A 72089-nucleotide genomic window follows, 5' to 3' on the forward strand; every position below is an offset into this window, starting at 1 on the left:
AGACTTGAGGACTGGGGAGATGCACGGAGGCTATCAATTGTCAATGTTTGTGTTCTGAGAAATGCAATGAACTTAGTATTTATCACTAAAGAAGAAAACACATTTTTCTTACAGTGGAGAGATTACTGAGGGAAGTACAACGTAGTAGCTACAACACTATTTAAACTGGGAAATAAGATTTTGAGTAGATGATCTACATAGGTAGAAAATGAAAACTCTTTGAAAACAATTTGCTTAATTCTTAGAACCTTCCAAGCAACCAAATCAACAAAGGAATCACTACAATCACTTTGGTACTGATATTGGGGAAAGAATCTGCTCAGTTAAATCATAAATCCACCCAGTATTTACCACTCGACCACACATATCCTATTTAGAAAGGCATTCTGGGATTCTAACAGATGGCACAGAGCAGCTCAGAGAGTCCCAGGATCCAGGACAGAAGAGGCTGGAAGACGTAGGGAGGCAGGAGCTAGCCTGAGCAGCAAACTGCTTCCAATCAGCTCTTCTGTTACAAAGAAAATACAGCAATGTGTCAGTTTGCAAAGAAATAAAATGAAAAATTGCCTTCAAAGGCCTCAGAATGGTCCCTGCTTTAAGGCATTGGAAAAAATTGATTTCAGTAATTGAAAGAGAGTTTTGCCATGCATGAACAATCAGCTCCACAGAAGATTCTGCCTGCATGGCCCGCTGACTTCCGCGATATCTGAATTAAGGTTGTTCTGTGCCCACAAACAAGCCAGGTGGGCTAAAATCTGCATCTCTTTTTCCAGATGCCTTTAAACATGTTAAGTCAGAAAGTTAGTCATCACAAATGCCAATTAAGATCCTCTGGAAATGTCAGCACATTGCTTCCCAGATATGGCCATGTTGCCAAATCTCAGCCAAATGAAAGATTAGCCCAGTCTGGATTGAATTTTTTTTTTTTCACTTGATGAAGGAAACACTGTCACAGACATCTGTAATTCTTAACCACAGCACAGATAGACAAATTATTTTGTTTGAAAATGGGTCTTTTCAATTCTAAATAATGAGGGATTAAGACCTTTTTTTTCTATCAATGGGAACCTAACTCAAAACAAAATGAAAAAAATACTAAGCTTGATTTCACATATCTAAAGATAAGGGATTCGGGGTGAACGTCTTGTTTATAACCCTGTTTCCAAACAAGGTCACACCAAAAATATTCCAAAATAGCCAAAATAATCTAAACCATTTTTTAAATGACCTTCAGAGAAGATCACCATAGCTTATCTCAGTTGTTCATTCTGGAGTTGTGTCATCTTTTTGTTTCATTTTTAAATTAAAAAAAAAATTGTTTGAGGAGCAGCCGTTTTGGTGGGTGTTGAGTGTCCAGTGAGAGGCCCTGGAGCATTGGGTAGGGACAGAGATGATTGAACCATAAGGTGGATAGTTGTCCCCACTGCACGGAGGTGGCTCTGAAGCTCGGCAAAGGCGCCCAGCGTGACCAGCACCAGGGCCAGGAGAGCGACAGCTGTGCCCGGTCCCCGCCCAGTCGCCCAAGCTGAGGGATCCAGCTCATGTCGCTGGTGTGGAGCAGAAGATGAAGCACATTCTCAGCAGAGCGTTTCTAGTCAAAGAGAATCTCATGTCAGGAGACCTAGGGCAGATGTGAGTCCCCAAAAGGCCCACTCCTATGAAATGCGTGACCCAATCTCAGGAGACGTTTTGCACTTGGCTCAGCACCAGAGAACACACCACAAGCAGAAACTGAATAAGGTGGGGAGAAATTGTGTGAAGGTGCAAACTTATCAGCACCAGAAGCCGCACACTGGAGAGAAACCCTACAGAGGCAGTGTCTGGAGAACATCGTTTGTAAAGAGATGTGAGTCCCGTGTGTCAGGGGAGCCACTTGTCTTCTGTGAGGTTGGGAAGGACTTTTTGCCCGGCTCAGGATTATGCCAGCAAGAGGCCACGCACACTGGGGAGAAGACAAACAGTGAAACCAAGCAGAGACCACCCTTTCAGAGGAAAAAACTGACTAGAGCCCTGGAGAATGCACGAAAGCCTTCAGCACCAAACAGTTGTTCAGCACCAGAAGCCTCTCCCTAGAGAAGGATGGTATGTGTGCAATGATTGTGGGAAATCCTATAGCAAAAGGAGTAGCTTCAATAATCATCAGAGAGTTCACCCTGGAGAAAGACTTTATGAATGTGCAGAATGTGGGAAATCATTTAGATGCAAGTCCTACCATTTTGAACACCAAAGAGTTCACACTAGAGAGAGACTTTACAATTGCGGTGAATGTGGGAAATTATTTTACAAGAAGACTCACCTCCTTGTACACCAGAGCATTCTCACTGGAGAAAGACCATATGTGGAGTGTGAGTCTTGTGGAAAATTTTTTAGGCTCAAGAACCACTTCATTCAACACCAGAGAGTTCACACTGGAGAAAGGCCATTCAAATGCAATGAATGTGGGAAAGCATTTACCCACAGCTCTGAGCTCCGTGTTTGTCAGAGAGTTCACACCGGACGAAAGCCTTGTGAGTGTAGTGAAGGTAGGAACTCCTTTGCTGAAAACTCCACACTCACTAAACACAGGAGAGTTCACACTGGAGAAAGGCCTTACAAGTGCAGTGAATGTAGGAAATCCTTCGCTGAAACCTCCAGTTTCATTAATCAAGACTTCCCAAGACCTCCAAAGAAAGACTTCAAACTCTGTGGTTTTTATTTACAAACTAGGTACTACAATAATTTGTGAGTTTATAGGTCAACCTGAGTAGGGGGCAGTTTTTGTAACAACGTCTGGTCCTTTTGAGAGCCACAGGAAGTTCTTGTCTTGTTTACAAGGGATATTGCACTGTGATCAGCACTGGTGTGGAAAATCTGTTCCCCAGGTCCTACAATGCAGCCCTGTGCCCCAATGTCCAGCATTGTGCAGGGCAGTGTCACAGGTTATAAGGCCATTGGGGAAAATCATAACTTTTATAGAACGGCTGCATTGATAGGCAATGGGAGAGACTGCAGCAATGTAGTTGGAATTTGCGTCTAAAAGAAGGGCATCCGTGATGATCCAGTCACTATGTCTGTGACAGATAAGCCGGTCTACAAATTCTCGGGACTTCCTTATTATGAATTTTGTATAAGAGATGTCATTGTCAGAGGAAATAATATGAAGGTTTTATGGATCCCTGTATCTTTTCTGGTCTGTTCACCTCGAGGCCATTCCTGCATTGGCAGGAGGAAGAGGATGGGGACAAGGGAGATCTCTTAGCTTAGTGATGTGGCCCATGTGACCAGCAAGGATTTCAATTTTATCAGGTGGAAATGGCCTTCCTGACTTATTAATATTTGCTACCTCAGAGGCAGTTGCCCCACTTAGGGCATGGAGAGAGTTGGCAGAGTCAATATAGAATTGCCACACTTATTTATCTTGATATTCATCAGTGATGATAAATGAGTAGTTCATCCTTTTTATATTGCTGAGAAGTATGACATGTTATAAAATACCACTGTTTGTATATTCATTCATCTGTTATGAATATTTCAGTTGCTTCCTGTTTTCATCTGTTGTAAATAAAAGTGCTACATTTGAATACAATTCTTCATATAGAAAAAAATGTATTTGTTTCTTTTAATCGACAAGTAAAAATTATATATATACATGTGTACAACATGACATTTTGATATATGTATACAACATGGAATGGCTAAATCAAGCTATTTAACATACACATTACTTCACATACTTATCATTTTGTGTGATGAGAATACTTAAAATCTACTTTTTAAGCAATTTTTAAATGTGCAATGTATTATCATTAACTGTAGTCACCATGATGTACACAAATGTCTTGAACTTATTCCACTCATCTAACTGGAATTTTGTGTCCTTTGATCTCCCTAATCCCCTACCGCTAGCCTCTGGTAACCACCATTTTACTCTCTACTTCTAGGAGTTCAGCTTTTTTAGATTCCACATATAAGTGAGATCATGCAGTCTTTGTCTTTCTGTGGCTGGGTTATTTTACTTAACATAATGTCCTCCTGGTTCATCCATGTTATTGCACAGGACAGGATTTTATTTCTTTTTTAAGGCTGAATAGTATTCCACTGTACATAGATTCCATGTTTTCTTTATCCATTTAACCACTGATGGGCCCTTAGGTTGATTCCATATTTTGGCTCTAGTGAATAATGCTGCAATAACCATGAGAGTGCAGATATCTCTTCGACATACTGAATCCATTTCCTTTGGACATATACCCAGTAATGGGATTGCTAGATCATATGGTAGCTCTATTTTTAATTTTTTGAGGAATCTTCATACTGTTTTCATAATGGCTGTACTAATTTACATTCCCACCAACAGTGTAAGAGTTCCCTTTTCCCCACATTCTTGCCAACACTTATCTTTCATCTTTTGATAATAGCCACTGTAAAAGGTATGAAGTGATATCTTATTGTGATTTTAATTTTCATTTCTCTTTTGATTACAGCAATGGAGAGCATTTTTTCATATACTGTTAGTCATTTGTATCTCTTCTTATGAAAAACATCTATTCAGATCCTTTGTCCTTTCTTTAATCAGGTTATTTGTTTCCTTGCTATTGAGTCATTTGAGCTCCTCATATGTTTTGGATATTAACTACCTATCAGGTGTATGTTTTGCTAATATTTTTTTTCCCATTCTTTAGGTTGTCTTTTCACTCTGTTGACTGTTTCCTTGGTTGTGCAGAAACTTTTTAGTCTAATGTAATCCTGTTTGTTTATTTTCACTTTTTTATCCTGTGCTTTTGGAGTCATATCCAAAACAATCATTGCCCAGACCAATGTCATAGAATTTTCCTCTGTGTTTTCTTCTAGTGGTTTTATACTTTCAGGTCTTATATTTAAGTTTTTATTCCATTTTGAGTTGATTTTCATATATGGTATAAGGGTCCAATTTCATTCTTCTGCATGGAGATATTCAGTTTTCTCAACACTGTTTATTGCAGAAATTGTCCTTTCCCCATTTTGTGTTCTTGACATCTTTGTCAAAATCAGTTCACTGTAATATGTGGATTTACTTTTGGGCTCTCTATTCCATTGGTCTATACATCTATTTTTATACCAGTGCTATGCTGTTTTGATTACTATAGCTTTTTAATATATTTTGAAGTCAGATAATGTGATACCTCCAGCTTTGTTCTTTTTGCTGAAGATTTCTTTGGTTATTCAGGATCTTTTGTGGTTCCATGCAAATTTTAGGATTTTTTTTTTTCTATTTCTGTAAAAAAGGTCATTGGAATTTTGATAGAGACTGCATTAAATCTGTATGGACATTTTAGCAATATTAATTCTGGAATTGTCAAATCTCTAGAGCTAAATTTCTCATACTGAAATTCCATTCATCTCCAGTATAAGTTGAGGCAACTGAACACAAATTTCTGAAACTTTCTCCAAGTCCTGGAATCACTCTGCCCCTCCTTCTTATCCAGTCTGCTAACTCTCTTGTGGTCACATGACTCCAGCCCAGCCCAGAGATGATCCACTTAAACACTTAAGAACTGAAACTGGCATATTAATAAGAGCTCAAACACAATCATTAGTGATTATGCTGACGATGATTAGCCCAGGCAGCATGATCAGCCAGATCAATGCTGCTCTCACCAGGCACTGGATTTTTTTAGGTGGGCACTGTGCCAAGCTTGATCCAGGTGCCTCCACCCATTTTTCTTATTCCTCCACTCAACTTCAGAGCGTCACTAAAGAAAACTATAGAATCTTGATGATCTCCCTACAAACTCATGCTAGCTTCAAATGTGCTCCTAGCTGACCAAAAGCTTATTATTTATGTAGTATTATGTACCTTCCTTAGCTATTCTCCAAACACATTACCCCAAATCTCTATGTTACATCTTTTCCACCAGAAGTCCCATCTCCCACTCTGTCCCCTCAGGAATTGATTTTCACACTATTTTATGTATGCCTGTGTCTTCCGTAATATCTGAGAGGTAGAGTTTGTTTAAAACATATGCATCTGATTGAAACCCAAACCCGCAATACTTAGTGTCCTTTCTACAGTGACTTCTATTTTTTTTCCCCCCAAAGAATTGGAGAAAAATCTTAGCCAAATGCAATCAAGGGAACATTTTCTGTGCTCATCCCATTCAGGCCCTTTTTGTTGTTTTGTGCCCACTAATTTTACTACTCTTCCTCTGTGTCCTACCTTACCCTATTCCAATTGGGTCTGTGTCAAAATGGTCACAGTGGTGACTGCTGTGAATCTGGCCATGGTTACTAATTGCACACAGTGCTCCATCTCTCAGTCTGCAGTTGTTCAAGGTTCCCACTTTACGTGGAGTCTTCATCACAATATTTGCATAGCTCCAGATAATTCTATTCCTACCAGGAAGTGATAAATAGGTAGAGATGATAGAACTTGCAGTGCATGTTCTCTTTGAACTCCTGCTCTCTGGGCATTGCTTCTCTTTCTTCTGTTTAGTTCTCTGAGCCTTGGGTAATAAAGTCCATTCCTACTATTTGCATGACTGGGTCCCTCCCTTCTGTCTCCTCTCCTGGTTCCACTGTGCACCACGAGGAGCCTCACATGCATGTGTGTGAACACCTCAGTCCAAGGTCCATACACATACACCTGCCAACAGCTGTCCATTGGTCATAACTGGGCTCTAAGGTTGTAGACATCAGCAGTGTAGTTCAGGTGGAGAGAGAAATGCAAAAGAAAAGGCCCAGGCCCTGAGAGCAGAGAATTCCAGAGAGCTCAGCGTTTGGTGAATGTGGTCTAAAGGATATACCTAAGGAAGATGATGGTGCACCCAGAGGAGGACAGAGCATTCTTAAACAGGAGCCCAGAGCATGGGCCCCCATTGCCTGAGTCTAAGGGGGGCACTGCTACCTTCATCCTTTGCTGATCTGCATGATAGGTACCCATAGACAGCAGGGCCCAAACCTTCACTTGAAAAATGCAAAACCTACATTCTGAAGTAATGAATTCTGTAGTGATTCCTGTGATGCCTTATCAAACATTCCTTGATCTGTACAGCCTGAGGGGCTAACCATTTTTTACCACCTTCAAATGAGATACACAGAAACCTTCATCTCCATCTTAATATAAGGCATTTCCTTCTGAATCCCCTCTTCCTTTCCACTTTTCTCAAAAACAGTGTCATTCCTCATCATGGAGGCAGCATATAGGCCACTGATGGTGTGCACAATGGCTTTACGTGGTCCATGCAATGGACTTTTCTGAAGGCTATGGACTGAATTTAATATGCATTATAAAAATATAACCAGCATGCCAAACCTCGTTGTTGTTGTTGCATATATTGATGCTAAGTAAAAATCTGAGTTGAATATATGTATGTGCATATATATATAATTTTAGTAAGGAGTTGTCTTAGACATGGCAAAAATGGTGAAAGTGGCACTGAAATGGTAGCAGTTTGTGAAATGCTGCACAGAAGAGAGCTCATTAGGAAATACTAATTAGGACACGCTCCTTGTCCTAGGTCTTCCACTTCACGGCCGTACAAATCGAGCCCTGATGAAATCACTTTTCCTCATCTGCCTATCACACAGAGGCTTTAGGAAGGTAAAATGAAGAAATATGTAGAAAAGCTATAATGTGGTTCTCTCCAAGGCTGACCACCTTTCTGTAGTCCCAGTTCTCACGTTTTCCAGATTCTGGCTTTCTTAACTGTACCTTCCTCTTTAATAATTTTCATTTTTTCCTATTCACTGCTATTGATTCATTCTCTCCTTACTTGGTTAGATTCCAGTACCCTAGAAATAGATTCCAGTACCCTAGAAATAAAGTCCTCTGCTTTGTTTTTAGTCAGCTTGACCTGACAAGATACCGCAGACTGGGTGGCTTAAACAACAGACATTTATTTCTCACAGCCCTGGAGGCTGAAGTTCAAGATCAAGATGCCTGCAGGACTGGTTTCAGGTGAGGCCTCTCTCCCTGGCTTGTAGACAGCCACCTTCTCACTGTGTCCTCACATAGCCTTTCCTCTGTGCAAGTCCAGGGGGAGAGACTCCAGTGTCTCTTTCTCTTCTTATAAGGACGCCAGCCCTTTGGGATTAGGGCCCCATCCTTATGACGTCATTTAACCTTAATTATTTACTTAAAGACCCTAGTTCCAAATATAGTTACATTGGGGGTTAGGGTTCAACATAAAAATTTGGGGGGAATGCAATTCAGTCCATAACACTTACCCTAATGTTATTTACTTCATTACTGCACCAATCAAACTAATAAAGTGATAGATATACATTAATGATTTTTAATCAGAGGTTTAATCACTCATAATGCTTTTTAAAAGTATAGAAGCTGAGGTCCCACTTGGGATCTATTGAACCAGAAACCTTTGCGAATGGTGCACAGGGATCTGTAATTTTTACATCTGTGCAGGTGAATATGATGTGCATCCTTAGCTGAGAACCACCAGTCCGCTGATATGCACATCCTGCCTTCACTCTCGACTTCCGATTCTTTGCTGTCTACTTTCTCCTCACTCTCTAATTTTTGTCCTCATTATTTAGCTGCGACAGCTCTTCCGAAAACTACCAAATAACTGTGAAATTGCATGGCTTTTTTTTTCACTCTTATACTCAAAAAATTATTACAACAAAAATATAAAGTACATACTGAGTACATCTATGAAGTTATTTAGACCTTGTTACAGTGTTCTATTGTACCAACTGCTCTTAGTATTAATGCAAATCATAGGTCATTATGTCAGTACATCACTGGTTTATTAAATTGTTCTTAGAGAAGTCTTTCCCATTTGAAATGAGAATTATTTTTTTTTAAAAAAAGGTAATCTAACCAGTTAACCAGCATAAGACTCTGTGTTTGACTTTAACAAATCATTCTGAAATTAACCAATTTCTCTATAAATTATCATTTTACTTTCAAGAGAAGATCAAAGCACACACTTTTTTATGTGTCTCTTAGATAAATGGGATAATATATGAAAAGCTACACTTGTACTCTGAAGGAATTAATGTGCTTTAAAAGCAGCAACAGCTGCATAGTAGACAGGGAATGTTCTAGTGTAATAGTATGAAGGACCCAGTTCAATTAACCTCTGACCTTCCAAGTCACTTAAACTCCCCATTAACTCAGATCTAAACCAGGGAAGTGAAACTCTGCTTATCTTGTAAACATATTGAAAAATATGTGAAACCACTTTTGTAAACTATTCATTCATTCCTTTATTCATTCAACCAACCAAAATGTATTGACCACTTTTTATTTTCTAGGTTCACGTAAACAACTAACACACAATCTCTGCCCTCAATAACATATTTCTTGAATTAAGGATAGAGAAGTAAACCATTAATTATAGGGCAGTGTAATTAACACTAACACAACCTTATTTATAATAAGTAATGCAACCCCATGCACCATTCCTAGTGTGTTGTTAATTACTGGTGATAAAGGCCTTTGATTCTTGTACCTCATTACTGGGGCAACCCATGTCTTTGGGGGAAGAATATGCAGGGAGTTTAATAATTACATGCTTGGAAATTGGGGAGGTATGAAGCTATTTTAGAAGGGTGCTGTGGAAAAAAGAGAAATGGCATCTAAATAAAATCAGAGGAATAGGGAAGGTTTTACAGAGAAAGTGAAACTTAAATTGAATCTTAAAGGACAAGGTATAAGTTATCTAGGCAGAGAAGGGAAGAAAGAGTATCCCAGGAGCCCCAGGACTTCTGTTGGAAAGGTCCCTGTTATGCACTGAATTATGTCCCCGCCCCAGACTCAAATGTCAAGAGGAGGACGTTAGGACATAGAGAGACACCAGAGAAGTGCACACTCAGAGAAAACGCCATATGGGAAAGGCCTCAGGAAAAACCAAACTCTCCAAATTACCTTGATCTTGGACTTCTAGCTTCCAGAATTGTGAGAAAATGAATGAATGTTGTTTAAGCCACCCAGTCTGTGGTGATTTGTTATGCAGCCCTCGCAGACTAATACAGTCCCATGTAAGTAGAGAGAAAAGTGGGTATCAGGGATGGTGAGAGGTGAGCCTGGAGAGAGACCTGCAGTCAATCCTAGGGGATCTGTGAAAGTCAGCAGTCTGAGCTCCACCTGAGAAACAAGGAGAGCCTTTGAAGGGTTTTAAGAGATAGAGTCACAAGGTCAGTTTCAGGTTCATGTGTTGGAAAGCTTAACCCTGCAGTGATGATGGGCTGGAGGGGTATAGGGCTGTGGAAGGGAGGCCCTCTGGCAGGCTAATAATCCAAGTGTAAATCATTGAGATTCTGAACTAAGAAGGTGGCAATGGGGTGCAAAAGAGGAAATAGATGCAAGAGATAATTACAAGGGGAGAGTGAGAGAATCCAGTGACTGATTGGGACTGTGGAGTTCTAAGGAGTCAGGATGACTCCGTTTTCTGGCTCAGGTAGATGGGTGAATGGAAATGCCATTTGACACAGAGGGAAAAATACAAAAATTTCATTTTGGATATATAAATGTTAGAAATTGTGCTTGTAGGTGAAAGAGAAAGGAGCAGACAGAGTGCTTGAGGGATGGCCTCTACTTTCACAAGGAAGAAAGAAGCATGTGTCATATGTGAAACTGGGGTAAGGGGAGACAGGTGGAAGAATGGTAGGTCCGAAAGTGCAAAGGGACATCTGCTATTTTTCAGCTGCCCACATCAAGCCTCCCACTGAGTTGCATCTCAAAGTCCTTTTGGAGAGGAGGCATGCTAAACCAATTGACAGCAAGAACTCTGGAGTCTGACTGCCATGGTCTGAATCCAGCTTTACCATACACTAGCAATGTGACCTCAAACAGAGAGCGTCATCTCTTTCTGCCAAAGTATCTTTATCCATAAACAGGGATAGTAATGGTGTCTCCGTTAAAGGGTTGTGGTAAGTGTTAAATGAGTTCATGCAAATGATTTAGCTCCATCATTACTACCTCTCACCCACTGGGCATGGCCTTGGGAGGAGGATAATTCCCGGTGATTCTCTCCCTCAATGGAAGCTGTCTCTCCCTGACCTGGTATCGAATCTCCCTCCTGGGCTTTTACATCTTGAGGCAGTGATGGCAGAAGAGGCAGAAGGCTGCAATGCCATTCTTTATACCAGGTCGTACCTCCAGCTTCTGCAGTTGCCTAGGGTGATGACACTTGCAAGCTGGTTCTCCATCTTCCCCTCAATTCTTTAAGCCTCAATAGACTTTCAATAGAGTCTCCTTTGGTTGGGGAAGCAAGAGTCATTTTCTGTTCCAGCAAGGGTCCTGACTGGAGAATGAGGGAGACAGAAGACTCTGAACCTGTAGACGACTGCTGAGTGACACCAAGGAGCAAGTTTACTTTAGAAATGATAAATTCCTAGAGTTCTCAATCCTCCATGGTGTTATTCCCAGAAGTATTCAGTTGCCTGGGTGGAAATGCAAGGGCAATACAAATGTCATTTGTCATCATCCCCAAAGAGATACTGAGCCAATGAGGAGATGACATACTACTAATTAGTTTCTTATTTTTTAATAAAGTTGAAAGATATTTTTTATTAATCCATAAAGCAAAGTTTTAAAACATATTGTTTCCGCCTTAAACTCTAAAATGTTACCTTAAAATTATCCATAATAATTCTGTTTGAAGTTTATAAAATGTTATCATTAATGTTGATACTGTACACTTACTCAACTTCTTATTTTAAAGCACTATACATACATTAAAAACTTATTGTTTCTAAGTCCTTACCTGAGCTAGGAAAAATTTATCATTTTATTCTGCAAATGGGATAATGAGATTAAGAATACATGATTTTTTCAAGGTTTGGCGTGAATAAGTTTCTTAACTTATAAATGCCCTTTTTATGGTAGAAAGTAAACATTACTTATATTTATTAATTCTGTTTGCAAAACACTCCTGCTAACCCTACTTTATTTGAACCACATTAGCTTGTTTACCTCACAGTGCTTTTTAGTATTTACAATGAGTCTTGCTAGGATCTATGCTAGGTGCCAGGGATACAGTAATTAACTACTAAGACTCATTAATTACTAAGATGACTAAGAGAATTTTCCCTGCTTTCATTGCCATTACGTGCTAGATGGAGCTAGATAAGTACACGAGTGATTCCAGCATGCTGGGAACACTTCTAGGATGGGATTTGGGAAAACAAAATATTATGGAAGCATATAAGAAATGGTTCAAACAACAATGGGATAAGAAGGGCATCATAGATTTCTCATAAATTTGCAAAAACATAGGACAGAGATAATTATCTGCTCCATTTCACAGATGAAAAAAAACAGGGCTCAAAGAGGTTAAGTGGTCTACAGCCAATAATAAATGATGGAGTCAAGATGGCCAACTCTTAGCCTTCTTCTTCCACTACATAATGGTGTCATCACCAAAATCATTACCATCACTTTATCATCATCTTCATTATCATCAGTGTCAGAAATGTAATAGGCCATATATAACCCACGACTTTAGTTTATATTTAGATATGAACTTTTTAGAAGGATTAAACTAGCATCAAAACACCAGTGATTGACACAAATATAACGTATTACCTAATTATAACTATAGAGTATCACATAGGCTTGCAGGTTGTTATGGGTTTTTAATTGACTAGAGCCAAGCAGGTTTGCAATGGGCAAGTTTCATGGTGCAGATAAATACTGAGGGGTGTTTAAAGAACAATCATAGACTCATGAGGCAGAGAGAGAAGGGAACCTTAGCTGGCTCCAAGGTGGGAACTGACAAGGTGTGGCCACAGCATGGTCCCTACAGCAGGAACACAGGCCAAGTGTAGCAAAGGGAAGAACATTCAGGTAAGATGAAACCAGCAATGATGAGACCTGACACCTGTAAGGCCCTGTGAATTTCAGACGTGCCTTTCTGATTGTATGAATGTGGAAAAAGGGTGGACAGAGGTTAAAGAGGACATACAATCATTTAGGAAAGAAGCAAGAGAAAATTTTGCCTGAATTATTAGAAGGATCATCTAACAGCATTTCTAAAAACTTGATTGTTGAGGATCGTCATTTGTCTAGCACTATCCTAAAAACATTTTTTTTAACCATCTAGCTTTTTGGCGTGGTCTTCCTGCCATACCCCCTTGTGCACAGGATTTTAAACACCTTGTTCTGACCTTAAAGCTGGGAATATCTTTGTTAGTCTGCTAAAACCATGACTATTCTGAGCTGTTTTGTAATGATCCCTGTAGGTGATAGTGATCATCAAAATGTTGGCTTAGCTCTTAATATGTTCACATTTCATTTAAATTTTGGACCAGTTACTACTACAGACTACACTTAGGTTAGTGACCATTTCAAACATTGTGGTCCAACCCACTAGATCTCAAAGTTCTTTGCTTCCCCCCAAAAACTGATTTTCCACTGTGGATGTCTAAGCTGCCTTTAAAACACCCAACCAAACTCTGAGCTGTCATATTAGCTGGGTAAGAGATAAGGGGTTAGAAAAGTATCCAGTCATCCAACCACATTTCTGGGTTTTTGTACAAGCTTCAGATGAAATACAGTCACTCAATAAAGTCCTTCTGTTTTCTCTTTCCCTCCCTCCCTTCCTCTCTCTCTATTTGCCTAGAGAGGGGAATCCTAAACCCTTTGGAGCCCCGCCAGCCGCACCAAAAGAATCTCTTGACTATTTTCCCAGGGAATTCCTGCCTTAAATGTCAGCGGAGTACAACTGCCCAGCCAAAGCAGAGTCTGCCTGGATTTAAATCAAGAAAAATGCTCCTGCTATACCAAACGTGAAAACTTGTGCTGAACCAAACGTGAAAATCCGCAGGGTCTGGGGGCACAGACACAGATTTCAGTACTTGTGAAAGATTCGACAGCCATCAAAAAAAGTACAGGTTTTCTCGAATTTACCTCAATAAGGAACAGGAGGCTAACAGGAATCAAACCTTTTGGTTCCTTGCTGTTGTTTGATCACTATTTTTCACTCATTTCATGGTGAACTGTATTTCTGGAAACCACCCTGAATGACAACTGTAAGGAAAAGTCACTTGGAAAAGGGAACGAAGCTCCCTTAAGCCCTTTGTTGTGATGGTTCCTCTGCTGCTGCTGCTGCTGTTGCTCAGTTTGTTTGTTTGTTTTTAATGAACATACTGATATATAAGTGCTCTGGGGGGAAATCACGAGGCTGAGATTCATGAAAAGCAAAGTAAGATTTATGAGTTGCGATTGAATCTGCCCCTACCAGCCTGGAGACACTTCCCGTCTGGTACTGAGGCATCGCTGGCATTTTTACTGCTTTTGTTTTAGTTTCCAATCTCTGAACACACGAGGAAATATTAAAAGTTCCGAGGGCAAGGGTGGGAGAAGGAGGCCACAAATCCCAAAGATAGACGTCAGCACCAAGGGAAAGCAATATGGCGAAGTAGATTAAAAATTCAGAAGCAAAGTGTGTCAATTAGCTGGTTTTTGCTAAGTACTCGTAATTGTCACTTACCCTTCTCTCAGTTTCCTCGTGTGTTATTGACCTGCGACTTCACAATGCTATTCAAGTACAAATTCACAACGTTGTCTGGCATAGAAGACCAATTTTAAATCACTGTGCCATGTAACTATCCGCTCCCCAAAGATCATAAGGCTACACAGTAAGAAAGTCAAAAAGATTTAATTCATAAATTGTTATTTCATTTTTAAATGAATTAGGCCCTTTTAAAGATACCAGTGGGGGAAAAAATAGATTCCAGCTCTAATTTGGATCTAGGACCAGGTCAAAACAGTTCATCTTAGAAGCTTTTACAGCCCCGAAGGCTTCTCACCCCCTACCACAAGCATATTATAATAGTTTTCCTCCTTCATTGTGTTCTGCGTACATGGCCACAGACAAACCTATTGGAAATGTCGGTCCCTAGTCCAGAGAAAAGCCTGACAAGTAGCTGGGTATTACACAGGGCTGAGAGTACTGCAGGAAGATCAGTAATACTATCTCAAGTACAAAAAAGATAATTAGAAATACTTAATAAGAAAAACTACCTCTGGTAGATAAAGAGTTAATCCCCGGTCAATTTTAAGCCATTCTGCTGACAGTACTAATAAGTATAAGAGTTGGTGCCAATTAGGGTGGCCATTGCCTTGATGGGAACAGTCACCCCTTAGGAACTGGACTGCCAACACATCGGCCAGCCAGAAACAAGGGAAAGAGTCTGAGAAACCGTGGTAACCAAATTTTGCTGGCACTTTGTAAAATGGTGACTGGAAACTGCCAAGGCCATGCAGAGACTGCTAATGAGCCTTCGTGCCACCTGCAAAGAGTGGGCCTGACAAATGTCCCCCCACCCACCAGTACCCCTAAGGAGCACCAGTCTTTGTGAGTTCCTGTGGATCTGACACCGGAGGCCTCGCAAACACTCTGACTCAATTCTCTTAGAGTCAGAGTCATTACATGTGGCACATCTGTGTACAAAGTCTAAGTTTGCAAATTTGTAGCAAGGATTTTACACTTTTTTTAATCTCCCTCTAAAATCTAAACGATAAACAGTTTTAAGAATCAATATGAAATGTTTTAAGTATTCTTTGAGGATTCATATAAATTCCCCCTGCCCCTCTTATCAGAATTTATTCTGACTTTCAGGGGGCATATTTTTTAAAGGCTGAAACCACGGATGTATAATAATCAGTGTGCAACCATATTTTTAATAATGTCAATTCCATCTTTGTTATCTGAGAATGCTTGAAATAATAATAAAGTGCTCCTCTGGAGTCACACTCAAAATTTTAATTTCTCTTTCTAGGGAGAGCTTTTCACCCACCTCCATGTCTCAAGTACCTGAACGAGACAACAAAACAAAAAATTGTGACTGTAATTTAAAAGTATAAATGTCTTTCTTCTCTCTTCTGTATTTCTTTCTTGCCTATTTTGTTCTAGAAAAGAGAAAATGTGAAATGAGGTGGTAAGGGAAGAGAGGGAGGAGCCCACAGGTAGGTGTGAGCTATTACCATGGTTCTAGTTGTTGGGTTGAGGGGTGGATTCACAGATGTTCATTATACTATTAAAAAGTCATTAACTATTATAAAGTAACAGGACTATATTTGCACCAGTGATGACAGAGTGTCATAAACCAGAGATTATAATGATTCCAATTCTACGTACCTGAGGTCTATTTAAAGACAAAAAAAATTAATGAGATGGTGATGCAGGCAGATAATTGTTAGACCTTTTGGTGGAGTTCACCGAACTCCTTAGGCAGAGATGTCTTCACGACCATACAGCCTGTGCAGCTGCACAGGGTCCTGCGCTGGGAAGCCCCACGCTTTGTTTAATGCCCTGCTGTCACAATCTCGAAATTTCTAATAATTTTTGAGCAAGCAGTCCTGCATTCATTTTGCACTGGGACCAGCAAATTATGTAGTCAATCCTGTCCCTAGGTTTCCAGATATTAAATTTACCTACAGTTCCCAATAATTTTGTCCCCATCCAACCACTGTCTCTTTAAAATTTGCTACTTCTTGCCCCCAAATTATTATTAATGTAACAGTCAGAAGAGTACCCTAGAGCAGTCTTATTTCCTATTTTTCCTTATTTTTTATTGTCCAAATCAGTGCTGCCTGTGTTATAAATAGAGCTGCATTTATACATTGCGCTTAGAATGCTTCTTCTCAGATCAAAAACTGCAAATAGACCTCACTGGCTAAAAATCAAATGTACCGGAGCCTAGATTTCAGTTCATCTCGACTGCCGGATAACACAAATCCATTTTCTGATAGTTACCCAATTCCAACTACAACATACAAGCAAACAAGACAAAATACTCAACAATTCTTTGTGGTAGGAATAATTCAAATAAAGATGTGGGGAAATTCTCATTCTTAAAGATGACCAGCTTAAAAAAACATAATGTAAGTAGGTGTTTTGTGTTCCTGAAATGCCCTGTGTCTATGGTGATCAGGTACAGAAAAGTTATTTCAAGTTCAAATATAACTTAGCGATTGCCACATGGTGCAGGATATTTCCACCCCTACACTCCAAAAACCCAATCAGACAAGTGGCCGTAATCTGACTCCCACTGCACTGGGAGCTGTGGGCCAGGCAATGAGAGCTGCACTCTGGCTGGGGAAGGCATGAGTGATAGACCCGCAGCAAGGCGGTGGGGGTAAGTCCTTGTTTGCCTTAAGGGAACAATGCCCAGGGCCAAAAGATGAAACTGTCTCTTTTACTACAGATATTCCTGCTTTCTCAGGCAGAATCTAGAAGGCAGCTATAGGGTCGTTCTTTTAGATCTGTATACTGGGCATATTCAGAAGAGAGGCAGAGAGAAGGCAGAAGAAAAGGGATGCTTTTTAACAAAATCTTCCACATACTTGAGACCTGCAAAAGCACAGGAAGATTACCCTAGGGAGGTAAATCCAGTTAGTTTTCATCAGGAAAATTACTCACCCAGGGGCTCGGTTGTCCAGGAGTAGATGAGGCTGGGTGTTCAGCTAGAAATTAATGTGTGCGATCCGGTACAACCCGGTCACATCAACAAACCCCCTTTGTTCTGGGGCAAAAGAAGCAAACCAAATTGTGTTGATCCATTTCTAGTGAGTGTGAAAATGCAAGGGAACATTGACCATAGAAACAGGGGGGCTATGAGCGATGCAAGGGTGAGCTCTCGTAGGGCCACAAGTACATATATGCTCCAGCAGAATTTGGGGTTCACAGACAACTGAGGTTGGTCACTCTGCCCTGGAAGGAGATCAGATTATTTGGATTTTAAAAAAAAAAAAAAAAAAGCTAAAACCATTCTTAAGGAGTGTGTTTATGATGTGTTGTTGTTTTGTTGTTTTGTTTGTGTTTTAAATTTCTCTGGTTGATAAAAATTGGAAGCTGAAAGAGCCGTTGAGTTTCTTAAATTGGGTCTCTGGAGAGGTAGATAGGTGCATGAGAGAATGAGCAGGGAGAGAACTCCGGGAATGGCAGGAGTGAGGGGCGAAGCGGGGGTGGCCTTTCCTGGGACCCACCTCTCCTGGTTTCTCCTGCCCTGCTCAAAAGGGACATCTCCTGCCCGCCCAGCCTCTATAGCCTCCTCTTCCTATTCCCCACCATATCTGGCAACAGACGACAGCAACTGTAATAGCACTTTGCCCCTTTGCCATCCCGGCTACAGCCCTGGGCTGCCGGTGAGTTCAGAAGTGACTCTCCTAACTTGTTTTTCAATTTGTGAGTTCCAGGAATTTCCTCCCCTCCTTGGGGATATTTTTAACGTCTCCTCCAGGGTGCCCTCCCTGCCACATTTCAAGTGGTGTTTTTGTCTCTATCTTCTCTTCCTCTCCGGAGAATGATGTCGTTGTCCCAGCTGGGGTTTTTTTCATAATTACATGATTCACTTAGAGGAGTTCAGTTGGGCAGGGGACACTTGCGATATGGCTGGCAGGTCCCCTTGTGAAGCCAGCCTTTATCCTGCCACTGGGGCTTGGGCAGAAACTGGGTTTCTCTTTCCAACTCTGAAGCAAAGCCCCGCCTCAAACCAAAGGCTCGCTGAGAGCTAAAGGTCAAAGGTGAGCTCCCCAAGCCCTTTTTGGCACAGCTTTGCCTCACTGCCCCTGCAGTAAGCCATGTGGGGTAAACAAGGGCCACACCACGTGTCAAGGGGAAAGCTGCTATAATGCTAATCGCTTAAAGTACTTGGCTTTCTCGCCTAACCCTTTACGTTAGTCTTCTGTGATTAGAGTCTCTGCTAAATGTTCTCCATACTTCTTGGCTCTCATGACTATCACAGGCAAAGGACAAGGGCAAAAGTCTTAGATAAAGGGGTAACTGGGAGAATTGCCCCCCAAGGGGAAGCCAGAATGAGCAGCTGGCATTTATATCCTCAAACCACCCCTTCCTAGCCCCAAAGATCCAAAGACTAAGAGGAATACAGATGGGAGATGGGAGGAAGAAAGTGTCTTCCCTCCCAGTGGCTGCCTTGCTGTCCCCTCCCCGCTACAACTGTCCCACACCCCCCAGCAGCTCCCCAAGAGGAGGCAGGCTGTCCCTAGGGCCAAGCAGAAATGAGAGAGGCCATCGAGAAGACCCTGGAGAAAAATTGCATAGAGCCTTCTGCTTTGAGGACCTCAGTGTCGCTCGCCACACCCCCTCTTCCTGACCAGTGTTCTCGAGCTCTGTCCCAGGCGGGCGGGGAGGGTGCCCGGGCGTTTGCCCACCCCAGCCTCTGGGATCGCTCTGGGAGGTTTCTCTGCGCGGTACCGACTAGGGTTGAGAGAAGGGCGGGCACGAGGAGGGGCTGACCTTCCTCCCCTAAGAGCATCTCCCACCCTCCTGCCTCCCCCTACCCACCGGCGCCAGAGATGCGCCCTGGCCACCTGCCTGCGGGCCGCTCGTCTGTTCACCTGGCCGCTGCCGGGAACCTGGCAGGGACCGGGAACGGCCGCTGCTCCGTCCTCCTCCCCTGGGGCCTGAGGTTGACACGTCCCCGCGCTGCGCACCCAGGTCTGGGCGGCGCCGCGCAGTGTCCCTCGGGCGGGCACACCTCCCGGGCCCCTCCCGCTGACAGCCGCTCCCTCCTGGCGCACAGGCGAGGAAAGGAGTGTCGCTGTCCCAGCTCAGGCCCTGTCTGTCCCCACCGCCGATGCTAGTCAGCCGGAGCTCCCCTGTCCTCAATGAATCTACCTTCTCCAATGACAGTCTTCAGCATCCCTGGGCTCCTAGCAGGCTTCCCCTTAATCCAGAGCTGGCGGGGTGGAGGGGAGTTGCTTTACTAATCCATTCGCAGAATGCCATTTCGAAGCAATAAAATACAAAACTGAAAAAGACTCCCCCCATTTTTATTGCTTTGTGTTCAAAATAAAAATGGCATGTGAAATGTACACTGAAACTTAGAAACTTTCTCTAAGGGAATTAACTACAAGGTAACTATATTTTATTAATCTTTTAAGGAACTTGATTTAGACATTTGCCTTTCTAGGAACACTTGGGATCATTTTCCAGTGAAACTGGATGATCTTTGAATATTAAATCAAGGGAGACTAGAATACCAATCTCTTGGCTATTAAGGAAGGAATTTCCAGAGGCATTCTTTCTCAGTATGCAAATAACGTTGGGCACCCCCTGCCCATGGTACCCAAGACAGCCTGGCCTCCTGCGCCTAAATTCATAAACCCTTCCCACTGAAAGGCTGGTGAACTGGCTTCTGAAGCTGATTCGTTTTTCTTTTCAGTAAGTGTGGACCTTTGTGTAGAAGAGAGAACATCATGGTGGCTTTCAAAGGGGTCTGGACTCAAGCTTTCTGGAAGGCAGTCACCGCCGAATTTCTGGCCATGCTTATTTTTGTCCTCCTCAGCCTGGGATCCACCATCAACTGGGGTGGGACGGAAAAGCCCTTGCCTGTCGACATGGTTCTCATCTCCCTTTGCTTTGGACTCAGCATCGCAACCATGGTGCAGTGCTTCGGCCACATCAGCGGCGGCCACATCAACCCTGCCGTGACCGTGGCCATGGTGTGCACCAGGAAGATCAGCATCGCCAAGTCTGTCTTCTACATCGCAGCCCAGTGCCTGGGGGCCATCATTGGAGCAGGAATTCTCTACCTGGTCACACCTCCCAGTGTGGTGGGAGGCTTGGGAGTCACCACGGTAGCCTCTTTAGCTCTTTATTTTTCCCAACTAGGACTCCAGGCTTCTTGCAGACTCTTTGCTAAATGACACCTTGGTAGCATAAGAGACATCCCTAAAATTGCTGATTTATCCCCAGGGAATTGTTTTTTTTTTTTTTTTTTTTTTTTTTTGAGACAGAGTCTCACTCTGTTGCCTGGGCTAGAGTGAGTGCCGTGGCGTCAGCCTAGCTCACAGCAACCTCAAACTCCTGAGCTCAAGGGATCCTCCTGTCTCAGCCTCCCAAGTAGCTGGGACTACAGGCATGCACCACCATGCCCGGCTAATTTTTCCTATATATATTTTTAGCTGTCCATATAATTTCTTTCTATTTTTAGTAGAGATGGGGTCTCGCTCTTGCTCAGGCTGGTCTCGAACTCCTGAGCTCAAAGGATCCGCCCACCTCGGCCTCCCAGAGTGCTAGGATTACAGGCGTGAGCCACCGCGCCCGGCCTATCCCCAGGGAATTGTTGATCATTTCTGGTAGGGTGAAAACTGATTTTGGCAACCTTAAATGTATCAATGGGAAATCACTGTTTGCTCTTGAATGACTGGAAAATAACCAAGTTTAGATGGCACAGACATTGTATTGGTTTTTTCCTCTCCCTCTCCTCTCCCAGTTATTATATTGACTATATATTTAGCTTAAGGCATTTTTATTACAATTGTTTGTTTGTTCTCTAGCAAAAGAAACAGTGTCATTTCTTGTCACGTTCATGAGATTTAAAATGATCTACATAAAGGATCATGCTTAAAAAAAAAATTGACGTTTGATCTTAGTTTTATTCTTAGCTGATTAGGAGTATCATTTGTTAACTCAGCACCAGGGTCTATTAAAAAAATTTAAAAACCACACATGGTTTAAATTTTAATTGAAATATATATTAATTAATTTAAACCTAATTAATGGATTTAATCATTGCCTTATAAAATTACAAGGCTCTTAAGAAATTCTTTTATAAGTGAAGTGCTGCAGTGGCACATTTTACTTCCTTTGTAGAAAAGGACATTCAGCACAAACTCCTGCTTGGTCATTGTAAGAGTAATTATCTGTGATGACCCAAAATGAGTGTAATTTATTCCTTCTTTTTTTTTTTTTTTTTTTTTGTGGGGGAGAAGAGGGAGGTCTCATTTGGAGGTGGGGTAGAAGACTCAAATTAACCATTACTTTTTTACAGAGATAAAATATGCCTTTCACAATGATATGTTATCATAGAAAATACTCTTACTTCAATTCTGATGGAATATTTTTCTCTTTCTAGGTTCACGGAAATCTTACCGCTGGTCACGGTCTCCTGGTGGAGTTGATAATCACATTTCAGCTAGTGTTTACTATTTTTGCCAGCTGTGATTCCAAACGGACTGATGTCACTGGTTCAATAGCTTTAGCGATTGGATTTTCTGTTGCAATTGGACATTTATTTGCAGTAAGTTTCCAAGTCCATTTAAATAATTGATCTGTCTCATTTATCCTCACCCTGGCTGGCCTGAAGATGTTATGTTTTACAGCCTTAGTATCCAGCCATGTCTGTCCATTTGAGGTGATCATATTGCCAACTACATGAAGGGAATGTTGATAGAGTTGCTAACTAACATCCTGAGGTTCCTCTAAGTGACCTGATGAATGATGGCAAATTGCAATGAATGACACCTGGTAGTAGCCCTGTTTCAGCAATGTCTGAAGTTGTTTTCTTTTTTTCTTATAGATCAATTATACTGGTGCCAGCATGAATCCCGCCCGATCCTTTGGACCTGCAGTTATCATGGGAAATTGGGAAAACCACTGGGTAACACTCATGTTGATAGTTTCTATCTTCTTGCAGTTGAGGACAATTACCTATGGGGCTCTTTTTTTCATTATTTTGCCTACTAGTTTCTCTTACATTCCTCCAACCTCGACCCTCACTTTAGTATGTCTTTCATAAAGACTAGAGAAAGACTAGCACAGATCTGCTATAAAACATCTCATCTTATATCTGTTCTGGGCCTTTAGTAACCGTCTTGTTTTTTTCCTAAGTGTTGTTCTGAGTGCTGTATCTGACAGACTGCAGCAGAATACATCATACATGGAGGTTGCCTATGTGGAACAAATTAAAATCAGGATAGTGTAGTGAATATGTTGTTTAAATAATTGAAAGTAAAGCCTTCCCAGCAATAACAGAAAATAAACTTGCAAAAAAAAAAAAAAAAAGAAGAAGAAGAAGAAGAAAGAAAGAAATACTTAAAAGCACTGCCCACAGCAAAAATATTTACCTTTCTTGTTTACAAAAGCATAAACTCAATTAATAGTATGTGAATTGGAAGCATTTGAACTGCAGATGGTGGAGAATAAATAGTGCAAGTGTTTATGCTAGTATCATCATGACTGTAGCTGGAAGAATAAATGACTCTCAGAAAAGGCACACTTTTCAGTCCCAAGCCTAATCTACTTATTAATGTGGTGGCAGTGCTTCCAGAGAATAGTGCTATCCATTTTTAAATATTACAATTATTTTTGTTTCCATTGTTTCTTACAGCAAAGGAATTTAAATCCTTTAAATAAGTAATGCAGCAGTTGTGAAGGCCATTAACAGGCTAAGTTACAATAACCAATAAAAATATGAGACACATATAAGCCATCTTCAAATGAGGCTAATTTTATTGTTATTTATACGTTGTGAATGTTATTTTACAACTTTTTGAATTCATGAATATAACAGAATGTGTCATTTGTGTTTTAATCTTATGCATATGGTGGTTATTGACTTAGTCACAACCACTCAACTATGGTGTACATTGCAAATGAGAAGAAATTGCAGCACTGCTATATGCATTCATTTCTCTGTACCATTAAATAACAGAATGAGAGTCAGCATTCAACAGCAAGATTTTGGACACAGCCATGCAAAGACTTGGCCATCAAGGCCATCCATGAGATTGGTCATTTTGCCACTGATATGTCCATTTATGTCTCAAAAGATTGGCCACATTAACAAAAGTGGAAATTTTAATGGGCACTATATATAGATTTTTATAATGAAAGTGTAACTTTTAGTTTACTTTGTTAAATTAAAAATATTTTATAATTAACAGCTTTTAGTTTAATTTATGAGGGCTTAAAAATGTGGATAAAATATATGTTTTATTAATTACTTGTCAGTTACTATAAACTACCTAAAATTTAAACAGGAAGAAAATTCTTAGCTTGTTGATTAAATCAAAGGCTTTCCCTTGTTGTGATTTTATACTAATCTTAATCCTACTAAAAATGACTATCCATTTTGTAACGATGGTTGTGTGAGATTTAGAACTAATTTGTAGATAGATAGACTAGAAATAACATGAAAATATTTGTGGGGTTTTTTTGTACAGTGTAATGATATTATTTTAGTTTTCTTTATATTTTTATATATTTTCTAGATTTTTAGCAATAAAAATTCTTTACCTTTATAAATTTTAAAAGTTACATTTTATTTTTTAGATTTTTTTTAATTCACATATGATAATTATATATATTTATGGGGTACATAGTGACACTATGATACAAATAATATATAGTGATCAGATCAGGGTAATTACGACATCCAACATCTCAAACATATTAATATCATTTCTTTGCTTTTAAAGTAATATGACTTTGCTCTGAAAGAGCAACTTGACACCAAGATTTGTTTATTTTTGAGAACACGTAGCTAAATGTCCTCTTTATAGGTGTTTTGGGGAACAGCAGTAATTATTTAGCTGTTTTTATTCTCCCTTGTGGGATTTGTAGCCTGTGGACTAGTACATATCTAATGAGATCTTACCAGAGGAACAAAGAGCAAAGACATTTAGAGGAGGGCTTGTGTTTCTCCTTTGAAAGGGCATAGAGAAGATAAACTCTCATATGGTTTCTTTCATGTTCAAGATAAGGAACTCCGTCCTTTCAGCCACTCTGCCAACAGTTTCCCTGTAAAGGATATGTGTTCAGCTTCAGCTTAAAGTTTGAATTTTCCTTAGATTTTACAATGAGGATGCTAAGTGAGATTAATTTCCAGAGGGTGTTTAAAGCAAGAAGCATTCATCATATTTTGTTCAAAGGAGAGAAGTACAGTGTAGTGGAAAACAGTACAGTGGTTCAAAAGAGAGGTCTGAAGTCAGAGAGACCTGAAACCCAGTTCAACCACTTGCTGAGCATGAAATCTTAAGCAAGCTTCTTACCCTCTCAGAGTGTCAGTTTTCCTGTTCTTAAAATGGGAAGAATAATAATATCTCATAGGTTATTGTTAGAATTAAAGGAGATAATACAAGGAAAGTTCTAAGTGCAGCCAGCTTAGTTCTAAGTGCAGACAGTGCTCAACAAACAGGGTTTCTGTTGCCCAAGTGAGTCTACTAAAGGAATGTCTAATATTCTACGGCATCCACATGCGCTAAAGCAAATACGGCCGTTCATTCCAACTCAACACTTAGTTTATTCTAGGTACATAAGTGATGTAATAAGAACTTCCATTTATTGAAATCCTATGGAATTGCTACTCCTCAACCAGCCTTCATCCATAAACTCAGTACAGATTTTTTCACCAAGCCACCATTATGAGAACAATGTAGATGACAGCTCTCTGCAACAAGAGCAATAAACAAACCAGAGAGTTTTCAATTCAATCAAATCACCAAATTTTAGAGAAGAAAAGCATGTAACATAAGGAAGATAATAATTTATGGCCTTCCTAGTCACATACATCTTTAAATTTTCTAAGAAGCCTAGAATGGAGTAGGTTACTATAAGCTGGGAATTATTAAGTACTTTACAAGAATTGTTTCATTTAATCCTTATACCCCATGCAGTATGTATTATTATGATCTGCACTTTGAGATGAGGAAATTAAGACTTTGGAAGTTAGGTAACAAACTTGCTAAGTAGTGGAGCTGGGATTCCATTTATCATGCTATACTGAATAACTAAAGCCCCAAAGGATAAAATCTGCACTATAATCGTGATTATGCAAAAAATCAATGTAAGATGGCAATATTAAGAAAATAAAAGAACTACTTTCCAGAATTTTTTTCTATTTGAGTTGAAGAATTTCTAGTTTCTGCTTAATTTGCAGTACCAGCAAAGAAGAGCTATCTTTACACTAGGGATTATCAGAAAATGGAAAGAACCTAATTAATGAAAGGAGAGAAGGACAAGAAACAGTTCTTGTTTTCTGTTCAAATGTTATTTTAATAATTTATGGACCTCTGACGTGGATTTGGTGTATTGTCTTATTTCTTTTCCAATTCCCTTCTTTTTTATGCATGACACAATTGCTCACTTCATTTAGCCCAGGTAAATTCTATATTCATAGACTTGTTCAATGGAACAGCTTTTCTCCACTTACACTTGTCGTCTTCTGTCTCTCCTTCAGATATATTGGGTTGGACCAATCATAGGAGCTGTCCTCGCTGGTGGCCTCTACGAGTACGTCTTCTGTCCAGACGTCGAACTCAAACGTCGTTTCAAAGAAGCCTTCAGCAAAGCTGCCCAGCAAACAAAAGGGAGCTACATGGAGGTGGAGGACAACAGGAGTCAGGTAGAGACGGAAGACTTGATTCTAAAACCTGGAGTGGTGCATGTAATTGACATTGACCGGGCAGAGGAGAAGAAGGGGAAAGACCCGTCGGGAGAGGTGTTGTCTTCGGTATGACTAGAAGACAGCACTGAAAGCAGACGAGACCCCTTAGAACTGTCCTCAGATTTCCTTCCACCTATTAAGGAAACAGATTTATTATAAATTAGACATGTGCAGGTTTGTTATTTCATGTCATATTACTTGGTCTAAACAGTAACTATTTCATTATTTACCAAGGAGGAAGGGAAAAAGCCTATTGTGAATTTCAAATTTAAAGAAAAGAAATCTTTTTAAAGTATTTCCAAAGTAATATATCTAGTTGCCTTTCATTAATAACCAATTTAAAATGTGTATCAAGATTTGGTTAAGTTTTGCCTGACAGAACTTATAGACACGCCTATCAGTTTATTCCTCCTCTATCAGGAAATTGGTATTGGCAATCCTCATTTGAATATTCATTCCATTAAATCGAGTTTAACAATGGCAAGATACAGTATATCTCAGAGTCATGCACATTCAAGAGAGGGAATATAACAAGTTCTCGTATGGACAATCCCTTATTTATAAACTACCTCTGCAAAAGAATATTAACAAGGGTCATTGCTAATCAATTATTTCCATTTATGTTGCAAATACCCAAGTTTCAACCCCAACTCCGATTCATAATATTCTTTCCTCCTCCTCAGTGCCCAAGGTAATGTGGGAGTAAAGCCCAGAAATTTGAAAACAATATTCAGAAGCCTGTATATTTATTAGTTTTACCTAATAAAATATCCAAATCGTAAGGGACACCTATTGAGATTCAGGACAAGCAGACTTATAAAATCTTATGGGGCTGGGGGAAAAGTACCATCAAACAAAAATCACAAAGAAAAAGGAAATCTGCATTCTGGTATTGAATGGTCCATCTGTTTTCAGTGCACATCCTCAAATGCACCACACAAGGTTAACAATCTAAACTTTTAACCCCTTAACCACTTTGCTTATTCCTTTTTTAATTTATTAGCAAAACTGGGGGTTTTGTTTGTTTATAACTTTGGTTGTCTATATTTAAACATTAGTTGAGACATATTTTTGATAACAAGAATTTAAGTTAACTGTTTTTTTGTTGATTAATAAACTCTGTTCACTCTAGAAGTGTAAACTGGTCCTGCCCTGTCCTAATCTCTCCTGTGCTCTCACTCCTCATGACATTTGTTGATAATCTTCACTGCAAGTATAATGCTATTTGAGTGAATTAAAATGCATAACAAGCAAGGTATGACATGGTTGCAGAGTCAAAAGGTGAGGATATCAGAACACTCTGTATTCAAAGCTGACTAGATGACCAATCTTTCATTTGTAGACATATTGTATGTAACCCAACAAAGTTTTTTTTTTTTTTTTTGAGACAGAGTCTCACTTTGTTGCCCAGGCTAGAGTGAGTGCCGTGGCGTCAGCCTAGCTCACAGCAACCTCAAACTCCTGGGCTCAAGCAATCCTCCTGCCTCAGCCTCCCGAGTAGCTGGGACTACAGGCATGCACCACTATGCCCGGCTAATTTTTCTATATATATATTTTTAGTTGTCCATATAATTTCTTTTTATTTTTAGTAGAGACGGGGTCTCGCTCTTGCTCAGGCTGGTCTCGAACTCCTGACCTTGAGCGATCCGCCCGCCTCGGCCTCCCAGAGTGCTAGGATTACAGGCGTGAGCCACCGCGCCCGGCCCCAACAAAGTTTTTAAAGTATTTTTGCTACTGATTCATTTATTTGCCAAAATAATTTGTTTTTTTCTGTCGTACTTTGCCTTTTGTCAGTAGAGTGTTCTCTAGAAACCCCAGTTTCTGTCATCTTAACTCTCCAGTCTAGCCTTTATCTTAGACAAAGAGCTGCAAATGTCAATTTCACTGAGCAAAAGCTGGTAGAAGTAAAGCAAAAACCTATCACTGCAAGGAGTGGCTTGTAAATAGCTGATGATCAGGGGCTTTCCTCTCCGAAGCACAGTTCCAACTGTGTGTCACTTTTTAGTGTTAATGGCAGTTGTGTGTCTGTGGCAGTGAGATAATGGACCACTGTTAAACCTGATTCTCTTCGGTGCTAGGAAAGAGTGATGTGTGAGATTCCCAGAGAGTCATCACACCAGTGTCATGCCTGGAAATGCCACTGGCATATTGTACAGCAGATGCCTAAATCCCAGGCCCCTTTCTCAGGGGGCACGGCCATACTACACGCTACACCAGTGACACGTGGTGCCTTCCTGGCTGGGACAGGACCTATAGAAAGTAGGGTGCAAATCTCCCAAGGACAGTTTGTGCCTGTCATTGCAAAGGTTTGCACAACATACCACTAAAGGCTTAAAATCAGAGGTGATTCAATTCAAAAGGTAAATGTCAACCATCGGCAAACATGTCAGTTCAAAACTAAGTTCGGTTAACAAGGAAGTGTTAAACAGATTTCCTGAATGCACTTACAATATCCTGGCTGATAATCAATTTTATTCTGCCATGTGGTTTACTTCATATACACTCACTTTTACACTCACTTCCAATTATAGCATTCAATAAGTTAGGTTTAAAAAAAAAAAGTGAATGATGTTTTTGTAATTTGTTTTCTAGTAGCTAGAGAGTGCCTGCCTGGCATATAGTAGGTATTCAAAACAAGTGTGTTAATTAATAAAAATATATAGCTCTCATTTGGAATTTAAGAATATAAATAATTTTCTTTTAATCTTTATTTTTCTCAATATTTGATAAAAGCATGATTTCAAGGACAACTAAAGGAAGGCCACCTAAATGTGCAAACCATAAAATATATTTTTGCATTCTACTATTTTTAGGGGCATGAAGTGAATGAAAGCTTTAGCACTTTTTTTCCCTGCATATGAGACAACATATTTTGTATTTCACTCAAGGCTCTGCCAGTAAAAAGTAATGAAATTGTACCTTTCTAATGACATCTATGCAGCAGGGGTCTATTGCCTTGTGGATGGCACCAAATTATCCAAGTGTATTAGGAGACTAGGGCTTTTTCCTTTAATCCCTTCTTATTAATGAAGTGCATGGTGCTGCTCCCAGGAGACTGCTGCTGACAGATACACACAGAAGAGATCAGAGAGGAAAAACGGGGAAGACATAAATGAATTATACCCAGCCATGAAACAATGCCAACTATCTCTTCCCCAAGGAAGAGTACAACCGCCACCCCAAAATTGTAAGGTGGTACCTGCACTGAAAATGTACACAGCTTGTCAAAAGAGTACAAAAGGCAAAGAGTCATATTTTAAGTTTTCTGGCTTTCTTAAAAATTGGGGCCCAGAATTTGGATATATGTTTCCATTGTTGAAGATGACATTTTCTTCAAAGAATCCTAACCTTTCCACACTAGAAGGAAATATTTTGGGGCCTAAATACTTGCTTAAATTTAAGATTCCTGCAGTTTGTTTCTGCTGTTTGAATCTTTTCATAGATTCCTATAGTTTCTTTCTATCATCTGAGCCTTTTCCTAACGCAGCTCAGAGATGTCAGCTAGAGCGGCTGCTGCTTAGTGTTGAAGATTTTACCTGGAGATTAGAAATATTTGGAAAATGTGTGTGATGAAATTGAGCTACCTGATTCATTAGAGATCTGATTCCAAATAGCACAGAATGTTCTTCCCAGGCCATGAAACCAGACGGCATATGTATTGGTTTAAACTCGATAATGGCAGGAAAACTCCAAAATAGAGTAGGAAATGCAAATGTTAAAATGAGCCCTGGCAAGGCCCTTTGTTGCAGCATGTTGACGCCATCCCCACATGCTATGAACATTTGACAGAGAAATTGCCTTTGTCACAAGTGAAGATGACAGTCTGAGCTGAATAGACAACCTTATCAAACAATATAAAAGCCAATAAAAATTCCCATAATAAGCACTAGAGAATATGCAAATTCAGAGCATTTTATACCTGAAAGTCATTCTGTCTTTCCTAATGTGTTTATGGCATGAAAATTATTAGGAAGATGTGGTTGCTATCTGGAGAGTGTAATGTAACAAACCTCATTTTCTTTACCACACATTTTTGACTTCTCATTTGTGTGTTAGTACTATACAGATTGCCCCAAAACAGCAGCAATTTTGAAACCCATAATTCTCTGAAATAAATAAAAGACATTTAATTCAGGGATCAAAAACTCTGGCCACTCACTTTTGCAAATGACTATAGTCTGTGAAAATGCATATCAAAAAAATATTATACAACATATGTAATGAAGACTAAATTTAAGAGCAGTTAGAGTATTACCCAGTAATGCTAAAAATCAAAGAACTAAAAAATACGTTTAATTTATATAACCCATTGGAATGTACTTCTAGATTTTCTTCAGGGTTAATTAAATAAACATGCAATTTATTAAAACATATAAATAATTATTTATCACTTTTATGACCCAAATCACAATTAAAATTGTAATTCAGGATAAACTGGGGAGAATAAACTGAACATATGGTTATATTCACAGTTATTTATTAACCAAAATGTTATTCCAACATTAGAGCTTAATGTTAAAGAGATTTAAACTGTAATGTCTAATATTTGAAATACTCTATTAAAGTATTAGCATTGTGGTTGATTCCCATGAATTATGTTGCATCTCATACTACTAACCTTGTGAAAATAAACTTTTGAATGTTTTAAAAGGTAAACATTGTGTTTGATGATGTTCAAAAATTCATTCATAGTTCTTGCAAGTTAGATTGCAAGAGCATCCTTTAGATCAGGAGATTTAGATATTTGAGTATAATCTACATCAAGTGATATGGTGGTGGACCCATGAAATCAAATGCATTTTGTGAAAGCCTGCAGAGTATACACTGCGGGAGGGCCTAATATAGACAGTGAAAATTGTGTTTTCACAGGCTTAATTCAAAATGTCCACATCTACGCAAAATAGACCACTGGATATCAGCTATCATTACAGTGAGTCTAAAAGTGAAGATTCAAACAACTGTGACTGGTATTGCTAAATAGATGATCTATCCTCAGGGCATTTGGCAGATTCTGCCTACCCAGATGGATAATGTAGACTCAGTGAGTACTGGTTTACCCCCTGGGATCTTGGTTTGAGGGGCTTCTCAATTTTGAGAGGTTATAAACCCTCAGTGGAAGATTGAAGACAATCATTTATGTAGTGTGCAACCTATCAGATGAATGGTGAGTGATGCCTTAGGAGCCAGGTGGATGTGTACCTCCCATATAGCTTTTGTCACACTGTAGTGAAATCATTCGTGTAAGTATCTGTCTCCCCCACTAGATTCTAAACTCCTTAAAGGTTAAGACTGTGTCTTATTTATTCTGTCTTCCCCCACCCCTACCTCCACCCCTTGGCATTAGACTAGGCTTGGCATTTCACTCAATAATTGCTTGTTGCATGGATAAAGAAAGAAATTAATGAATATCTTACAATCATTAGGAAATTTCACAAAGCACTATTCTTCAATCTAGTTGGTTTTTGCTGCATGGATATGTGCTAAATATTTGAATTCTTATAGTTCTGGGTAGGAGCCTGAAATTAACTCAAACACTAAAGAAAAAGGAAAATGCACAAAAAGAATAAAACACTAATTGGATTTCTAAAATTTATACCTAATGTGTAGGCAACAAGACATGTTTTCATTGCTATATTTATACAATGGCCAGATGTTAGATGAAATTTAGCTCAATGAGTATTTCAGGGGAAAAAAAAAATATTTTAACAAGCATGAAAAGCTAGATCTATAAATGTCAGCCTGCTTTTGGATAATTATCCTGCTTGGAAAATGTCTAAAAACAATGTCACCTGAATTATTAAATAATTCTTACTATTTTTTAGTTTTTCCACTTCTTCAATCTTTGGGTTTAAGAAGACATTGAGGACCCTAAAAAGCTGAATTGATTTCTTCTGTCGCCACATGTTCAGAAATACCTGAGAAAACAAAGCATTGATGTTTCTAACCTTTTTGCCTACCGCAGTGATAGCACATGGCTGGTGCTGGATAAATGCAAGATGAATGGATGGAAGGATGGAATGGAAGAAACACTCCAATCTGGAGGTATTAAGTTAATCTGTAAGCAAATGGAAATCACAGCCTGTATTCCGTCCTCCCTGTCAAGGACCACTTTTCACAGAAGATCTGTAGATTTATGAAAGCACTAGCCAAGGGTTAGAAGGGAACTGCAGAAATGAATGGATCTGATTGCCCATTATGAGCACATATATGAGGATTTCGAATTTATAAATATTATTCTCAATCATTTCCTCTTCAAGGCTCATTGTGGGGTAAGCACTACTATCATTCCCATTTCCAAAGACGGGGAAACCAAGTGTCAAGGAGATTAAGTAAATTAGCCAAAATTACACGTAGTGGTAAAGCAAAAACCACAATGCTGATGCCAACTAATTAATTTAGGAAATTTTTATTAACAGTAGAATTTTCCTTAGGAAAATATTATAAAGCCCACTTTTTAAGATATTTTTCATTTAGTCCAGAAAAGATAGTTGAGGATTAATTGCAAAATTATTAATAAGGTCTTCCACATTTCAATTATAATAATAACAAGCTTTCCATTGTCGAGCATTTACTCTGCACCAGACATATTCTTTACTCAAGTTTTTCCTCAGAGGAACCTTGTGAGGTGGGTACTGCTATTATCCCCATTTTACAGGTAAGGAAACTGAAGTCTAAGGAGGGTCAGTAACCTGTTCAAAGTCACACAGCTACTAAGTGGTAGAAGTGGTATTTGAACCCAGGCTGTCCATAGATCTCTCCTCTTAGCCACTGCCCCAGTCTGTCTCTTAGCTGTGCTTTAGGGTTCCAGTTGTTCCAACGTTCATTATCTGCTTTTTCCAAGCCTTTGACTTTTTCATATCCAAGGGAGATTGCGGTGCATTGGAATCTCTCAGTTGTTCCCGACTTAACCTCTGATTATCATTTTGACCACCTCTGAAGGAAGATTTAAATATCCAAGTGCAAATACCACAAAGATAAATCAGCTAAACCTACAAAGTATTTTTGAAAGGGACTTTGAATGGCCAGTTAAACTCTTTCGTTAGGGAGCAGGGGAATGAAAGAAACCTCTTATACAATATACCTTCCACTGTTTATTAATAGCTCAAATTTCCTAGTTGGTCTTTAACTGATGTAATTTGACAGTTTCTCTCTGCTCTTCATTGAGACTCCAGCCCTCACCTCAATTTTAATTGTCAATATGTATTTTAATCCTTATTTACCTATTAATCACCCAATCCATATAAGCTTGAGTACCTATGTTGTTCAAGGATCTATAGAAGAGTTTAATAAATTAAACTTATTTATTAAGTATATATTTTATTTAAGTAAAATAACATCGTAATAAGGGAATCAGTAAAGTGGCATTCGGCAATAATGTGAGCTAGTGTATGATCACGGTCCCTAGATCAACCTATAGAGTTAAAATACTATATTTTTAAAAAATAAGACAAAGTATTTTTTGAGTGGACCAAATTGTAACATTGTCACACTGGCAACAGCTTTGGGAAATAATTGGATATAATGACCGTTGCCAGTACATTCTCTCTCCTTCGGTAAGAAGAGAAAGATTTGCATTTATAAAAGAGGATCGAGTACACGTGTTACACCCTGCTTTCAAACTAGAGGATTGTAGCCTAAGTCCCCAAATATTTTGACTCCAGATTCTCAGAAGGAAAAAAAAAAAAAAATCTTTAAAAGTGTAGAAATGTACTACCAGTGACTGTGGAAAACTATTTGTTTAAATTTTGGGCTCCAGAGAGGAAAGAAGGGAAAAGAGAAGAGGGAGGGAGAGCAGGCACTAATCCCTCAGGAACAGCAGGGCCAGTGGAGGGGGCTCGCAGCTCTGCTGTCCCCGCTCAGTGCAGGAAGCACTGAGACAGCAGTTGCCCCTGCCCAGAGAAAAGTCCCTGTGCTAAGTGAGAACATACTCGTCACCCTATATCGTAATTAGTGCCCCAAAGAGAACTGACCTACGTGTTGTCTTTAGCAAATTTAAGCCCTTACCTCAATTTTCATTGTTTCATTGTCAAAACGTCAGTTTAAAGGGACACAGATTCTTCCAGTGGAAGGAAAGGACTCAGTGTATCTCAATTTCCAGCAATGACTGCAAAATACAAGCGAGATCTCCCCATTTCTCTCAAGAAATCTAGTCTCTGGAATTTCTTTCTTTAAAAATAAACTTATGAGTCTAAATCTCAGCGCATGGCTCCTGGAAAAAAAAAATTCACCGTATTAAGCTACTCCAAGATTTCAATGTCAAAACTTATCACAAAGGACTTGAGTTTTATCTTGTTGTTCCAAAAGCTGATATTATGGAAACAGTCACAGAACTGAGGAATGAGAGCGGCTGGGATTTCTCCAGCGACCTGAAGTAAGGAAGAGTAGAGAAATACTGATATAGATTATTCAGCCCTGTGGTGTTGGTACGTTGCAGTTAAATCATTCATATTCTTTGAACTCTAATAAAAAATTCTCATCAAACAATGATGACATTTTCATCTCATCAAAGTTTAATCACAAGAGTATTGTAATTCTGATTTTCCTCACCTCAAGTTCAAATTGAAAGTAATTGTCAGACGTCATTTAATTCTAACCATTACATCCATTCTTATATGTTCTCCCTCACATCATTATGGCCCATTTTGTTCTCCAAGAGGCATGTCATTTTTTTTTCCTATTATTCAAGCAGTTTTAAAAGAACTTTGTCACACACTTACAAATAGTACACTTAAGGCTCGTTTTTTAAAACCATTTGAGATAACAAATTAACATGCGTGGAAAATGTTTTCTTGAAACATTGAGAGATGTGAAGGGTAATACATTCTAACTATTGAATTGTTTGATGTTGAAAAAACACTTAATAGCCTGCACTCTTGATAGTTTCTAAAAAATTTTTAGCAACCCCGGGATGATGGGCTTAAGTGCACAAAAGCAAAGAGGGAAGTACAAGCTTGCTTAATTTCTTCCATTGGCATTTTGGGAAAAAAAAAAAAAACTCTGCTCTAGTCCTGAATCATGCTGGGATCTGGGCTAAGAAATGGAATAAAATCTACCCTGATTGAGACAGAGAAGGTTGGCTCCTCCCTGGGGATGGCAAGTGAGCCGTAATCACCACGTCGAGGACATACAGAAAGAGAGCAACAAAATCCAAGAGGACTGTAGAATTGGGGTCAATATGCATGTTGTATCTTCTGTGTTTCCCACAAGGGATAGGTATCGCTTTCAAATCAGGAGGGAAAATAAAGAACAATATATTTAAATAGACCTAAGAGGTCTGATTTAAAGCTTCTATTATTCAGATATTGGGCCCAGGAGGAGTACAGGATACTCTATTAGATGCTTTACTCAGATGCCTGGTTATCCTTGGCCGTCTGCTTGCATTTAAGTGGGAGGAACAAATCCTGGAAACACAAGGGTTGGGAAGACTCATGAACTGTGAACTTTACAAGGGTGATCTGGCCTTGATGTCACTATCTTCAGGTCTTTGTTCTTGGGCTGCTCAGATTCCCCAGAGAAAACTCTTCTGTCCCCTGCATGGTACATGAAGGCCTGGCTGCTGGACATCTGGAAGCTGAATGTGGGAAGGTGGCCGGGGATGGCTTCACCAGGCAGTGTTGTGTACATTCACTTAATCCCCTGTTCTCAGTACCGTATCTCCATCTTCAACCGAGTCCAGAAGAAAACAAATCCTCCTTCTTCTACCAGGGTTGGGAGGCTTTGTTGCCTGGCTATATGAAGCTGGCAAGGTGATGTGGGAATCTATTTCAAAAGCTAACTTTCAATCAATCTTCTCATTTTAGTCCTTCTAACTAATCGGCTTCCGGAAGTCCCCTGTGGTACTATTTCTGAGCTGTCCATTCTGAGGAGTAGAGTGAGTCAGACTTCACCTTTCTCTACTCTAGTTTAGACTTTAATTCTCTCTGGTCCTTCGCCACTCATCCATCTGCTTTCCAGGTTACAAAACTTTGTAGTCATCGCCTCCTCTTCTGTTCTTCTCCTCTTCAGGGCTTAAGACTTTTTTAAAATCACTTTATAGTTGTTTTATGGAGATCTTGGGAGGGAGTGAAAGTTTTCGTCTGCCGACTTTGCACAGAACTCCTCCAATCTCTTCTGCTCTTTAGAGCCCCCTTGAAGCTGGGGTAGGTGCCTCTGCGATGTGCCCCTGTGAACACCTGTGTTGTGGATGTGGAGATGGATGAGACCAAAACACAAATTTATTTTTGTCGATTTCTCTCCCTGTAAACTCTTATTCAGTAAAGATAATCTTCCCTTGTCCCTCTAAGGAAAGTTGGCACATCCCTGTGATTTTCTGCTTACTCCCGTGAAAAAGACAGTCCTATGATCACATTAATTCAAAAAATGAGATTTACTAATAAGAATGTGTTGTACCCAAAATATTCAGCAACTCCTCAATCTTTCTTCAAGGTTAAGAATTCTCTCCGTCTTGCGAAGCCCTGAGGTTGGCAGTGCCTGACTGCCAGGGAGGGCATGTGACCAGCCCCTGGTCTATCTGTCCTCACTCTCCACCTTTCACTCTGGGCTGCAGCTCACTCAGCTGTGGGTGGGGAGGAAAGGGAGCAACCAGAGTTGACAGATTTAACAAACCAAATAATGGTTAGGTGGCTTTGAGCTATCTGGATCTAACAAATTATTAGAACTGAACTCTTTCCCTCATAGGCTGGTTTTTTGGCTTTTGTTTTTAATTTTTTTGAATTCTCATCCTTAGGGACCCTCCTTACCTACCTGCAATTCCCAAGATGAGTCAAAGGGGATGCATCCATCTGCCAGGCCCACCATCAGCCCTCTCCCCGTGGTTCACAGCAGGAATTAAGATGGTTCCAGCTTGGCCCTTTCTTCCATGAAAACCACTCACACATCCTCCGTTCTTACAAACTCTAGGCTGATCCCTATGCTGCGTCAGAGTGGCTCATCACCCTTTTTGTCACCTTCTAGATTTTCCCAGAAAGAGTTAAACCCCAGTACAAGGTGACCCCTCCCATTCCTAAAGCACACAGCAAGTCATCCGAGCAATCCTAGCAAAAGCTTGAGGTGAAGAATGTCATATTCCCTTCCTGGGGGCTGCTAACATCATTTCTTCCAAGGAAATCCTCCTCAAATCCTTCTTTCTACTCTGTAGTCCTGTATAGCTTTCGTCTAGATGAGGAGTTCAAAAGTTAAGGAACTAGTCCTAGCATATTGCTTTATAAATTCTGTCTGGGAGAATTTGTTTCACGTTGACTTTGATTTCTCATGTCTATTATATCAATGTCTTAGTCAAAACAAAGGCAGAGAAAAATTCATTTTCAAAATTATTTTTTACTTAGTTACTTGTCTGTTTCCACCCAGCAGTTTGTAAAACTCGGCAAGGATGAGATCAGAGCACCTCCACAACCCGGTACATGCACAGCACCTAGACAGCAATCTATAAATATTGATTGATTGATTACTAAATGAATGAGTTGGTCATTACTGGTTTTCTCCAATGAGCTGTTACACAACAAATGGTCAATCATTCCTCCTCTCTCTACTCAATAGAGGTATGAGTTTTAGCTTACATTTGCAGACATAGATTAAACAGAAAGAACAGAAACACTAAGTCTGGAGGCAAGTTGTCAATGAAGGTCTTTAAAATACCTTTTTCAAAAAATTTTAACATGGGATCAATATCCTTCTATTTCAAATGAAATACCCAACTGGGGAGATGGTCCAACACCATAATTCTATGAAAATACAATAGCTTTGTCTGATTTCTAAGAAGAAATTGAAACTTGATTAACACAAAATTAAGTTTGTTGGGACTCTTTTTATTGTTCAAGCCAAGTAAAACACCAAAAGTAAACAAATTATATCCTATTCTAAAATTTTATGATTCTATGATATGAATACTAGAAAATAATTTGGACTTTTCAAATACTTCCAGCAATAATTTTGCAATTTCTAGTTAGCATTTGGAACATATTAGAATTTCTGTATTAAATTATTGCCACAGTAATACTGAATTTTGTTTTACTGATTCAAAAAGGAGTGAAGCATTCTCTACAGGATTACAGGGAAATTTTTGGATCACATAAAATTTACCTGAAGAAGTATCACCTGAAATGTGTCTTCCTTCTAACCTATTGTTATGAAATTCATGAATTGATTATATGTATCCCTACCTGCTTCCTGGAAGGATTTGAGGTGGATATCAAATTTAAAAAAGATACCTGGGTTCACAGGACAAAGATAAAAAATAACAAAGGACATAGACAGAATGATGACTGTACATATAGAGTCATAGATGGGATATTTGCTGCACTTAAGCATCAAATTGAGCTCTAAAATTTCTGATTTTTTTTCTTTATTTGACACATCTATGGTTGTAATAGCTCTAACATTTCTGATAGGAAGTCAAAATAAGAAATGCAGTGGCCTATATTAAATGTAGTGCCATGAAGTAAAGGAGAAAATACCAGTTCTCTGAGAGTTACTATTTTATTTTTTGTACTAAGTTCCAGAAATAATTTATCCTATGAGTCCTGATAAAATAATAGCTAACATATATTGAATATCTATTATGTGCCAGGCACTCTCCTAAGCTCTTTGTATTTATCAATAATTTAATCCCCATGATAGCACAGAAAGGTAGATGTTAGCCCTGATCTACAGGTTAGAAACTAAAGGCACAGATAGGTAAGTTGCCCAAGGTTACAGCTAAAATGAAGCTGCCATAACCTAGGCCCCGGAAGTCTATTTTCAAACCTCGGCTGCTGACCGCCACTCTGCAGGTACAACTTTCATCAGTGGCTCCGCACATGACCTAGAAGGTCGCCATTTCTTAAATCAACACACAGCTGAAGCCAGGGGCATAATATGGAACTTAATAGAAGGATTTTCACTACTAAAACTTAGCTAACAGAACTATTGGAACTTAGCTAACGACACACAAATTATTCATTACTCAGTACACGACAGGAGTAGAGAACAGTAAACCAAACGGAGTAAGAATAATTACGATAGATCAACATTTATTGAATGCTTACCATATATCAAGCACATGCCAGACAGCTTAGATGCATTATACAACTCAGCCCTCAATCAAGCTGACAAAGAGGTATTTAGTGATCTATTCACTCCAAAATGTTGATGGCATACCCCCTATGTGACAAATGCTATGCTAAACACTGGGTCATGGGGGTGAGCAAAACAAGAACTGAGCGTAATCTCAAACGACACCATTCCAAACACCATAATTCCCACTGCTGAAATCCTGAAAACAAGAGTGAGAATGAAAGAGAGACAGAGATTAACTTGACCAACATCAGGAACTATTAAAGGGAGAGCTCGGGTTCAAATCCAGGTGTCCGTCACATTGAGTCCACGCTATCCACCCCTACATTATAAGGCTTCCAGTACCCACGGGTGCTTCTCTCATGTGTCCTCTTTGACAGCTAAAGGTCCAGTAGCTCAAAACTGAGTCCTCAGAGAGCACCCGAAGTACACACTGCAGGTGTTCTGTACGTATTTGAAGAAGATCTCTCCACTGGTGTTCCATCATTCTTTCACTGAATTTTCACTAACTCAACTACATGCATTAGCACTAAAATAAAAAGAGAAAGAAATATATATTTAATGGGAAAAATAGTTTCACCCAGCACTCCCACGATGAGCGTGACTGCCCTAGGACGAGGGGACGTGGCAGCCTGCAGGGGCTCACCCTGCCGGTTCTCGTCCAGCCAGCCTCTCCTGGTGAGAGCCCCTCATGGGTCCCTGATCATAAGCTGCATTTCCTGGACTAGCAGGTCCTGTTCACCTCCACACCCAGGGGCAGGCCACTGTGCCCTCTACCTGGGCGGCCCCTCTGCCCCCTTCGGCCAAGCAGACTCCTTGAGCTTCTCCTCTAAGGGCTGCTTCCCCTCACCGCTGTCCACGCTGTGCCTTCGTCAATCTGCACAGACTTGCCGGGTTACCTGTTCGTTCCCACACTGGACCTTGAGTTCCTCAAGGGCACCAGCAATGCTCTAGGTCCAGGTATGTGCCTTCCTAACGCCCAGCAGACAGCAGATCTTCAATACATTTTTATGAATTGGTGAATGAAAATGCATTTACGTGGATAAGCTGTACATCGAAGGGATTCGTGGTCTTCACAGGGCCAGGGAGAGACTCTGAGCACACCAGGCATAGTGACATGAGCTTCCCTTTCCCGTCCAGTAAAGATTCCAGTGTTTAAAGGAATTGCCTGCTATTACCCAGCCTCTGGTCAGAAGTCTCAAACTCCAAACTCTGGTGAGAGCCTGAAATACTACACCCACCAATGTGCTTCCGGTTGGGGGGGGGGGGACCTGGGCACACCCAAAGCACTGCACCTGTCCCCCTCTCCAAGGCATGTCACAGGCTCCAGTGGGGGAGGGAAAGCACCAGAAAATGACAAAGCACTGCCTGAGCCCCTGGGACAGAAATTTTAGAGTTTGTGATAAGAATGGGCACTTTGTGATGAATTTTATGCTTAATGAGATCTCTAGCCTGATCTTCCAGAAGTTCAAGGCTAAAAACACGCTGTGTTGAGCTATCCTGTCACCAAGAAAGAGATAAAAGGGAAAAAAAACTTAATAAGCACTTTAATTCTTTCTCCTCATGGTGATCCTGGGGGGAAGAACGCAATCTTTCCTAGAAACTGGAAGACGGAGGTGGTGAGGGGTAGATCCTGGCCCTGAGCGTGGAGGAAACGTGGCTGAAAATCTAGGCTGGGAATGATGTTTGCTTTTGATGTAGCCTCAAACTCTGCCACTGCTGAATTAGAATCAACGAGCGGACCAGGCCTCAGCCTCCATGATGCCCTGAAGCTTCTCCTAAGGCAGAGGACACCCCAACCTGGCTGGGGGTGAGCGGGGACGGCATCATGGAGGGGAGGGGAGAGGGGGGCACTGGTCCAGAAAACTTCCCACCCAACGTCCAGGGCGGAAGACACAACCGGAAAGCTGCAGACTGGGTCCGTCTCTCCTAGACAAACACATATGGACCAACACAATGTTGTCTCGCACAGTTTTTTGAAAAAAAAATAGCTGCCAACATTTACATTTGGGGAAAATTTTATATAAAACATCAGATCTCTAAATTCTTAAGAGATGAGGCCACAGCGGATGCCCATCCTTGCAGGCAGCCACGGGCTGGAGCTAAGTAGGTGGCACTCCCTTCCGATGACCTGTGTCTCTGGACACACATGCTGTCCCCCACTCCACATGGTCTCTTCCACCAGATCCCCTTGACTCGGGTATGTCACCTGCCAGGTTCTTGGAGGCATCAAGGCTTTGAGTAGCGAGTTGGAACAAGCAGTGGTGCCACCAAAAACACAAATTAACATGGGGTTTTGTTCTTATCCCCCACGAGAGAGAGTTTGTGGAACTGACGTGCAGGTGCTGCAGATACATACCTGGGTGCAGACTGAAACCAAGGGTGGAACACTGATTCCTTTTAGGGACGGCCACTCTAAATGAGACACAGAAATGCTTAAATGTGCCAGAAAGAGAGGGAAGAAAGGCAGTGAAAGGTGAAGCTAGTAGGCAGGTGAATAAAGGATGTCCCCTACATCGTGACTCCTCCCAGCGACCCACCAAATCCTCAGTCTCTGGCAAAACCGAAAGGCAGGTGGGAATGAAGGAGGGAGAAAGGAAGGAAGGAAGAATGAAGAAAAAAGAGAAGGAAAAGGAAAGGAGTAGGGAGGGAGGGAGGGCGTATGAAAAGGCAGACTAGCTTGACATGAGAGTTTCTTCTAAAGACTGGAGAAGAAGCCAGATACTGCATTTAGGGTTTCACTAAACCCAGCAAGAGAAGCCACAACAACACAGGAGCCCAGAGATAGAAAGACACACACACAAAAAAAACGACAGCTGCAGGAACTTGCGGAAATTAGAATGAAGGCTCTGGACTCTCACAGCCTGGGATGTAGTGTTCAAGCCAAGTTTAAGTACATCTCAACAGTACAGGTGTCCCAGCTGACACTGGCCGTTAGGCTAACCTACATGGAAGCAATTCTTACAAAGGAAGCCTATTCCCCAATCAGCCTCAAGGAGGCTCAGAGGGTTGGCAGCAGTTCTGATAAAATCAGTAGCTAATATTCTATTAAAACTCCGTCTCTAAACAGCTAGCTTCCAACATTTCATGAAAATTTCCTTTGGTAATATAAGAAAGCTTTGGATGTATAATTCCTCCACTCTGCCCACCAACACACACACACACACATTCCTTTTCTAAAAACAAAACAACAGCAGTAGCAACAACCATGTATATCTTGGCACCATGACAAACTTATCTATGTGTACTGTGGAGGGATTACAATAACTTGGTAGGAAATTTTTTTTTAAAAAAGGAAGAGAAAAAAATAATCAACCTGATGTAGGATAATTGCACCACTGGTAATCTCTTGAGATTTACATTCTAATTTTTTTACTTTTCAACTGTTCCGAGGAAGCATTCCCCAGAGGCCAGGTGTTTAGGATCAGGATATGACTAACCAACAGTCAAAACGATGCTGATGACAATAGGCAACAATAGTCATCAGACGAAATAACTGTGATGATAGTAATAATCCTGGGGGTGCCATCAAAGCCACATGTTGTCATGGAAACTGCGAAAATGAAAGGGGGGGAGGAGACACGGAAAGCCTTTTACAATGGAATGCTGTGTTCCTGGAACTTCTGAGCACGAGCTCAGGTATTAGATCCTAAAGAAGATTCAGATAAATAGCAGTCTTTTGTGATTACACATAACAGACTTAAGGACAAAAGGGCTTGCCAAGATACGGAAGGATGTGCCGGGGTGATGGGTATTTGGGGTGATGAGTATTCGCCTTCAGGTGCTGCCTCCGAGAAACAGCTGCACACCATCTTTGTAGAGAGAATTCAGACCAGCTGCACCGTAAGGAGAGTCTACGGCAAAACGAAAATGTTTCAAGCATGGTAGTTCTTTTCCATCTGCACAGCTGTCCAGAGCAGTTCAAGTTTAATAGCAGCACACATCTCACTCTTTAAGGCACAATACAGAAACTTTCTGAGTCCCAGGATTGAAATGTGAATGGCTGTAAAAAATCTCTCTAGCTGTTTCCCAAGAACATAAAGAAAATGTTCGTGGATGCAAAAAAGGGTGAGAAAAATCCACCTGGATAGCTTTGAGCTTGGCAATTCCATCCCTGGAATATTTTGTGTTTAAATACATTTATCACAATGCTGTGCAGTCATGCATAAAATCGTTCTTCAGGTTAGGACATACCCTGGCTAACATTTGCAAAGAAAATCCCTGCCATTGCTTGGGGTAGCCAGACTGTCTGGATGCAGGCCATGAACTGCTGCAGAGAACAAGCCCTGCAGAAATTGGGTGGCAGAAGGTGAGCCAGCACCTGCCAGCCGTGGTGCCCACACCCAAGGTGAGCAGAGGACAACCGCACCGGGGACGGTAGCTCCACCAAGCACAGCTCTCTATTAGCACCCAGAAAGGGACATCTGGAATGACGTGGGAGCTGGTAGTTTCTTCACAAACAAGAAATCCCCTTCTCATGGACTGAGACTTGATATTAGCATAGAATATTCTCCATTCTCCTCCCTACATGGGAGACAATAGCTACTTATTTCTCGTCCTTTTCCCAAATAAATACATTATGATGATGGAGTTTTATATCCATTGGGCAGCATGCAAGCTGATCTTTTGATAACATAATTAACAGTACCCATCTTTCCATTTTGCTCTTGTTCCCCAGAATTTGAGAAGTTAGAGGGGATATTATGTGCTTACATTTCTCTAACTCCGAATGAATAACACGGAATAATTCTTCACACTGAGACTCTGAGAGAGCCTCTCCAAGTTGAAACCAGTTAGGGGAGGCAGACAGAACTGTATTTAAATCCCCTCTTTGCCACTTACCAGCCGAGGGAACTTTCTTTCTAAATCTTACTTCCCTCCTTCATAGAAAAAGGATGATGAGGCCGGGCGCGGTGGCTCACGCCTGTAATCCTAGCACTCTGGGAGGCCGAGGTGGGCAGATCGTTTGAGCTCAGGAGTTTGAGACCAGCCTGAGCAAGAGCGAGACCCCACCTCTACTAAAAATAGAAAGAAATTATATGGACAGCTAAAAATATATATAGAAAAAATTAGCCGGACATGGTGGCGCATGCCTGTAGTCCCAGCTACTCGGGAGGCTGAGACAGGAGGATCGCTTGAGCTCAGGAGTTTGAGGTTACTGTGAGCTAGGCTGACGCCACGGCACTCACTCTAGCCTGGGCAACAGAGTGAGACTCTGTCTCAAAAAAAAAAAAAAAAAAAGAAAAGAAAAGAAAAAGGATGATGAAATGACTAAAGATATTGGGAGAATTTGGCCACGGTGGTTCATGCCTGTAATCCCAAAAGTTTGGAAGGCCAAAGTGGGAGGATTGCTTGAGGCCAGGAGTTTGAAACCAGCCTGGGAAACATAGCCAGACTCTGTCATTACAAAAAAAAAAAAAAATTAAAAATTAGCCGGGCATGGTGGCATGTACCTATAGTCCCAGCTCCTTGGGAGGCTGAGGCAGGAGGATCAATTGAGCCCAGGAGTTCGAGGCTGCAGTGAGCTATATGTGCCATGCCTTGTCCATAATGAGTGCTCAATGTTTTTATTATAGATGACAAGCAGATACTTGGTAAGTCATTGTAAGACATTTGTTCACCCTAATGGAAAAAAGAGTGAGTGCATCATTCTACAGTATTGTGTGTGCTGAAAATGCCTTTTCTAACTATGAGGAGTCACTTCCATTAGAGCTGGAACTCCTGCTCCAGAGGGTTTGCAGATGAGGAAGTCGGCTGCACCCCTGGGACTAGCCCAGTGTAGAGGGGAGGAGCCTCCTACCTTTCCTCCAATAACCCCTGGAAATCTACAAAGAGACACCACCACTTCAAGAGTTACCCTCAAAGTAAGAAATTTTAAAACTCTCTAAGGACAAGAAACCACTCTCATCTGTCGCAGCCCCGAGGTATCTGACAACAGCAAACAAAGAACAGCCACCACCCCGATATGCAAGCATTCCTGAGTCCCAGTTCTACTCCAGGTTGCATCCGAGGTCTCACTCAGTGACCAGCTCCTCTGAGCCCTTTCCTTCTGCTAATTTAGAATTCTGCAAACAGCCTAGAACACAGGCCTTAGCCCTCTTCATCTCTAATGATTCCATCTTCACACTTATCCAACGAAGTTGCAAGACGAACCCCCGAAGTAATATAAAACACATATTCAGCTATCAAGGTTTTTGGTCCTCAAATCACTTTGATTTCATTAAAAGCAATCATTCAAAGGACATCTTGTAAGCTGGTATCCCAAACAAACAGACTAGCATGAAACAGGAGTAAGTGATGTGAATCCTAACAGGTTTTCCCTCTGGGAACGACACCAATTGGACATCAGACTGAGGTGGGGGGTGGGGGAGGGGATGGGGGTATGCCTACACAATGAGTGCATTGCGCACCGTTTGGGGAGTGGTAACACTTGAAGGTGCTGACTCGGGAAAGGGGGGTGGGGAAAAAAAATATGATACTATTGTTTTTAACTTGCACTGTTCACTTAATAATTTATCATGAATATTTCCCATATTATTTCATATCATTGTACAAGAAATAATGTATACATTATGAGGGAAAAAAAAAAATAAAAAAAATAAAAAAAAAAAAAAAAAAAAAATAAAGTGTACCCTAACTTATTGTTGATCATAAAAAAAAAAAAAAAAAAAAAAAAAAAAACAGGTTTTCCCTTGAAATAAGCTTTGTATTAAAGGTTGTGATGCTAAGAAAAGATAAAAGGGAACAGAGTTGCAGATAGAGTTCAGAATGACTTAAAAATCAAATATAATCAAGAAATGCTAGGATTTTAGCTGGATGAGCACACAGTAAAATCTCAGCCCTCCCTTCTTTCATTAAGATTTCTATTTCATATACTCTGAAGGCTGATGTCAAGGGGTGAACGAGCGCAGAGGGGCCCCTGGGGAAGGTCAAGGTCGGCCCTATCGTTAGGCAGAACAGGCAGTAGCCTCGAGCTGCAGAATATTAGGAGCAATGAAAACACGTAGTGACTGGATGTTCTGTGGCTGACTGCAGGTTTGCAGGCACCAACATTTCCCAGTCCACCTGGGGCAATAAAAGTCTTCATCTCCACTTCTCAATTCAATCAGGGACATACAATATTGATTTCCAACATTAAATTACACCGAGGGGTTTTTTTTTTCGCTATTGTTGTTGAATACAGATATTTCTCATTGTTTATGATGCATATATCTTTTAGGAAGAACGGAAGGGAAAAAAATAACTTTGAAGGAGCTACATAATGTGAGATACTATGCACTCAAAAGTGTTTTAATAAGCAAAGTTCACTGATGTATACATTTCTATAGCCTGCATTAAGATTCACTGAATGCCTAAGACAAAACTAGATTTTAAAGAACTCTAAACGGTATTTGCTTTAAGACAGAAAACATTATTGAAAGGCTGCCATTCTGTATGTTGATACCATCTAAGAATACAGAAAAATTGTTCGTCGACCTACAAGAACCTATATGCTTGGTGATAATCATTCAGTGATAATAATGCAAAAACTCTCTCTTAACCAACGTCTACTCAAGTAGGAAAGATTAACTGGGCCTCTCACTGCCCTCTATAAAACATACTGTCTGGTACCCGTGGAATGCTGACTTCCACAACTAGTAGGCTACTCACTACCACTGTACACCCCTATGATGTTGCTCAAGCCCTTGCATTGTACGCTGAGCAACGGTTGAGGGTTCCTGTTTCAAAAGCCAGTTGTACTTATTACTGTCATCAGGTAATTTAATTAAATATTATTAAAAGCAAGTAATATGAATATGAAGAGCAAAAGATCTACTGTCTCTATAAAAACCATGTCAAATGCATTGGGAAAATTCACTTTTAAAAACGGTGTCATATTAAGTATGAGCAAGACAACTGTAAAAGATTGAGGGAGATCAAATCATAAAAATTTACAAGAGTAGTGTTCTCAGATTTCTTTGTAAGTTTCTGTAAGTTCTCCCTTCACTCAAGAAAATGAAGCTGGGCAGGTGTGGTGGCTCATGACTGTAATCCTAGTACTCTGGGACACCGAGGCAGAAGGATTGCTTGAGCTCAGGAGTTCGAAACCAGATTGAGCAAGAGTGAGACCCCATCTCTACAAAAAATGGAAAAATTAGCAGGGCAAGGTGGTGCTGGCCTGTAGTCCTAGCTACTTGGGAGGCTGAGGCAGGAGCATTGCTTGAGCCCAGGAGCTTGAGGTTGCAGCGAGCTACTATGATACCACTGCACTCTAGCGTGGGCAACAGAGCAAAACTGTGTCTCAAAAAAAAAAAAGAAAAGAAAAGAAAAGAAAACTGAAGCTGTATCTTGTAACTGATACTGTGTAGAAGTCACATGTGTGAGAACCAATGAAGAGCATTAATCAGTAGGTCCAAACTCAAGGACAAGGTCTTGTCCTACTTCACAAGGTGGGTGAATTAGTGTGTAATTATGGATTTAATCAGAACCTGCTCTAGCGGCAAAAAATTATAAAAAAAAATAATAATAATAATTATGGGTTTAAGTTTAAACAAAACCCATAAGATTTGTGTGAGCTATTTTTTATAATTCTCTACTTTAACTGAGTTTTTGATTGAGCAGTCAACTAAAGGTCTATTTTGGTCAAAGAAGAGTAACTTCATTTTATTACACATGAAATGATATTTTGGGGCTATATTGAGGTCATTTCTCCTTTTTTTTATATTGTCAGAGCTATGCTTGCAGATACAAAAACACCCTGTATAGCCTTGCTTGTGATCTTCCCCATCAGTTGACATTAGCATCTGTTTCTAGGTCGGACGGCATGCAATTCCCTTTCCTGCTAAGAGTTACTGTTTTTGTGCCTCCCCCGAAAGATATAATAAAAATAAGATAAAATATGGTCTTTTAATCTTGGAGTCATAAAAAGAAATGTTGAGGGACGGGGGCTCTAATCACTCCCAGATGAGACACCACAACTTGAGAAGTGATGGAACATATGGTTTTGCATGTGTGAGGCTTCCTCTTGGAGAATAGCGAAGGCAAATCACAGACAGGATCAGGAACACGGAATATTGCTTTGGTGTAATTTATTATAGCTTAGATTCTGGGAAACAAACATGGCAACATGCTGCACTCTCCGTCTTCATCCAGAGAGGCTGCGACTATTTCTGTGTAAAAGATCAGAGACTGTTGGGATGGCGGTTCTGAGATTGTCCAGCTGTCGCAATGAAAAATGCCTCAGCCACGAGTATATTTCTAAGTAGCGAGTCCTAATGGGCCACATTTAATAATTAGACGGAAGAGCCAAATCTTATCTTATAGTTAAGGTAACTATATGGCCATTTTTTGTTTTTACAAAAAAAGAAAGTAGAGAAAATTGTAGTGTGTATATGCTATGTTTGCAGAGAAAAGCAGACAAAGAGATTTATAGAACTATAGGAAATCTAACAATATAGGAAAGAGTTGACAGGATATACACCATACTTAACAATCATATATGTATGATCTGAACAGTTTACTCATTGAAGAAAAAGTTGATGTGTTTGCTCTAACATATATGCCAGTGTCATGTGTATGTGTCAATGACAAATTAGAAAAATTTTTGTTAAATAGCTAATCATAAATTAATTAATTTTGTTAATTTCATGTATTAATTTTGCCCATAAATATAATAAAATTCTATTATGATGTGGTTTGATATATCTAGATTAGGAAATATCCAAGTTAAATCATGTCCATACAAATGCCTGCTAAAATGTGGATTCTTTTCTTAATTTTTTTTTTTTTCTGGAGAGACGGGATCTCACTATGCTGCCCAGGCTTGTCTTGAACTCCTGGCCTCAAGTGATCTTCCCAACTCAGCCTCCTAAGTAGCCAGAATTATAGGCATGTGCCATTGTACCCAGCTCTAAAATGTGGATTCTATAGTACAACCTTACTTTTTCTTGCCTCCAGCTCAAAACTCTTCCTATCTTTATATAACCTATCATCCCTCTAGTGATATTTATCAGCAATGATTACTGCAACCATTTTTCTTAACTTTAGTCTTGGTCAAACAACTTTCTCTCTAAATTCTAAAAAAGATCCGCCATGAAAAGTGAACTACCTTGGAACCACACCATTGAGATGGAAATTTCCAGGATCACCACAGCTCCCTGACATCAGACACAGTTATCTGTGTCTTAGCAGAAGTCTAAATGGAAACATTAGAATGCACTTGCACTACCGCTCCTTGTTGGGAGGTGGTAAGCCACTGGGACTCCACCAATCCCGACTTACCAAAAAGGAGATATCAGAGAAATGACATATTGACCACCTGCTTATTTTGATTTTAAACTCAGAATTTCCTTAGCAAAAAGTGTAATTCGAATGCAAGCATTCCAAATGAGAAGTTTAACTGATAAATTAAGATGTGTTGTCAAGGTGGTGGAAAGAAGAAAGGAAGGATGGAGGGAGAAAGGAGTGGAGAAAAGAATGGAGGAAGAGATGGAGGAAGTAAGAAAAAAGGAAAGGCCTGGAAAGATAAGGAAAAAATGTCATGTTTTCTATTAAAAAATTAAATATTTTCTAAAAGGTAAATATGAAGAAAAGAGGTAGAGGACCACTAATGGAATAGCTATAGCTTTCTTGACATGATGACTACGTAACACTCTCAAAGAAGAACTCTAAGACGGGCAGGAGAATGTCAATATCAGGGCAATCTGGACTATCCCCTCACCACCACCACACTCCAAATTGACAGGAGATTTTAAAATCTGTTCAATAGAAGCCTAGACCAGGAGCACCTATGAAGAGCTGGAAGCACTGGTCATTCTCTAATCCTTGCTCAAAACCACAAAGGGTGATCTACAATATAATATTGATAAAGACTTAAATGTTAGATAGGTTTAAATGGTAGGTACAATGCCATGCTTTTTTTCTTATACACTGCATTCCCAATTTTAAAAATCCATAGCTTGCAAAGACAGGTGCATTTTGATGTCAATTGCAGTAGCACTTAACCAAGAAAAAGTGAACATTACAAAAACGAGCAACAAGAGAAAAGAGGTAAAATAAATTATGATACATCTGTACAGTGGAATATTACATAGCCATTTTTTGTTTTTACAAGAAAAGAAAGTAGAGAAAATTGTAGTGTGTATATGCTACATATGCAGAGAAAAGCAGACAAAGATTTATAGAACTATAGGAAATGTAGCAATATAGGAAAGAGTTGAAAGGGACACACACCATACTTAACAATGACTATCTCTAATAAAGAATGAAATCAGAAAAATGGATAAGGAATATTTTTTGCTTTTTATTTAGATTATTCAAAAGGTATAGGAGAATGTGCTTTCTTTTTTGTGATATTTTAGTAGTTTTTTCTCAAATTTCCAAGATATTTTGTGACAATATTCCTAGGCACACTCTGGGTAGGAACCACAGCTTCCACTATTCCAAGGGTTTTTAGGATGAAACTCAAAGAACCTAAGACACAATAGGGGTTCCCTTTGTAGAATCAACAAGCCCCAGCAGAAGGCAATACAAGAATTTGTCAGTATACCAGATCTCTCAGTGTCCCCAAGAGGACAAGCTGCCTAAGACAATTCCTGGAGTTTGTGACCCTGTGAGGCTAAAATACCTGTCATGTGCGTGTCAGAACTGAGAACTAGAATATCAAAGTTTACATTTCCCTCCCAAGACAATATCACATGGAGAAGTTTTTAGAAGCTAGCCACAAAATATCTTATAAAGTTGTATTGCTTATTTAAGTTAATATTTGTGGATTTCATGGGTAAATAAGAATATTCTCCAAAATGGTAAGAGAAACTGTACATACTGCTTTTAACAACGTTTTATCCTGCCTGCTCCCCAAAATCATTGAAGAAGCAACATATGTAGACTGGAAGTGAAGAGACTCAAGCAAGGTGGTGGAACAGTACTTTCCAGCATGCATCCTCCTGCAGAAATATCAATTTGAACAACTATCCACACATGAAAATACCTTCACAAGAGCAAAGGAAACCAAGTGAGAGATTACAGCATCTGGGTGTAGCACAGAAACGAGAAAAGACAAGTTGAAGAGGGTAAGAAGGACAGTTTTACATGGCCCACATCACCCCCTCCCCAACCCCAGGAAGCACAGCATGGAGGAAAATGCCCTTCATGTTGGCAAAGGGGGAAAAGTAAGTACCAGACTTTGCCTCGGGCCCCAACACTGAGTCCACCCCAGTAAAACCCAGCACCAGGCAGGCCAGCCCTGTAGGCTGAGCCTCCAGACCTGCCTCAGCCCCAGATTCCAGGCCCATTTGGCAGAGTCAGTCCCTAAGTCCACTCCACCACCAGGCCAACTTCTGTGGCCCCAGGCTCAGGAAAGGCCCAGTACCAGGCCAGCCCCCACAGACTCAGGCTCCAGACTAGCCCCAAGGCTTGGCTACCTCCAGTGGCCCCCAAATCCAGACCACCAACAACACAGGGCTGTCCCCACAGCCCCAGACTTCAGTTACATCCCAGCACCAGACCAGCCCCTACAGCTCTAGTCATCAGGCCAGTAACTATAGACCCAGGCACCAGGGTATCCTTGGGGGCTCCAGGCCGCAGGCAAGTACTCATGACCCCAGTATTGGTCCCTAAGAACACAAGCTCCACGCCTGTCCCATCACCAGGCCATCCCCATGCTTCAAGCCAGATCCATGGCCCCAGGCTCAAGTAGACCTAAGGTTCAGGACTGCTCCATCAGAATCAGGGTCCAGGCCCACCCCAGCAACAGGCCAGCCCTTATGGGTTCAGGCTATAAGTACGTTCCAATGGACCCAGGAACCAGGCCCAACCCAGTGCCTGGCCAGCCCTTGCAGACTCAGACTCAAGGCCCACTCCAGTGCCAGGTTATCCTCTGGGTACTCAGGCTTCAGCTGGTCCCTACAGATGCAGGCTTCAGGCCTGCCCTCATAGACTCAGACTCTAGGCCCAACCCCACAGACCCAGGTGCCAGTCAAGTCTCTCCAAGGACTCCAGCAACATGCCCATCCATGTGAACAACACCAGATGGCTTGGGTCAGAATCTCTGGATGGGTTGACTGGTGAAAAAAGCCAGTCTGCAAAGACTAGAATAAGTCCCTACTTCCTCAAATGCATAGACACCAATGCCTGATCGCAAATATCAAGAACAATCAGGGAAACATAACCCCACCAAAAGAACAAATTAAAATGCCAGTAACAAACCTTAAAGAAAAGGGGATTTCTAATGTGCCTGACAAAGAATTCAAAATAATTGTTTTAAGTAAGCCAGGCAAACTTCAAAAAAGTACAGAGAAACAATTCAGCAAAATCAGAAAAATAACAAATGACCAAAATGAGAAATTTAGCAGAGATTGAAATTGTTTTTAAAAACCAAACAAAAATTCTGTAACTGAAAAATACAATGAATGAAATTAAAAATCCAAGAGAGAATATTAATAGCATAAATAATCAAGCAGAAGAAAGAATCTGTGAATTCAAAGGCAGGTTATTTGAAAATATACAGTCAGAGAAGAAAAAGAAAAAAGAATGAAAAAGAATAAAGAAAGCTTATGGAATCTATGGGAAGTATCAAAAGAACAAATATTCAAGTCATAAAAATGAAAGAAGGAGAAGAGAGAGAAAGTGGTAGAAAGCTTACTTAAAAGAAATATTAGCAGAAAACTTTCCAAATCTGAAGAAAGATATAAATATCAAGGATCAGGAAGATCAAGAGTCTCCAGTCAGGTTCAATCCAAACAAGATTACATCAAGACATCTTAAAATCAAACCATCAAAAATCAAAGGCACAGAGAGGTCCCTGAAAGCAGCAAGAAAAAAGAAGCAAATAATATATAAGGGAGTTCCAATAATGCTATCAGTGGCCTTCTCATTGGAGCACCTAAATATATAAAGCAAATATTAATAGATCTGAAGGGAGAGATAGATTATAATACAATAATAGTAGGGAACTTCTTTCCCCTACTTTCAGCAGTGGATAGATGACTCAGACAGAAAATCAACAAAGAGACATCAGACTTAAACTACGCTTTAGACCAAATAAACCTAACAGACATATACAGAATACTCCACTGAATAGCAGCAGAATATACATTCTTCTCAAGCACACATGGAACATCCTGCAGGATAGATTGTATGTTGGGCCACAAAACAAGCCTTAACAAATTTAAGAAGACTGAAGTTATATCAAGTATTTTTTCCAACCACAAAGGTATGAAACTAGAAATCAATGACAGGAAGAATTTTGGAAAATTCACACATACATAGAAATTAAACAACATGCTCCTTAGCAACAAATGGGTCAAAGAAGAAATTTAAAGAGAAGTTAAAAATTATCTTGAGATAGATGAAAATGAACAAACAACACACCAAAACTATGGGCTGTAGCAAAAGCCATTCTTAGAGGGACAATCATAGAAATGAACATGTACATCAAAAAAAAGAAAGATCTCAAATGAACAATCTCATGTTATACCTCAAGGAACCAGAAAAAGAAGAACAAGCTAAGCCCAAAGTTAGTAGAAAAGAGGGAAATAATAAAGATCAGAGTATAAACAAATGAGATAGAGAATAGAAAAACAATAGAAAACATCAAGAAAACTAAGAGTTGTCCCAGGAGTTTGAGGTTACAGTGAGCTATAATGATGCTACTGTACTCTAGCCTGGGCAATAAAACAAGACCCTGTTTCAAAATAAAAAGGGGGGGAGGGAAGGACTTAAATAGACATTTCTCAAAAGAAGACATACAGATGGCCAACAGGTATATGAAAAAGTGCTAAACATTAATTTTCATGGAAATGCAAATTAAAAACACAATGCAATATCACCTCACATCAGTTAGAATGACTATAATCAAAAAGATAAAGGGTAAGTGTTGGAAAGGTTGTGGAGAAAAGGGAGTCCTCGCACCTTGCTGGTGGGAATGTAAATTAGTACATCCATTATGGAAAACAGTACAGCAGTTCCTCAAAAAATTAAAAGTAGAACTACTATATGGTCCAGCAATACCACTTCTGGGCAGATTCAAAGAAAAGGAATCAGCATGTCAAAGAGATGATCTGCACTCCCATGTTTGTTGCAGCATTATTCATAATGGCCAAGATGTGTAGAATCAACCTCAGTGCCCACCAACAGATGAGTGGATAAAGGAAATGAATGGATAAAGAAGATGTGGTACATACACAGTGGAATATTATTCAGTGTTTAAAAAGAATGAAATTCTGTCATTTGCGACAATATGGATCAACCTGGAGGGCATTGTGTTAAAGTGAAATAAGCCAGACACAGAAAGAAAAATACTGCATGATCTCACTTATATGTAGAATCTAAAAAAAGTCTAACTGATAGAAACAGAGAGTAGAACAGTGGTAAAGAGGAGTTTGGAGGGGAGCTCAGAATTGGGGATATGTTGGTCAAAGGATACAAAATTTTAGTTAAATGGAAGGAATAAGTTCAAGAGATCTATTGCATGACATGGTGAATGTAAATAATAACAATGTGTTATAGTCTTGAAAATTGCTAAGATGGTAAATTTTAAAAAATAAGTATGGGGGTAATGCATATGTTAACAAGTACAATTAGCCATTCCACAATGTATACATATTTCAAAGCTTATTTTGTACATAAATGTATATAATTTATTTGTCAATTAAAAATAAGTAATTTTTTTAAAATAAGAAAAGAAAAGTAGTATCTGTAGTAATATATAATGGAGAACAAATTCTTCAATCTTCAATGAAGGCATCATTTTGAAACAAGGAGAATTTGAGAATATATTCTTAATAAACACTTCTTACTGTTGTAGTTTTTCAATTTTCTGCTAATAAGGTAACTTATAAAATACTCCACAATACAATGAGTAGATGTCATATTTATCAATAGCCATGTATGTTGTCTCACAAGACATCAACCTTTTTTCATAAACTAACTTCGATGTAATTTCTATGCTATCAAAAGTCAACATAGAATTAATTTTTCTATGTATATTGCTTCCTTTATTGATTAAAAAAAAAATTTTTGAGTGCTTCCTTACTATATTCCAGTAACGCTGACATGTGAAAATTCTTTGCAAAGTGGAAAGTGCTGTTCAAATATCAGTGCTTGTTTTCCAGCCACCTCCCTCCCTGTCTGCTGCTTCCTTAAGCCCTTATTGGCTACTCTTAAGAAAGAAAGAGAATCTGGTAAGTTTTACAGAGGTGATAGAGAAATTTCAGCCACTTCCGCCTTTTGTAAGAAAATCATATAATATTCTCCATTGTACCCAGAATAAAGGCAACGGGGCTCATCTAGGCGGCCTAACAGAGACAGGAATGTTGGTTAGGCAGCACCACCTAATGGCTGCTGGACAGAACCTGTATCCTCTACCTTGAGAGCGTGGGTTGCTGTATCACTTTTTCATAGATGGGCTTTAGTTATAGGCAGACTAGGCATTGACACTATTATATTCACCAAGGTCATAAGAGACACATTACCTGGACCACCTTTTTAAATGCTGGTAGAAATGTGACCGGGCAGTGTCAGGCTTACTTAGAATCACTGGAAACCCCCCAGCCCACCCAAAGCTAATAGATTCAGGGCACCACACTAATAAGATGGCATCTTGTGTTCCGTTAAAGCCGCTTCTTTTAATTCCTGCTACAGCCATGGAAAGAGGAAATAAAAGCGGCTTAGAATAAAGCCTGCTATAACTCAGCATATGTCTAGAAAAGAACGTCAGGGGAAATTCAGGCTGAGATCCTCTTCCCGAAGACTCACTTCCAAGAACATAACGATTGAGATGAGGGGTGGTGTCTGTCCCTCCTCATTGTTAAACATAGATCTAGAAGAAATGCTTTCTTCAGTTCTTTCTACTCTAACCACGAGTTATCACTACCCATAAACAGTGACATACACTTTTTTGCCAAAAAGTACAAAGGGGTGCTGTTTATTCGGTTAATCTATAAGAAAATTCCAAATTCATTACTTCCACATTTTTTTCTGAAATAAAAACAACTAAATCAGATAAACACATCTAACTTTCCGCCTCTCCCACCCTCTCTCACTACAGCTGAATCTGTCCTTTGCCTTCAAGGCTTTCATTTCCTTGATCTTTCCCTGCTCACCGAATCCCCTACTGCTCTCGTCCACTTTCCTGGTCATACTTTCAACAGGAGCCTGGTTTTCCAGGACCCACTTATCCACCACCACACCGTCCCATCTCATGTTTAATCCCACGTCATTCCAGCCAGCCATTTTGCTCTTGATCCTCATTTTGAACCTGGAGCGTTAGTGAGGGAGAAAGTCACATAACAGCAGCTTGGATCTGCCATGGGTCTGTATCATCTAATTCCCCCTCACCTGGGTCCACGGTACCATCCCGTCAGCTGAGCTTCCTTTTACAGCTCCTCCCATTCTTTTCCACCTTCTCAAGCCCTCACCAAACCACAGCCAGACTATCCTGGTACTTACTCTGCTAAGTTGGTAGGTGACTTCAATTTGAAATCCCTCAACTGTCCCCACCCCACCGCCACCATAGGCTTCAAATCTCCCCTTTCTCCTGTTTTCCCCAGTTATTCATATTCAGCTAGAAGTGTCCTCCAAGACTAACTTGTCCCCTCAGGGTTTTATCTCACCCTTTCCCTCCTCGTGTACTTAATCTATGGATAATTACCTCTCTTCTCACCTTTCAGCTCTCCCTCTCCTGGGGCATCTGCCTTCCTTGGTTTAAAAATGCAAATCTACCCTGAAACGTTTTTTGCCACCAAGACAAAGTGCCATTCTGCTCCTCTTCTTCCAAACTTCTGGAAAGAGTAGCTGTAACTCACTGTCACCACATCCTTCCAGCTCTTTCAGCCTCTAATCACTGGCTACCAGGTTTTCTGCCACTATCTACTGGCTTGCGGGTTCTGTAAGGCACCAATGTCCTCCAGCTCACCAAATCCAGAAACTTGTCCTTGGATCTCCCCTTATTCTGTCTCTCCCCACTAGCCAGCCCTGTTGTCATCTACTTCACAACACCCCTTCCTACATGGGCCTTCAGGAACCTTGTCCTCCAGCCACCCCAGTCATCCCTCCCCTCTTCCCCACTTCCTTTGCCTTGGCATTACCTCCAAGGCAACCATGTGCCCACTATGTAGGATACATAAAGGATCAATGTACATAAAAATTCCTGCCCCTGGGAAGCTAACAAGCTAGGGGAAAACAGAAAATAACATAATAATCAGGCAAATTATTTAGTATATTAGAAGCTGAACTGGGCTGAGCGAGGTGGCTCACTCCTTTTATCCTAGCACTCTGGGAGGCCAAGGTGGATGGATGGTTTGAGCTCAGGAGTTCGAGACCAGCCTGAGCAAGAGCAAGACCCTGTCTCTAGTAAAAAAAAAAAAAAAATAGAAAGAAATTATATGGACAACTAAAAATATATATAGAAAAAATTAGCCGGGCATGGTGGTGCATGCCTGTAGTCCCAGCTACTCGGGAGGCTGAGGCAAGAGGATCGCTTGAGCCCAGGAGTTTGAGGTTGCCGTGAGCTAGGCTGATGCCATGGCACTCTAGCCTGGGCAACAGAGCGAGACTCTGCCTCAAAAAAAAAAAAAAAAGGAAGAAAGAAAGAAAGAAACTGAAGCAAATATGATTATTGTCTCTCTTACCGATGAGGAAGTGGAAGCCTAAAGAGAGGACAGCATTTGAACAAGTTCGTATCACCTGTATTCGGATTACTCCAATCCAGCGCGCCGACTCAGTGACACTCTAATCCCCTGTGCTTCGTAACATCTCCAGCACCCAAGCAAAGACCTTTGCAAAGGATTCTGTGCACCAGACCCTGACTTTTCCATTGAACTTTGCATTTCCTTAGTGCTTACTATCTTCTTAGGACTCTGACACCACCATGCCTGGCCCCTCGTAGTATGTTGCTGTCCACAGAAAATTGCAACCCAAAAAAGAAAAGAACCATCTAAAGTTGACTTTGTTTTTCTTCACTCATCTAACAAAGACAAATTAGAGTTCTGGAAAATGTCAACACCTAAGGAAGAATTTAACTTGAAAATATGAAGAAAATACATAAATTATACAAAAAGAGGCATAGTTAACCTTATGAAGTACAGGTTTCTAATTTAGGCATAAATACTAAGTGACTCACTCAACTCACCCATGCCATCCTTCTACCTGCTTTTGGAAAATGTCTAGAATGAAGCTCTCCAAGGCTTTTACGCCCATTGTGTACTTACAGGCTGAGGGACACAGCAGAAGATGATGGGCCCCATGATCTAGTCTTTCCAGATACAGGTCCTTAGCTCGCCCTCCTATGGAACAGCCCCCACTATGTCTCTACCACTTTGTCCCATCCCATTATACTAATGCTCTTACTAAAGTCAACCAATTAGAAGTTCTCAGTAAAATGACAACTTGCATTTGCATGAACAGAAGGTAGGAATCCATAAAAGTTAGTTTAGTTCAATTAAGCAAACAATTACTGAGCTCCTACTGTATGCCAGGCCCTGTACCTGGTACAAAGTAGATATTTAATCAATATTGGTTGAATGAATACATAAACAAATAAATAAATACCGTGCTGTGTGCTGAGGTCCCACAGGTGAATAAGACATAACCCGGACCTAAGGGAGCAAGTTCAGCTCTCACTTGCTGGACATGTACACATACACAATTCAATATATTCAAAAACAAATTCTTCATCTTCTTATTAAAAGAAAACCTTGTTCTCCTTTTTCTTACTTCCTTTATGTTCCCAATCCCATTTAAGCTCAGAGCCATTTGTCCCTCCCTCCCCGGGCCCCCACACCTCCTGTGCCCATGGCCTCCTTTTCCTTCCTGCCAGCACTTTCCCAGCTCGTGATCTTACCAGCTGTCATCTGAATAATTGCAGCAGCTTCCTGACTGACGGCTCCAGCTCCCCACCCTTACCGTGCTACCTACGCTCCACACGGCCCTCAGAATTACCTTTCTGAAACCGGATAAGTCACATCAACTCCCTTTTTCCAAAACATTGACTGGTTCCCACCATGCTCTACCCTGGCAGTCACAGCCATCCACCATCAAACCCCAGCCTCCATCTCCAATCTCACTTAAACCACACTCCCTCATCTTACCTGCCCTCCCCACACCCTCACCTCGACCTCATCAGATTATTCTCTGCTCTGGAGCAGGCCCTGCCCTCTCCAGCGTGCCTTGCTGGGTGTGTCGGGGCTGTTCCTTCCTGACACACCCTGCCCCTGGGCTGTGCCTGTTGTGGTTCCACACCTCCTCCAAGGCCTGACTCAAGTCTCTTCTTCCCCAGGCATCTTCCTGGTTGGAACATCCTCTCCCTTCTTTGTTTCTCTTAATGAAAGCCATTCATACTTTTATGTTAGCACGTTTCTCAGCCCTTCTTGTGTTAGAATCACTGTCTGTCTCCATGGGATTTTGAGCCCTGGGAGCTCTGGGACTCCATTTAACTCATCCGTGTCCCCACAGTGCTCATCCCAGCTGTGGCTGAATGGCTTGGTAGTAAACTATTTTGTCTATAACTAAAATGAGCATAGAACGGCACTAATGAGGAATGGCGGAGGTTTAAACTCAATTTTAAAAAGAAGAGAAAAAAACAGTTTGCTTTGCATGAAAAGAAGTTAGTACCTTAATCATGAACTGTCTCATCAGTTTTCCAGCAAATACACAGTCTTACAGGAAACCCCTATAATTTTCCTACGAATTCAAAGCCATATTCCCAGGGGAGACTGGTGAGTTTCACTAACTCAAGCTTAATTCATCATCACTACTATATATACAACTCAAAGTACATGCCCTGCAGACAGTAGGTCAATAACATCAACACTTACATGAAGGATGACCCTAGCAAAGGATCAACTTGCCTGGAAATAATACAAAAACAAATTTTTCACTTGTCCGATGCCAGTTTCTGAACCATCCCAGAATACACCCTCTTCAAGACTAGAAGGCATTGGGAGAAGGGGAAAGAAGAAGGGAATTGAGACTTCAAGGGTATTGAGACAAAGAGGAAGTCCCACTGCCATCGGCTGGTCACCAACCAGGAACTTTCCATGTTCTGCAAACTGATATTTGCTTCCTGGACACTGATGCGGCCCCTTCGTATCCTCCTGACTTGAACAGCAATTTCTCCATCCCGCCCCTGGCCACATGCCAGTGGTTGGCCTGCTGCTTTCTTGGATAACTACATGAGGCATGTTATCTCTCTGCCAATCCCTGACACTGGCTGTTAATCACATCTCTGATGGGAATAGAGAGACTAATGCCCTGATCCCAAATCCCTGAATCTCCTCCAGCTTATCAGTCTAGTGGTAAAAAGAGACTAGAAAAGATAGATCTAGATAAAAGACTGCCAGAACAAGATGCATTTGCCTGATGTGTTTCCTCTACGTCAACCTCTACATAACCCACCAGGGGTGGCTGTAGCCACAGGACATGGGAAGATCTGAAAATGCTGGGCCATCTCTCCACAAAAGAACCATGGCAAAAATGGACCATAATCCTTGCTCACTGGATGCCCTGGCATTGACATCCACCTTCTTCCTTGAATTTGCAGTCACCAGTGAACTTGCACAATCAAAATTAAACCCAATATAACCTTCTCACTGAAACTCCAATGCCATGTTCCTCATGAATAATTTCACTGTGCAATTACTGATGCAAGGGTTAATATAGTTTATCAAAATTTTCTTTAGCCAGAATCTAGCTGATCAAAATTCTGATTACACTTTTGCCCAAAAATTTTTTAAAGAAAAATTTAAAGGGAAATGAAAACTAATAGATATCGAAGTTTTTAGAAAATAAACTTCTAGAGAATGTCCCAGGATCAATCCCTATTTAGCTCAATTTCCTGCAAATTCTCCATGTAAAATATTGTACAATGAGAATTTATAGTCTGATTGGTAACCCTCAGGCACTGTAAAATTCTTAATCATCAAAAATGCAATTATGCTCACTATACTGTAATTACTAAGGAAAGAAAGTGCACTCATACATTTTATAAAGATTTTCTAAAGAGAGGAAATGGTAGGTGGTGGGGGGAGAGTTTCTAATTAACTTTCAATTAATCAGAAATTCAAGTATAACCAGAAAACTGCACTTCTTAAACAATCCTTGAGCACTTGCTATGTGCCAAACATTGCATTACCTTACATTGGTAAAGTACAAAAAAGGCCATTTTCTAATTGACAGATGGAACCCCTTTCTGGAAATCCAATTTAACAAATGACTCCACTCTGGATTTGCATATCAAGGGAGGTCATATGTAGGTATACAAAGCTTTGAATTTTTTAGATATTTTAGATATCTAAGTCCAAATGAGATTGCAATATTAGTTCTCAAATTTTATCTTATGAAACCATGAAGTGTTTCTCTGTGCCATAGGAATGTTTTAGCTGTAATGCAGAGTTTTAGTAGGGACAAACATTTTATGTTGCGAGTGACAAAAAAAAACCCACTCAGGCTGATTTAATAAAGAGTATTTGTTGACTTGGAGCTGAGAAGGCTTAAGAAAGCTGCAGAGAGGATGGGTTTAGCAGCTGGAAAGATATTGCCAGGGAGTTCTCTCTGTCTCCGCCTGGGGCTGACTTCCTCCTCCAGTTGTCACGTTCCAGATCTCACATCCATCCTCAGGCTTCGTTAGCCAGAATAAGAGACGGATCTCTTCCCACAACACTGGATAAAAGTGCTGCATTTTTCTTTCCCAGAAACCCTAGCACATGTCTCCCTGGGATTCTTTGATCCTGATTTGTTTACAACTGCTTCACTGGACCAATCACAGAGCCAGAGGAAATGGGATAGTCCAATGATACAGGCCAATCAGGGGACCCTCTGGGACCAGGGATAGGTTTAATCTTACCCAATCACACATGGCTGAGAATGAGGGGAGGTGGTTCCCCCAAAGAAATTCCACATACTTTTAAGAAGGCGAAAGGAGAGTGGTGGCCAAAACATAAATACGTGTATGTCTAACTGCACCCCTAAACACAAAGCAAATTCTGGAGGTTTTTACTCTCACATGCCAGTCTTGGCATGAGGTCAACAGTAATTCTTCTATCAATATATTTTTTAACATGTTTATTTCAAGGAACTTTCATAGATGAAGTGTGGGAGGGTAGAGATAGCAACTTAAATCTGCACAGATTCCTCTAGCATCCCCATATAGCGAGACGAAACATCAGCAGTCCTGCACATGAAATCTCAATGAGCCCTTTGGAAAAAACAGGAACTAGGGGTCAGTCCCTGGAATATATAGATCAAAAGTTCTAATAATATCAATAGCTGACACTGGATATGTGCTTCCCATGAGCCAGGCATTGTAAGCCTTTTGTGTGTATTAAATGATTTAATTGTCACCACAACCCTAAAAAGTTGATCCTATGAGAACCCTCATATTACGTATGAGGACACTGAGGTAGAGAGAGGTTAAGTAACTTATCCAAGGCCACACTACTGGGAGTAAGAAAGGCCAATACTTGAACCCAAGCCTTCTAGCTGGAGGAAGAATAGGTCATCATTCAAGAGACCAGGGCTCGATATGGCATCTCTTTGGTTCTCCTGGAGAGAGTTGGAACCCATTCTATTAAGTGAAGTATCCCAAGAATGGAAAAATAAGCACCACATGTACTCACCAACAAACTGGTTTCCCTGATCATCACCTAAGTGCACATTTGGGAATAACACCAATTGGGTATCGGACAGAGGTGGGGGCTGGGGGGAAGGGATGGGTGTATACCTACTTGATGAGTGCGATGTGCACTGCCTGGGGAATGGACACATTTGAAGTTCTGACTGGGGGGGATGGGGGTGGGGGGAGGGGATGGGTGCATACCTACATGATGAGTGCGATGTGCACTGTCTAGGGAATGGACACACTTGAAGCTCAGACTCAGGGGGATGGGGGGGCATGGGCAATATATATAACCTGAACTTTTGTACCTCCATAATGAGCTGAAAAAAAAAAAAAAAAAAGCCAGCGCTTTATTCCAGAGCATGGTTTGCTTGTTGGTGGCAAGGAGTATTTTGGGGTTTGATCATTGATGTTACCACTTAAATCTTCTCCAATCCAGCTTCAAGGGAATGTATTCCAAGTTCCTGGGGTGAAAGAACTACAATATAAAATACTACAAAATACCGAAAGCCCCAGGTTAGCCTCCTGGGAGCCCAGCAAGAGAGTACTTTTAGCCATATGAGTGACGGGGTCAGCAAAGTAACAACAGGAGAGGCAGGGCCAGTGTGGGTAGCACAGAAGTCTCTTCTTTGGGGGAAAAATCAGAGTCAAGAGTGCCAAGTAAAAAGAAACTATAACAGCCTCCAAGGAGAAGAGCCCGCACTTCTAAAAACTGCCAGGAGTAGGGTGGGGAATTCAAGGAATTGGCCCTGAGATTCTGCTGGGTAAAGAACCTTAGAGCCAAAGACTATTGCTGCCACCCTTATGATTGTTAACTACACTTTGCAATTTGTCCCTCTAGCCAGTATGACCTGAGAAAGTAAAGGTTACACATTATGGGACATGATTAAAGGAAAAGTATTACATTAGCAGATGCTGAGAATCCGAGTAATTACCCTGAGTTCCTTTTTTAACTATTCTTTTCTACTTTTTGCCCAAATGTTAGAAGACAAAGGCCGGGATTCTAGAAGATCATTTGTTACAAGACATACTATCCCATTAGACTAATTGTCTTAACCCACTGGAAATGTAGAAAATATGAAAAACAGGAGTCTTCAGCCCAAATTGAGCACAGGTTCTGACATGTACCCGGTAGCCGGAGAAGAAAATCCTACAGCTGAAAGGAAGAAGTAAAGCAGCAGGGGGCGGCCGGCTCAGCATCCACAGGGGGGCACAGAGGATCGGAATGAGCAGTCCATGCAGCTGAAGACCAAATGTTAAGACAAAGAGTGTCGGAGGCACGTAGAAACGCCTGCTGCCCGTTTCCATACATACCGTCTTCTGCAAGCTTAACTGTCTGAAAAGTCAAGGAAAAGGGCTAGGAATTTCTGCCTGGTGGCAGGGCGTGCTTCCCCCCAGCGTACTGATAGCTGGCTGCCGTGTGCCTGCCACCTAATGGTGACACCAGTTGCTTCTGATTTAAGTGGCTGATTGCACTTCTCAAAAATCTACATTTCTCTTCTCACTCTAAGTGAAATGATAAGAGTATAAATTGCTTTGTTATAGTTCCAAAGAGTAGCCTTGCTTAAATCTTTTATGGCTTTAATGAAGATCCTGAGTATGCTTTTAAATATTAAAATTTGGATTAAATATCAACTAGCTGTGATGACAGCTAAAAAATGTATAAGTGCATTGCTACGCTTAATGAATACCAAAACCGAAAAAGGCTGGGCTTCATTTACTGCGTTCCTTTGAATCCAGGAATTTGAGGCGAAATTTCCCGACACCTTTATTTTCTCCACCAATCCTATATTTTAGCTGTTAAGTGGGGGTCCTGCACAGAGTTTTAAAAGCAAACGTTAAAGTTAACAATCCTTCCCTAAGAAACACATTTTCTGCACCATCGTTTTCTCTGGCCACTGATTTCTTCTCCACGTTTTACCGGCACGTCTTATCAGGAGGTGTTCTTGGAAGGCTGTGCCCTTGGGCGTGCTTTCCCCACTCAGCTCTTACATCACCGGGGTGAATTGGGAAGGCATTTACATCACATTTATAATCAGGGTCAAATTACCAGAAAAAAACAGAAGGCTAAGGACCCAATACTGTATTCAATAAGGAAAAGTGAGAGACGGTGGATCTGCCTAAATCACAGATACAGGCTGTCTTGATGGGGAAGCAGCCGTCCCCGGTGGTCTGTGGTTCTGCAGCTCCACCCCTTGGCAGGTGTTGAAAGTCAATGACTTCTGCATAAGCCACCAGGATTTCTTTTTTTTTTTTTTAACATTAGGTGTATATATGAGCGTGTGTGTGTGTGTGTGTGTGTGTGTGTAAATTTTGACTTGGGGAATATGTTAAATTGCTTGGCTATAGTAATCATTTCACTATGTATATGTATATTGAAACATCATGTTGTACACCTTAGATATATACAATAAAAATTAAAATAAAAAATAAATTGAAAAAAATAAATTTGGGGAGATGGGGGATGAATAAGAGGGTGATGGAGCTGCGTTTTGGCACGGGATTCATCATGGCAAACTGTGTAAGGACTTTTCCCTGTCGTTATATGATTTCCTATACAATTGCCTTAATGGCAACTGTAACACCATTAAATTTAGTGCCTCAGAGTGGTGAGATGATGTCAAAGGACATAAAATCAAGCAATTTAACCATAAGTTGGCTTTTAATCCTTTCACTTTCAGCTCTCTCTTGCCACACTGGTAAAGGCTAAATGCTCAGATCACTGCCAGACATTTGTTAGATTCTGAATGTCTTGTAAACTAAGCAAATCATCCAACATATGCAAGATCCACAGTGACATCACGCAGCAGCGTAATAAATTTTTATGCAACATCCTTAGAGGCAGCAGAAATGATATTTAAGACAAATAATGCTTTGGTTGAAAGTAATGGTTGGTGTTTCTAATAAATAAAAGGAAGGGGGTTTAGAAAGAGCGTAGTGTAGGGTGCTGTGGGACAGCTTCTGCCTGCAGCTGTCTGCAGCCCCAGGGGGATTTGTTATCCACTTTCCAGAAACAGCGCTAGGCTGCCAGGGCCTCAGAGGCTGGGGCAAGGCTATGCTGAGAATGGCTGGCAGCCCCACCATTGTGTGCTTCTCCAAGTCAGAGCTTATTTCCCTGCCCTTCCAGATAGGAAAAGTAGGCTCCATGGAGCCTAAGATGTGTCTAGCATGAGCTGCAGAAGCTTTTGTCTATGGCTGTGGGCTTACAGATTGTCAGCTGCTTCAAAAGTGCTCTTGGGGTCTAGCTTGGAATTATTTTTCTTTTCAACCCTTAATTGTTTTTAGCTTAGACTTCAGGCTTTTTTGGTGCTGGGTAAACTCCTTACTATATTATACTTTTAGTCAATAAAGAGGCTTTTCATAATGGAGAATAGGTAACAGCAATTCAAATGGGGGATAGTCTAATGGGATATCTAAAACGTAGGTCAGAAGGTTAGAGGTTTGAAGACCTGTGTCACGTCCTGAAAGACTCCTGTGTGTCTTCAGCCAGGGGACCCACACCTTCCTCTTGATACAGAGCACTGCCCTTTGATCGTGATGCTTGGCTTGCTCCCTCCCCAGGAGATTCTGATTTTAGTTGTCAAGGATGCAGTCCAGACACCAGTATATCTTTCTTTCTTTCCTTTTTTTTTTTTTTTTTTTTTTTTTTGTGTACCTGTGACAGAGTCTCTCTTTGTTGCCCGGGCGAGAGTGCCGTGGCATCAGCCTAGCTCACAGCGACCTCAAACTCCTGGGCTCAAGCGATCCTCCTGCCTCAGCCTTCCAAATAGCTGGGACTACAGGCGCATGTCACCACACCTGGCTAATTTTTTGTTGCTATTTTTAGTTGCCCGGCTAATTTTTTCTATTTTTAGTAAAGATGGGATCTCACTCTTGCTCAGGCTGATCTCAAACTCCCGAGCTCAAGCCATCCTCCCACCTCGGCCTCCCAGAGTGCTAGGATTACAGGTGTGAGCCAATGCGCCCCTCCCCATCAACATTTCTTTAAATCTCCCCAGATATATTTAATGTACAGCCAGGATTGAGGCTTCTAATGTGTGATGATTGAGTCTAATTTACATACTCATCGGACATTCTTTAAGCTAAATGCGAGGATTTGATAAAGCGTTATTAATGGTGAACTCCAAGAGGGCCTGAGACCCTCACGTGAACCTCTGAGAGGTCATGGTCTCCCCTGAGGTTTACAAGAGGCTGGCAGAAGAGGGGTCCATTTCTTAAAACCTTAGAGACCTGGTTATACTAGCCTGTCTCCATAATAGTTTTGACAGATTTTGCTCTACTTTCTAATAAGACAAAGCATTAAAAGGATTTTTTGGACTGTGTGCCACGTCCCTGTTCCTCCCTCTCATCCTAAAACCAAATAAAAAGACAACAAGTGTCAGAATCATTTCCCAGAGAGTTTGTAGGATGAAAACAACAGTTCCTGCTGATACGATAAAATCCTGATTTTGGGAAAAATCATAAGTCAAGTCCCTTGAACCTTCTAATAATAGAAAGTCAGCCAAATACCTTAAAAGATCCGTCTTCCAAGTTGCTCAATTTCTTTTTCCTGAAGGAATGTCTCGAGAAACAGGAGCCAATGCAACAAGGTCTCGGGGTCTTTTGCATGTTTGTATTCTTGAAACAAACAGGCCAGACAAGGCTTGAGACCCTAGAGTTGAACTTTAATTACACAAACCAAATCTCCTTTCCTCTTGTAAAATGAGGAAAATAAGATCAGCCGTACAGACCTCAAGGGGTTGTTGTGGGGATGAAACTGATGTAATGGGTGCAAGGGTGTCAGCAAACACGAAGCCCCTTACAAATGAAGTGCCTTGGTCTGGAGCAGTAAGAAAAGACACCACACACACCAGCAGATGCCACTGACTTACCAGAGGCTGGATGAGGGACAATTGCAGCTCCTGAAGAAGTTTATTCCAAATACTCAAAAAGAAACTTAATAAATCTTCCAAAAAATCTTTTTTAAAAAACATCAAATACACAGAAACAGAATAGAATGGTGGTTACCAGGGCAGGGGGAGGGGTGGATAGGGAGATGTAGGTCAAAGGGTACAAAGTTGCAGGGGAGGGGGGTTTCTTTTTTTTTTATTTCAGGATATTATGGGGGGACAAACATTTTGGTTACACGTTATGACTTTGCCACACCCATGATTTGAGGCATGCCTTTTTCCCCCTACAACGCTCACCACATCCATTAGCTATGAGTTTACGCATCCCTAACCGCCCAAAGTTGCAGTTTTGGAGGATGAATAAGTCTAGAGATCTAATGCACAGCATCAGGACCATAGTTAGTAATATTGCACTGCATTCTGGAAAATTGCTAGGAGAGTAGATTTTAGGTACTCTTACTACAAAAAGAAAGAGAAAGGAGGGAAGGAAGGAAAGGAGGGAGGAAGGAAAGAAACTATGTTAGATGACAGATATGTTAATTTGATTGTAGTCATCAGTTCAATACGTGTGTGTATATATATTAGTATATATCAAAACATGTTGTATACCTTAAACTTATACAATGAAAAATAAATTAAAAAAATAAAAAAGAACTAAACTATATGTGACAAAATAAAATAAGTTGAGAAACAAATGAAAAAAATAAATAAATCTTCCAGTAATGGATAATTTATTTTCTGAGAACATATTATCAATAATCAGACATATGTAGAAATATTCATAGTTCTTCATCAAACACTTATTAAGCCCCTACAATGTGACAGATACTGTCCACACCATAGTGTTGGGTACAAAATTATTTAAGAAATCAAAAATATAAAAATAATCAAGATGTCAAACATTATTAAAATAATTAAATTTATGATATATTTAAATTATGGAATATTATATAGTAACTAGAAAGAATGTTTTGAAGAATACCAAAAATGTGAGAAAATGTTTATGAGATAATGTAAGTAAAAAGCCAGCATACTAAGTGAAATATATATAAGCAATCTCAATTTTGTTTATAATATATGATTGAAAATACATATATATGTGTCACTAAATATGTTTTTTAGATTGCTTTACTCTGAGTGGTAAGGTTATTTTTTAATTCCTTTTCTTATATTTTCTATATTTTCCAATTTATCTACACTAAGCATGTATCACCATCAAAACCGTCAAATGAACAATAACTTCTCTTTTCTAAAATTTAAAAAAACCATAAAGAGTGTTAACAATAAGCATAAATTACCGTTTTATTAAATATTACAGTGAAGTCTCACTAATGCTCTCACTTGGCATTTTTCTACCTTATACTTTTTCTAAATTATATTCACTCAGAAAAGTTTAAAGAGACTGTCTTATTTCTAAACGACATCTTTATGAAATTAGCCATTTCTTTGTGTGTATTTAAGCTCTTAGAATTTCCTTTTAAGTTGGAGTGTAGTCATCCTGGTGTTCTGGTTGCTATGACAATTGACTTCTTATCTCTGCTACCCTGTGATCCCATCGCTTTGGCATTTGGCAGCATCTTACTTGAATTGTTTGTGTAGTGATGCAGAGAAGCTTTGAACATTCTTGCCTTTATATAATATTCTTTAGTAAAGAACTAGTCCATTGCAATGTGCCATTTGAAGAAAGTTCAGAGGGGGGAAGATAAATAATTCATAAGAAATAACAAGAGAACCATCATGCCTAGGTTGTTCTGAGCATAAACACCCATGCCCTAGCTGAGTTATAAATAGAATTTGAGTAGCACGGTGGGTGTGTATTCTAGTTAAGAAGCAAACCTAGGTTTGTCTTTTGAAACATATTGAAAAATAATGCTACCCCAACTATGTATGTATTCATTCACTCATGAAATATTTAAAGAACGCCTATTCTGCACAAGGCCTGTGCTATTTGTAGAACAGGAGATATGAAGAAGGATGAGTTAGTGTCTGCCGTGAGGAAGCCAACATTTGGCCAAGTGGGAGTTGCAGAGTGTTGCCACTGGGAAATGGCTGCCTGGCCAGAGACTACCTTTTCCAGCCACCCTTTGAATCCAGAGGTAGCCATGTGACACTCATCACTGGAATGAGAACAGATGTGATAAGTGTCATTTTCAGATAAGAGTTTTTAAGATGATTGTGTGCCCTCGTACTTCCATCTTCCATCTGCTGGAAGCTAAAGAATCCAGGCCCTAAGAGAAAGCAGAGCCCCACAAAATGGAAGGAGCCATGGAAGTTTCCATGCTGTGGTGGTTTTAAAATGGATCCACAAATTCTCTGATACACTTCGCTTTGAAAGTTGGAGCTTAATTGCCACCCCCTTGAGTGTGAGCTAAATTCAGCAACTTGCTTCTAATGCATTGAATGCGGACATAGCAACAGAGTGTGGCTTTTCAGAGTAGGTCGTGAAGGACATGCTCCATCTAGCTCTTTCTTGGGTCTCTCACTTGGGGGGAAGTCAGATGTCACGCCGTGAGGACACTCAGAGAGGAGGCCCACGTGGCAAGGTCCTGGGAGTGAGTGAGTCATCTCGGCAGTGGATCTGCCAGCCCCAGTCCAGCTTTCAGATGATACAGCCCCAGCCCACAGCTTGCAGCCTGTGAGAAACTGTAAAGTCAGAACCATTCAGCTAAACCTCTCCCAGATTCCTGACCTACAGAAATTGTGAAATAATGTATTTTACTAACCCAGTAGGTTTCAGGGTAATCTGTTATGCAGCAATAGATAACTAGTAGATAAAATAGGCAGAAAAAACTAAAGTAGGTAGATAAAACTGATGAAGTCCTTGGATCAACATCTGGAGGAAAGTCTCCTGCTAACCAGTAATAGCACATTGGACTATTATGTTAAATCACTGAAAGTTGGCGGTTTCCTGGAGAACCTAGTGTAATCTTAACTATTATAAAGAGGTTACATATTTATATTTAACATCCCATGTACCATGGTGTTTAGCACTTTTAGGTCTTCAATAAAAAATTATTATGATTATCTAAAAATACCATACATGCATTAAAAGAGGCCTTAAAAGAAAAAACCAAGTACAAGAGACAAGCAGAAGATGGAGATTTTGTCTTTACATGTGACAACAGAAAATTTTGCATGGAACCAGTGACATTTGAACAGTTCCTTGAAATGGAAAAGTTTTGAGAGTGTGTTCCAGCCAGGAGAACAAACACAGAGGTGAGAAACATGGAGAAAATTTGAAAGCTAATGGGTTATCCAACCTGTGTGCAACATTGAGTGATAAGGAGGTTGAGGAAGATGGGAAGGAAAAGCAGGGATCAAACACAGAAAGCTTTAAACACAAAGGAACTGGATTTTAATTTTAGGGCCATTGATGATGTGGCATGAGTACAGCTGTCCCTGGGCTTCATGTGTAAGACAATTAAGGTGGGAAAAGACCAGAAAGAATTTAGAGCCTGCTGGAGCATGCTGTGCCAGGTCACAAGGGCCTCTCCTCTTAGACTGGAAAGAAAGAACAGGTCTAAGAAACACAGAAACAGCCTAGGCCCTGTCATTTGGTTTCCCAGTGGTGATGATGGCTTTGTCTTGGGCGAGCCACACAATTTCTCTTGGTGAGTAAAATCTGTGAACATGGAAGAAATTTCTTCTATGCAAAGTTAAACCACAAGATAATGATCTCATTAGCGTCAAGTTCTAATCAACTGAGCTAACTAGTCTTTTAGAAAGAAGAGCACACCTGCATCTTGGGCTAGTCTAATAAAAGGAAACCAAACATGGATTGCCCAGTCTGGCTCATTGCTGAACTCCAAAGCATCAGCTCTTCTTTGGAAGCAGAGCAATGGGCCCCGGGGAGTGGGAACTTGATAGTTAGAATATACTATATTGTTTCTAGAAATTCAATCTTACATGTGGCCTAGCTGACAGGAGTGATCTGTTCTCCTTAAACAAGCAAGTCAAGTCCCATAAGAAAATGAGAGGACAGCAAGAAAGATGAAGAAAAAAGTCATCTTCAGGGTTAAAGGACTCCTCATGCCTCTCCAAACAAAGACCCTTCCTCAAATATTTTCTTATCCTCTTCTGGTTTCCTTTCCAAGTCCTTCTCTTACCCGTGTTGACCTTTGCTGACCCTTTTGCTAATGTTTGTGGCCATTTCCTGTGCTGAAACTCTTCCTAAAGCCTTGGTCTTCCTAGGAGATGGGCTCGTTTCACCCAGCGATGCTTCCTTCCCTCTCTGTTCTGTCATAAAGAATTACCATCCATGCCTCTTTCATCTCTCTTTCAAGGGCAGAAGCCACCCCACCCCACACTCACGGATCATCTGCAGCACTCAGAAGAAGATGAGAAAGTTGCTGGTATATTTCAGCTTGCTTCATTAAAAACAACTCTAGGCACTACAAAGTGTGTGTTATTAATATGCATATGTGATATCTTTGAGGCAGAGC

The 72089-nt window shown here is 40.5% G+C and overlaps 2 protein-coding genes across 3 annotated transcripts; both read left to right on the forward strand.

Annotated features, from left to right (window-relative positions):
- Window positions 1-1662: 1662 nt before the first annotated feature.
- LOC138383175 (zinc finger protein 552-like) lies at window positions 1663-2725 on the forward strand. Its single transcript, XM_069467846.1, has 3 exons — window positions 1663-2044; window positions 2079-2138; window positions 2223-2725. The coding sequence occupies exons 1-3, from the start codon at window positions 1663-1665 to the stop codon at window positions 2723-2725; spliced, it is 945 nt and encodes a 314-aa protein (XP_069323947.1).
- A 14307-nt stretch (window positions 2726-17032) lies between these two features.
- On the forward strand, window positions 17033-26281 carry AQP4 (aquaporin 4). 2 transcript variants are annotated; one of them, XM_069468156.1, is made up of 5 exons: window positions 17033-17064; window positions 20113-20527; window positions 21808-21972; window positions 22252-22332; window positions 25912-26281. In XM_069468156.1, the coding sequence occupies exons 1-5, from the start codon at window positions 17033-17035 to the stop codon at window positions 26188-26190; spliced, it is 972 nt and encodes a 323-aa protein (XP_069324257.1). In that variant the 3' UTR covers window positions 26191-26281. The 2 variants fall into 2 exon arrangements, with proteins under 2 accessions (XP_069324257.1, XP_069324258.1); XM_069468157.1 differs by lacking the exon at window positions 22252-22332.
- The last annotated feature ends 45808 nt before the right edge of the window (window positions 26282-72089 follow it).

Source organism: Eulemur rufifrons, chromosome 5 (assembly GCF_041146395.1).
Source record: "Eulemur rufifrons isolate Redbay chromosome 5, OSU_ERuf_1, whole genome shotgun sequence".
Taxonomy (NCBI): Eukaryota; Metazoa; Chordata; class Mammalia; order Primates; family Lemuridae; genus Eulemur; species Eulemur rufifrons.

What these genes read in the sequence shown, in the direction of transcription:
- AQP4 (XM_069468156.1), top strand. Translation starts at nt 17,033, where the DNA reads ATGAGTGATAGACCCGCAGCAAGGCGGTGGGG. An exon ending in CCCGCAGCAAGGCGGTGGGG is followed by an intron (nt 17,065 to 20,112) that starts GTAAGTCCTTGT and finishes TTTTCTTTTCAG; the next exon opens with TAAGTGTGGACCTTTGTGTA. An exon ending in GAGGCTTGGGAGTCACCACG is followed by an intron (nt 20,528 to 21,807) that starts GTAGCCTCTTTA and finishes TTCTCTTTCTAG; the next exon opens with GTTCACGGAAATCTTACCGC.
- LOC138383175 (XM_069467846.1), top strand. Translation starts at nt 1,663, where the DNA reads ATGCGTGACCCAATCTCAGGAGACGTTTTGCACTTGGCTCAGCACCAG. An exon ending in AAAGCCTTCAGCACCAAACA is followed by an intron (nt 2,045 to 2,078) that starts GTTGTTCAGCAC and finishes TCCCTAGAGAAG; the next exon opens with GATGGTATGTGTGCAATGAT. An exon ending in AAGGAGTAGCTTCAATAATC is followed by an intron (nt 2,139 to 2,222) that starts ATCAGAGAGTTC and finishes ACCATTTTGAAC; the next exon opens with ACCAAAGAGTTCACACTAGA.